Genomic DNA, 72,089 nt, shown 5'->3' with positions numbered 1-72,089 from the left:
TATAATTTGTTTGATGTGTTGCTGGATTCTGTTTGTTAGGATCTTATTGAGTATTTTTGCGTCTATATTCATTAGTGATATTGGTCTATAATTTTCTTTTTTTGTTGGGTCTTTCCCTAGTTTAGGGATCAAGGTGATGTTTGCTTCATAGAATGTGTTGGGTAGTATTCCTTCTTTTTCTATATTTTGGAAGAGGTTTAGTGATATAGGTACTAATTCCTCTTTAAAGGTTTGGTAGAATTCTAACGTAAAGCCATCTGGTCCTGGGTCTTTCTTTTTAGGAAGATTTTGTATAGTTGATGCTGTTTCAGAACTTGATATAGGCCTGTTCAACATTTCCACTTCGTTCTGGCTAAGTCTTGGTAGGTGGTGTAACTTCCAGGTATTGGTTGATTTCTTTCAGATTTTCATATTTCTGACAGTAAAGTTTCTTGTAATATTTGTTAAGGATTTTTTGAATTTCTGAGGGGTCTGTTGTTATTTCATCTTTACCATTTCTGATTGATGAAATTAGAGATTTTACTTTTTTTCCTGGTTAGGCTGGCCAAAAGTTTATCTATTTTATTGATCTTTTCAAAACACCAACTTTTTGATTTGTTGATCTGTTGTATGATTCTTTTGTTTTCAATTTCATTTAATTCTGCTCTAATTTTGGTTATTTCTTTTCTTCTGCTGGGTTTGGGTTTGGAATGTTCTTTCTTCTCCAGTTGCTTGAGATGTCCCATTAAGTTATTAACTTCCTCTCTTTCCATTTTCTTGAGGTTTGCAGTGCTACAAATTTCCCTCTTAGGACTGCCTTTGCAGTATCCCAGAGGTTCTGATAATTCATGTCTTCATTGTCGTTTTGTTCCAAAAATTTGGTGATTTCCTTCTTAATCTTGTTTATAACCCATCTATCCTTCAGCATAAGGTTGTTTAGCTTCCATGTTTTTGTATGGGTATGCAGATTCCTGTTGTTATTGAGTTCAACTTTTATTCCATGATGGTCTGAGAAGATGCAAGGAATAATTTCTGTTTTTTTAAATTTGCTGACATTAGATTTGTGGCCTAGGATGTGATAGATTTTGGAGTATGTTCCATGGGCTGATGAGAAGAATGTGTATTAAGTTTCGTTGGGATGAAATATTCTGTAGATGTCTGTTAAGTCCAGATGTTGAATTGTTTAGTTTAAATCTAAAATTTCTTTGCTTAGCTTCTTTTCGGAGGATCTATCCAGCACTGGTAAAGGGGTGTTAAAATCTCCAACTATTATGGAACTTGAGGAAATCAAGTTGCTCATGTCTGTTAGAGTTTCTCTTATAAATTGAGGTGCATTCTAGTTGGGTGCATAGATATTAATAATTGAAATCTCATTATATTGAGTATTACCTTTAAGAAATATGAAGTGTCCAGCCTTACCCTTCCTTATTTTGGTTGGTTTAAAGCCTATTGTGTCTGCGAATAGGATTGCAATGCCTGCTTTTTTTCTGCTTTCCATTTGCCTGGAGTATAGATGACCATCCCTTCACCTTGGGCGTATATTTGTCTTTTAATGTAAGATGAGATTCTTGTATGCAGCAGATATCTGGCTTGAGTTTTTGTATCCAGTCAGTCAACCTGTGCCTCTTTAGAGGACAATTTAAATCATTCACATTAATTGAGAATATTGATAAGCCTTTTGAGAGTCTAATGGACAATTTTAATCCTTTTGCGACTGTGGAAGTTGGAATTTGATCAAAATTTTCTGGGTGGGTTTACTTTTGTGGTGGAGGATTACGCTGGTCTTTATGGAGGACAGGTCTGAGAATATCCTGGAGAGCTGGTTTAGTTAGGGCAAATTTCTTCAACATGTGAACGTCATTAAAGTATTTAATTTCTCCATCATAAATGAAACTCAGTTTAGCTGGGTACAGGATCCTGGGTTGAAAGTTATTTTGTTTTAGGAGGTTAAAAGTTGATGACCATCCTCTTCTAGCTTGAAAGGTTTCAGCAGAGAGATCTTCAGTTATTCTAATATTCTTCCCCTTGTAGGTAATGTTTTTCTTTCATCTGGCTGCTTTCAGAATTTTCTCCTTCATATTAACTTTAGTGAAATTGATTATGATGTGTCTGGGGGATGTCTTATTCAGGTTGAGTTGTGCTGGAGTTCTGAAACTGTCTGTTATCTGAATTTCAGAATCTCTTGGCATGTCTGTAAAGTTCTCTTTCATAATCTCATGGAGAAGAGACTCTGTGCCTTGTGATGTTCTTTAAGTTTTGACTTCTCTCTTCAACTCACCAGTTAGTGTTTACTTCCCGGTAGGTGTCCTCAAACTACAGCCCCATGGGCCACATGAGGCATTGTGATTGTATTTGTTCCTGTTTTGTTTTTTTACTTCAAAATGAGATATGTGCAGTATGCATAGGAATTTGTTCATAGTTTTTTTTTTTTAAACTATAGTTCGGCCCTCCAACAGTGTGAGAGACCATGATCTGGCCCCCTGTTTAAAAAGTTTGAGGACCTCTGCATCCATTACTCTTTTAATTTAGTCCAGAGTATTACTTCTAATCAGGCATAGATAGGGCTTACCTTACCTTGGGCAGATCCCCAAGGACCTACTTAAAGTATCAGGTTACGTCTGTACCAGTCCATCTCCCCTCCTAAGTCCTCACTATGTTTCTGGCAAGATCAACTAGAGACTGTTTGGCTTTAGGGGATAGAGATTAATCAGATCATGGAGGAGGGCACAGGAGGTCTGTGGAATGAAAAATTGGCAGGAAGAGATTAACTACTCCTATTCTAAGCAGTTCAACCTGGAAATTTGAACTATCCTTGTGGCCCTAGGATTTCCAAAAGGATTAGCGTCTGAATGAAAAATCAGGATACAAAACAGACATTGGCATCAAAAATGCTATTGGTACAACCCTTTTAGATGAACTTTGAGACTGATGAGAAGAAAGGATATTTCAGAAGGGTAGCTCAGGAGAACCTGGGGGTATAAAATGCAATGAAATTCTTTTAAATAAAGGAAGTTCCTTACCTGAAAATTGCCGTAAGGCTGAGTGATCATTTATGAAGGCCCCCAAAGTAAATCCCCTCCCCTCAACCAGCAACACCTTCTTTTAAAGCATGAAATCTAAAACTATGGCTTGATTTTCAGTTCCTTGCTTCAAGGAGGCCATGGCAAAGAGTTGGGTTTCCTTGCAGCCAGTTGCTGACACCATGTCATGGTTGTGGGCATGCCTAGCCTTGGCCTTCTAACACCTACAGTCAAGTACGAGGAGAACTAGGCATTGGGGTGAAAAGGGCTGGGATGTGGTTTTTATTATTCTGGGAGATTTGGGTTAGACCTGGTCCTCTCTTTGCCTAAGCCCTAGCTGTATTGCCTATAAAGTGGGAATAATGACACTTCTACTAAAGGGTTGTAGGAATAAATGAGATAGTGCAGAGAACTGTTCCTCACTCCTGACTGATCTCTCCCTTCAGGCTCCAAATAAGACTTGAATTATAGATTATATTATCTGAAAGAGAAATTTATATCTCCAAATGTTAATTAAACTTTGCTTATAAAATAGGGCATAGTAAATATTCTTAGATAACCCTTATTGAACAGATAAGAATGATTAATAATCAGACCACATTATATTTAATGTATAATTGGATGATTCAAAAATTTTGAAGTTCACTCTCAAAATAGGTTGGCATTCTTTGTCTCCCTTGTATTGTATATGTCATTAGCATAATAATCTTTTTCATAGAAAAATTTGAAATTAATAGGAGTTAATTACATTTACTTTTCCTATTCTAAATACTAGTTTTACTTTGTGTTATTCAGTTTTTAAAGTTAAGTCATGACTTTTATGCCATATACAGAGACTAAAATCATTTTTTACAATTAGCAGGCACTTAATAAATACTTACTAAATTAGTGACCAGTGACACTGTCAGATTTATGACTTCTCCTTAAATTGAATGAAGAAGATCCACTCAACTCAAATATCAACATCAGGAATACTAACACCAAGGGTGACAAAAAGAAGCAACCAAAAAGCACAGGTGAATTAATTTTGCATACCTTTTAAATTTCGGTTACTTGGAAATTTGAAATTTCTGAGTATAATTGTCAATGTGCATCAGGATTTGATCACTCAGATTCCTGACCTGCATTTGTAAGTCTACTGTCTTCTAGCCAAACATCTCAAGACTGGATCCACAGTTAATAAGTATCCAAGAAGTTTAGCATGAAGAGGCTGAATGACCTCTGACCACTATTTATACCTGCTGAGTTTTCTTTCCTTTATGATGTCACCCAGTCAAGAAAGATGATTCTGGACCTTTGTTGAGAGGACAGGAAACATTTGCCAGCAATGAGGCCTGTTATCAGGTAGGCAATATGGGAATTGGAGGAAGAGACAGAGAAGGACGTGAATATTCATTGCAGGCCAGCTCCACACCAGTAGTGTTAGGTACATTATTTCATGTGCTCCTCTCCCTAATAGTTCTGCGAAAGAATAGTTAAGTGATTTCTACTGAGGGCTGACTCTGGGCCCAGACCTTACATCCGTTATCACAGTGAATCATCAAAATAACCTGTGAGGTGCAATTGCACATGTGTACATTACAGATGAGGCTTTTGGGGTTAATATCTTTCCCACAGTCATAGAATTACAGAGGTTAAATCAGAATTTTAAGATACTTAGTTTAACATCAAAATCTGAACCCCAAAGCTTCTTTTTTCTCAAAATACATTTAAAAAATTATATAAATAAGGCATGCTGAAGATGGCAAGAAAATCAATACAAAAACTCTCAAAATAGTGCATTTACATACTTGAAAAAGTGAAAAAAATTAAGGTAACCAGGGTTGTTAATCTACAGTAACTCTTCAAAGAGGGTTTTTTTGTTTTTTTTTTTTACAGTTTTTGGCTGAGGCTGGGTTTGAACCTGCCACTTCTGGCATATGAGGCTGGCACCCTACTCCTTTGAGCCACCCTTTCATAGAGGGTTTTTATGCATGGGTGGATTTCTTTCTTTTTCTCTTTTTACACATTGATGGTAGCATATACACACTATCCTTATCTTTTTTTTTTTAACTTAACTATATCTTAGAAATCTTTGCAATTTAGAGCATGAAGAGTTTTAAACTCTTTGTAATAGCTGTATCATATTTTATTTTATTCATTTCTAAAATAAGATCCACAAGTTCTTGATCAATGGACACTCAAGTTGTTTTCAATTTTTTGCTTTTACAGAAAATGCTGCAATAAACAACCCCTCCCATGTATTGTGTGTCTTTACCTCCAAAGGCTAAGGCATCTGTAATTAGGATATATTGCTGGGTCAAAGAGAAAGCAGTAGACATTATTCTGGTAGATACTGCCCAGTTGATCTATGTGGGGCTGTGTCAATTCATCCTCTCACCAGCAGAGTTTAAGGACAGCTGTTTCCCCATAGCCTTGCTGATAGATTCTACTAAACTTTTGGATTTTTGCCAGTCTGACAGATGAAAATCTGATAAGCCTGGGTATTTGAATTATTTGTTATAATAAATGAGGTCAAACTTATTATATATTTCAGAAACATTTTTATTTCCTCTTTGATATATTATTCACTCTGTCCATTTTTTTTCTGCTGGTGTTCCTTTACATATTAGAGAGTTAGCCATTTGTGATATAAATTGTGAATAGCTTTTCCTGGTTGTCTCCTGTCTCTTGGTATTTTTCTCTGAAGAGAATTTCTATTTTTTTAGAGTCAAATTGCCTGTCTTTTCTTTTATCACTTTTAACTTTGAGTCCTATGATTTTTTTGGAGTCAATCCCACTGTTTAGGTTGAAGCATACATCAAATTTTTCATATGTTAACATACCCCTCCAGTTTTCCCAATACCATTTATTGAATCATTTCATGACTGATTTGAGAACATTTCCTTATTTTATACTGAATTCAAATATCTACATAGGTATGTCTGTATATACGCCTTTTTGGGGGCTTTGCGTTCTATTTTATCAGCCTATATATTCATATGTTAGTACCATGATGTTTTAATAATTGAAGATTTTTAGTATGTTTTAATATCTAATATGACTAATTCCTTGCCCCTCATCATTGTTGTTCCTTTTTAGAGTTTTCCTAGTTATTCAGATTTATGTTTCTATGTGAACTTTAAAATCACATTGTCTAGTTTTTTTGTTTTTTTTTTAATAGCCTTTTGGATCTTTTTGTTTGGATTGCATTAAAATTATAAATTATAGAAATTGACATCTTTGTTGTAGTGTATGCTCATGTTTCCATTTTTAAAAAATCATTTCAGGTTTTTGGGATAATTATAAACATTTTTTCCTTATGGGCTCTACATATTTTTATTAATTTCTGTCTTGGTTGCTATGTTGATGCATTTTTTCTTACATTATGTTATCAATGTGGTTATTGCATATGATACATATGCATATATATGTGAAAGCTATTTTATTATTATTATTATATACCCCTGAGGGAAATATACAAATTCTCTGTTAACTAGGAGTGCTCAGATTTATTACTAAACAGATTAAGCAAATTTCAAAGAGCACAATAGATGTGCCTCAGCTCTGTCTTCAGGTGGCCGGCTTAAACCAGCCCTAACTACTTGAATTGTCCAATTGTACCCTTTATCTAGTTGTAATACTAAAGTCCCTAACAGAGGATAATATTACTAAGATAATGTGGGGTGTATGAATTCACAATTGTACTGTGCATGCTTTATCTGTTTTATATGTGGACATATTATGACACAATGAAAGAAAAGACTCCATTATTTCTCACTTGAAAGGGACTTAAGGCCATTTGGAGAGTGGGCTTTCTGGAGAGATCCTGTGATGCCCGGGATGAGTGCCCTGTGTAAGTAACCTAAACAAACTCACATAACTCACCAAAGTGGTGTCTTGACTTGATCTCAGTTTGAAGGGTGGCTTTTCTACACCATCCTGGGATTTTCCCCAAACAACCCCTAAGGCGTTTCTGAATTTTCTTATTGACTGTGGTAGCTTTAATTAGGTTCTTGTTTTCTGAGTAGATAGCCCTAGTGTCTGCAAATTATGACAATGTTTTCTCCTTCTTTCCAATTTTTAGAATTATGATATCATCTTCTTTTTCAGTTGTGTTGAATATTACTTTAATATACTCTCAAGGTCTATTTCTGATTACAATGGGGACGTTTTAGTACTTCCCAGTAAGCACAATGCTAGCTTGGGGGTTACAATTGAAGTATGTTATCTTGCTATAGACTTTATTTATCTAACATTATTTTATTGCAATTTTTAAAAATTAAGAATGATATTAAATTTTGTCTGGTGGTATCATTTAATACTTTTCCCCCATGCTTATTTAATCTCAAGGCCAGACTTATAAAGATGGTTTTATGTTATGTGCACTTACCTGTCTCTCACATTTCTCACTACACAATACCTTCTGACAGTCTTTCAAATTACCTCATAGCTCTAGCTCATTGTTTTGATGGCTGCATGACAGTCCATGGTTTGGAAACAGCCCATTCGTTCAGCTGTTCCGCTGTGGTAGGCATTCACCTTTTCTTTTCTTCCATCCATTCTAAACAAATCTGCAGTAACCATCCTAGTATGTGTATTTTATGTGATGGCCCCTTCCGTTTCTAAGGGCTACATTCTCAGAGATGGGAGTGCTGACTTGAAGGTTTGTATGTAGCAGTATTTAAATAGCCACTTTGCCATACTTTTCAAGACCTCACAGCTATAGCTGGTACTCAGTGAAGGCTCTCTAACACCAAAGCTCATTAAACCAAGCTGAGGCCCAAATCAGGACCATATACAGAGCCGATCACATAAAGTCACTGTGCTCCCAGCGGGATTCCTGCTATGCTTCATTTAGTCACTAAAAAGAATCTTTACCTCACAAGTATTTGTCTTCATGAGTCTGGGATTAAATGAGGTTGTTTCTACAACCTTGGAAAAGTTGTCTTTCTGTCTACCATTTTCTCATCCGGAATTGGGAATAAAAATAGTACCTACCTTACCCAGTTGTAACATTAGAGCCCATAGTGTCTAAATCCCACAGCAAGGTGTCTGAAGCCAAGTACCTGAAGTTTCTTAACTATGTAAAATAGTAATTTAGTTGAAGTTGCCAGGCCCACGTCAAATTTTTGCTGTATGCAGGCTGACAGGACATGTGGAATAGAAAGTTAGATCTTGGCTAGGCACTTGAACCCTCAAGGCAGGAGGGTTCAAGGGTGAGAATTCACAGGCTACGGGGGACCACACAGCACTCTCCTCAGGGCACCCTCTGCTGGTTTGTGATTCCCAACTGACAGAAAGCCAGAGGGGAGGGCTGAGTGAGCATGGGCAAAGAGAAAGAGGGTGAGAGAGGGGAAGAAAAGAGAGATGTTCTAAAGACACTGCATTAGATTCTTACTGCTGCTGTAATGAATTACCACAATCTTAGTGGTTTATAATAGCACAGATTTATTACAGTACAGTTCTAGATGTCAGAAGTCTCAAGGTAGGTTCACTGGGCTAAAGCAAGGCTTTGGTAGGGCTGGTGCCTTTTGAAGGCTTCAGATGAGAACCTGGATTCTAGCCTTTTCCTGCTTCTAGAAGCTGACTGTATCCTTTGGCTTGTAGCTGCTACTTCCATTTGCACAGTGCTTCCCTCCAGCTCTGCCTCTGTTGTCATACTAAATTTTCCTCCTATGATTCTCCTCCCTCCCTCTTACAAAGACCCTTGTGATGAATAAGAGGGTACAATTTTTAGATTATATTGTTCTCACTTCCAGGGAAAAGTTCCATTTGTAGATGAGCCCCTCACCAGGGGGCATGTTAACCACCTGCTTAAAGTATAAAATCCATAAAACATAATGGCCTAAGAGCTAAAGGATACATAATGAGAGAATGATGAAAGGTCCCAGGATTTCTCCCCTCTTCAGGTAGCTGCATCAGAGGACAGTTGCAGGGAATCAAGACCCTGGGTTCTAGCCTCATGTCTGCCCTAGCAATGTGGAAAAAAAGGAACACCTAAGACTCCCTTTTCAGTTCAACCTGTCTCTCTGTAAAACAGAGACAATCATGCATGCTGACAGTATAAACTAAAATCTGTGGAGGTTCTTAAAATCTGAAGTAAACATGTAACCATGAAATTCTGTTTAAAAGCATGTTATTGATGCCCAGATTTGATCCTGTATTAAGTGATGTCTCAAGGTACGGAGCGCTGAGCACCTTTGTGATTATAACAGAGAAAGCCAAGAAGTCAGCCATTCTCATTAACCCTGAAATCAGAAGTGTCCATATTGAAGTCCTGGGTCATTTTCATTTTCAATTCCCCAAAACAGAATGATTAAGGACCCGGGGAAAAGGGAGTGAGAAATGAAACATAACTTCTGAAATCATAAACGAAAAAGAACTTTAGGTTTGGTGAATGTTTCTAGAAAAATAGAAACAAGGCATAGATTCGTTGATTCTGCCTCAGGTATTTTCTGCAGGGCAATAAAATAATGGAGGTGTGCCTCCCAGATGCAGTTACATGAGCTGGGAAGCTCAGAGGCCAGGAAGGGAGGGCTATGTTCCCGTAGTAATTCTGCTGACTTTCAAAGCTGACAGAGAGCATGCAATCACCCAGAGGCAGGGCCAGAGGCAGAGCTCAGGCCCTCTCCTCCACCTCTGAGAAGGTGGCCTCTCCTCTGTTGCTTTCCATGCTTAGGAACTTGCTTGAGTCATCTGAGATCAGTTGGGACACAGCAAGTGAGATTTGGGCAGAGAAAAGAGTAGAGGGTAAAAGAAGACAAAAAAGGAACACAAGAGAACGATAAATCTCTTCGCCCCAGCCCTCCAGCACATGCTGAAAACCCATTCTAAGCTGATTTTAATTAGAACTCTCTATCTGGAGGAAGAAATTGAATACAATTTCCAAAAACCATAACCTTTTCCAAATGGCATTCTTTTCATGAGCCTTACCCAAACCAGTTTACGTGCATTTACTATGAGACTAAAGACATTTCCTGTTTTCCTCCTTTTCAGTTTAAATTTTGACTTTTTCACATTTTCTTGAGTCTTGTTTCCCATGGCCCTTTACTAGGCAAAAAGGGTGTGTACCTGTGCATATGCCCAAGAAATGAAGGAAAATTAATCAACTAGCAAGAGGATTGGAGGGCAAGTTATGAAAGGAGGGTGAAGAGCTAAATTTATATAACCTAGAAAAAGAGAAGGCTCTGGAGGAACATGATAAAGTTACACTTCACAGAAGCAATATAAATGAAGGGAGGGAATTACTCATAGTCTCAGAAGATGACAGGACAGAGGGGCTGGCCCTGAGCCAAGGCTGGGAAAGGGGATAGTGATAGATGATAAAGGCAGAGACCAAGAGAGCTCCTGGTGTGGGTACCACAGGCCTTCCCTTCCAGTTCATGTCAAAGGGAGATGAGGACTCCAGAATGTCATGGTCAGCTGAGCAGTTCCATGGAGCTTTCCCACCCACAGCTCCCTCCTAGTCTGGCGAAGTCTCCTGTGCTGCTACAGAGTCACAGAATGAGGGATTCCTTTTTTTTTTGACTCCAATATGGAGGAACTTCCCCGAAAGTCGCTTTTTGTTTTAAAATCATGGGTTAATATGAGGGTATATACAAGTAAGTTACATCATTTACATTTGTAAGGTAAAGTCAAAAGTCTGAGATGTAGTTGAGTCCTCCACCCAGAAAGTGTGCCATATGCCCCTATATTATACCAAAGTAAGTTTTTAAAGAACCAAACTTCCCTCCCAAAATCCTTTCGAGCATAACACTCCAGTGACTTGTGTTCATTTTTAAATCCTATCTTGTTTAATTTTTGATCAATTGGAGCTATTTTAATGCATGTGTTTTTTTTTTTTTTTTGTCTAGCTGGAAAAAATGAGGACAATCCCTTTTACTCTGAGCCTGAGAGCACGGATATTTGGTGGCTGATCAAAGAGGCTCCACACCTCCAAAACTTGCAGTTCACTGAGTGATGAAGAGAAGGCGGGAGGTTGAAGTTCTCCTTCTCATCCTGCTGTTGTATTAGTTCTCTATTACTCTTAACAAATTTCCACAAACTTAACAGCTTAAAAAACATACTTTTATTATCTCACAGTTTCTGTGGGCAGAAATCATGGCTTTGCTGGGTCTGCTTCTGAGCTGCTCCTTTGCCAGCTCCGGGCGTCAGCCCAGCATCTCTTAGAAGGCTGCCATGGCAGTGTGGGTGGGCCACAGGCATGCTGAGGTTTGCCTGGGGCAAGATCTGCTCCCAAGCTCACTGAATGGTTGTTGGTAAGATTTAGTTCCCCAGGCTGTTGGACTGAGGACTCGGTTCCTTGGGAGCTGCTGACCAGAGACCTCCCTCAGTTCCTTCTCCATGGGCCTCTCCCACGTGGGAGCTTGGGTTACCAAAATGAGCAGGCCCAGAAGGCAAGAGACTGAATGAGAGAACGCCAGCAAGACAGGTGTCACAGTCCCCTAGACTTCTTGGAAGTGACTTTCCATTATTTTTGCTGTATTTTGTATGTTGGAAGCAAGTCATTAAATCCAAAGCCCGTATAAGGGGCAAGGATTACACAGGGAGTGGATAACAGGAGGCAGGATCCCCGGAAGTCATTTTAGATGGCTGCCTGCCACAGCACTGACCAGATAAGTGCCCTTGGGCCTTAGTGCTTTCCTCTGTTTAATATAAAAATAACAACAACAACAAAACTTATAAGCACATCAGGATGTGCTTCACTGATGACAAATTCACTGTCTGCCAGAGACTGGTAGGCTGCATTCATTTGCAAAATGGATCACACTTGGGACAATAGGTGACAAGGGACACTAAGAAAGGGGCTTCAAGGGGGATGGGAGGAAAACCAGCCTGCCCACCAGGAAGCGTGGAGGGCCCATAAGAATGTGAGTATGAAGTAACCTAGGTAACCAATGACCAACAGAAAGAGACAATCAATGACCAATAGAAAAGGGCAATGCTGCCTGAAGGCCAAGAGAGGCCAAGGAAAGATTTGCGACCAGTTTCTAGTGGAGTATTTATCCCCTGCAGGTATTTGCCTCCAGTCTCAGTTTCTCTCCTTCGTGAGAGGGACCCACTTCTAACTCTTTGGAAGTGCTCTAAACTTTCTCTTTGTTCTTCCTACATAAAATATCTATTACCCTGAAACTTGTGTAGGTTTTACTTTCTATCCTCACTGCCTGTGCCGCTTCCGTTTTATTTTTAGCTTCCACTCACTTTCGCTTTCCATTACCGTCCTGCCTCAGTTGAACTTTCTAGCTCAGTTCAGTAATTGAACCAGGTCTCCTGGACCCCTGATCCCCAACAATAGGCAGCATTATGGGGATTCCACTGATCTCTGCCTGCTCTGCTGGACCTATATTATTTAACGTCAAATCTCTTTAAAAAGACAGGCCCATCTGAAACTCAGTGAGGACTTGACCTGCTGGTCACCAGTCTGCTGCCATTCTGCCTAACACATTGTAGATGGGTGGTACATAGTAGAGTCTCTATATTCTTTTGTTTTCTTCCATTCTCCTACCAGTTGTGTCACCTTCCATCTGGCCAAAGCAAATGGCACAGACTCCTCTGTTCGTCAACGTTCCAAACTCATGTGAGGGATCAAATGATAGTAATGACTTTTAGAGGCATATTTCCTTAGAACACATGCTTGGCTCTTGCTAAAACAAGTGGACACTGCTTACTAGAGGAAGGTCAGCTGGCTACCTGGTTCTCCTGGCCCATACCTACCCCTGCTTACACTCTTGTCAAACTAAACAGAGCAGCATTTGCTAAAAAGGTTATGTTGAGTCAGGCAATACTTTCTGATGATAGAAATCAGGGGTCCTCAAACTTTTTAAACAGGGGGCCAGTTCACTGTCCCTCAGACCTTTGGAGGGCCAGACTATAGTTAAAAAAAAAAACAACTATGAACAAATTCCTATGCATACTGCACATACCTTATTTTGAACTAAAAAAACAAAATGGGAACAAATACAATCACACTGCCTCAGGTGGCCACGGGCCGTAGTTTGAGGACCCCTGATAGAAATGATAGGTACATCATCATTTTTTCAATAAATATTTATTGAGCCCCTGCTGTCCTGGAACCGTCCTTAGATTCTCCTAGTGGACACAGTGCCAATTCACGGTGACAAGTGCCAGGAGATGGGAACAAATGTTCCAAGACAGTGGGGGAGGGGACATCTGGTCCTTTGTGGAGCTAGTGATGGCTTCACAGAGGACACAGTGAGGGGCCTCCTGCTCACAAGGCATGACCCACAACTCTAATTTTTGCTTTTTTTGTTTTTTCTTCCATTTTTGCTTTTGATGTCAAAATGTTTTATAACGGATTATCTCATTCATCCTCCTAACCCTCTGGGATTGTGGAAAGGACACAGGTACTATATTACTCTGTCTAACTGGGAGATAGCTGAGTGGGAAGCCTGCAACATAAAAGCAGAAGTTTCCCTGGAGACCACACCACTGCCTAATAAGATCCCAAGGTAGGGTATAATCCAGTCTCTGGCAGCAGGTGGATTGCTCAGCACTGCTGGGCTTGAGACAAGAGCTGACTGGAAATCACATTATTCATGGCATTTACACATTGCTGCCTCGGGACTGACTATCTACATTATTACCAGTGATGTGGCTAGCAGTAAAAAGTTATAACAACAACAACATTTGTGTAATGTTTTAAAAATTTCTCATATGATAGCAGCATAGAGGTCTGAGGTTAGAAAGGGAAGTTGTCATATTCTTTCACCAATCCTTACATAGACTGAATTCAAAGTTCTAGGGATCACCTAAACATTATTGATGTATGAAGTCCAGGATAAAGATGTTGTATGTATGTGGAATGTATGATTATTTAATATTAGATCTAAGAGATTCACATTTTTTTATGCCAGATTCTCTGGAAAAAATTAAGAAAACTAAGAAAGTAATGTTTGTCATTCTTTATCTTACCCACACTCAGTTGTCCCTAACTCAGTTGTTTATTTGTGAAGCTGCTGCTTTGTCATTAGATATCTGGCTGTTTCCAAAAAGAGCATGTGTATGGCTGAGAATTATGCAGGAAACTCCTTCAGTTCCCCATCTGACTTTGTATCTTTCTGTGAATCCAAAGTGCTGGTTTTCTATGATCAGAGAGAAGGAAAAATTCTGTGTATTTATTCATCTGGGAGCTGTATAATCAGTCACTCTCTCCACCAGCCCTGAAAAGCAGTTCAAACAGCATCTACTTAGATTGAAGACCAATTAAATAATTATCAAAAGCATCAGGGAGACGGCAAGGATGAGACTCAGAGGAGCACATGGAGTCTGGCAGAAAAATAGAGCTGCTGTTTTACATTTTTTCCCTCACTCACCATTTATGATGCTGTGTGCCAGCCTGGACCTTGTGTATCAAACTGGGCCTTGGCTGCTTCTCTTGAATGTATGGGCCTCTCTGCACACAGAGGAGTTCCCTAGTGCTTTGCAGGCTGAGGAGGCAATGAAATCTTTTTCCAGCTAAGATGCTGGGCCCTTTGGGCTTGTAAAAAATGAGCACTTGGTTGAGGACCCAATGAAGCCTGCGTTCTAGCTGCCTGTGCATGGCAGTTTGCTCCTTTGAACCCTGTCCAGCACACCCACTTGGCCAGCCTGACATGGCTATAATCTTCAGAATGCTTGAATAGAATGGTCAATTCAGATCCTTGTTTTGCATGGATAATTTACTCCTTCTCTGACTCCTTTCCGTTCTATTTCTGCCTTGCTCGTAAAAAGCAGACCCAGGAAAGTCTGAACCAGCCTCTTCTGAAAATGACCTGTACCCAGCCCCACCCCACCCCATGCACCTGTCTGGAGGTCTTTCTCAGAGCTACCCTCGAGGGCTGGCCATTAGCTTGCTGGGCCCCCTCTGAGGCAGGTGGGAGTAAGGGGGCAGTGTATAGTCATCCTGCTGCTAACAAGCCCCCCCGCCCCCGCCCAGTCACCCTTGTTAGAGAAACAAATGTCAGCAAATGGCCTATTCAGAGTAGGATTGGAACTCATCATCTGTCTTGGAAATCTGAGAAATCTCTGAGGTGGCCCAACACAAAAGGACGCAAATGACAAAGAGTCAACAGCAGATGCTGAATAATGGGGGGGAACAAATAGCATTCATGGGCTCTGTATTTTCTGTCTCTCTCAAATGGTGCCTCATTCTTCCCACGTTGTTTTCGATTTCAACCATTCCTATTTTTATGCCCAGTAGAGCCAGCCACTTGAGGGACATCTGGATGGATTTCTGCTTGAGGTTTTCTGCCCTGGAAGTGGGCCTTTTCAATGTTTTTGCAGACTGGTGCTGTGTGTCTGCAAAGCTTTGTATCCTGTCCCTTGTCACAGAGACGGCTATGTTTTCATGCTGAGTGTAAGTGACTGCACTGTCGTAAAGTCTGCAGAACAATTTAAAATCTGGAACGAAGAAACTGTAGGCTTGCTGAAGTTGTCACTGACCTCAAAGCTTAGAAAGACAAAGTACTGGATCTTACAATTTTTATTAAAACTACACCATTCACTGATGTCAGAAACCAAGGAGGAAATGTGATTACAAATGCACACCTTCAACTCTTGCCTCTCTACATGGAAGGAGAAAGCAAAGGCTGCCAGTTGGAGGGCTGTAACTGAAGGGTCAGAGGAGTTTTAAATGAAACAGCACATGTAACAACACAGAAGGAGGTTGACCAACCAGCAGAACAGGTGTTCTTCCTTCACGGGGAATGATAATTAAAAAAATAACATTTACTTGATGGAGACTACATGCCAAGAACTATTCAAAGAGCTTTCTCGGTATTATTTGATCTTCCCAAGTATTATGCAGTAGGTGGCCTAATGCTTCTCTTACTCACATGAAGAAATGGAGCAAGCATAGGAGTTTGAATAAATTGTTCAAGGACATGAGATAAGCCCTTCATAGGGGAAGCTGGGAAAGGACTCCAGAAAAACTTGCTCTAAAGCTAGCTGACTGTTGGAGGACTTCAGCAGTTATGATCAGGAAAAGTTGCCTGTTAAAAGAAAACTGAAAATAACCAGAGCCCCTAGACTTAGCCCCTAGGCTAGCTTATAGGCATTTATCTCTCTGGTAACAAAGCCTGGAGGTAGTCAGTGCAGGGTTGGTACAGCAACTCCCCATCCCTGGCAATGAGGTTCCTTCTTCCCTTTCTACGACACTGTTTCTTACTCTCTGCCTGATGTCAAACCTTAAATTCACTTCACAGTACAAAGTACTTTTAGAACCTCAGTCATCATAGACAATTTCAGTAAGTAAAGAGGAGGAAGGAGAGGGTAAAAATGTGTGTGAGCCGCTGTTTTCCCATTGAAGGAGAATTTCCGGAAACCCCACCCAAACACTTCCCGTTCATTGGCTAGAACTTGTTTATATGGTCACATCTACCTCCAAGGGAGAATGGAACAAAGTACATTGTCACTTTGAATAAAATTAACTTTTCATTTTCAAAAAGAATAGATATTGGTAGGTAGCCAGCAGGATATGCCAAAGGTCCCAGTGGGCTTAACATGAGATTTGGGAAGATGCCATTCTTATTATTTTTATTTCACAAGTCACAGCTAAATCATTAAGGTGACTTGAGGATTAAGCATATGAGCAAGCAAGAGCTGGAGGGATGTGCACCTCATAGCTGCAGAGAAGGAAAGCAGCATGGGAGAGATTACAGGGACACAGGACAATATTAAATGATGTAGAATAATCCTGGATACTTTTCCAAGTTCCTGGCAGGGGGTTCTTTTCATGGGGCTGGAAATTCTGTCTGTAGTAGTCTGAGTTTGTAATATTCAGATGTAACCATTAACATTATATTATTTATTCATAAACATATGAGGCCTGGGGACATTTGCGGCTCACACACATTTCTGCTGAGGTCTGTGGTTTGCTCAAACACCAGTTCCTGAGCCTGGCAAAACAGCTCAGGAAAAAGTAACCTCCCCACTTCCCCTCTTCTAAATTCCCCTGCTCAGTTTCATCTAAAAACAAATTTTATGCGGTCCATAGAGGAAAAAATAAAATAGAAAAGGGAAAGAAGAAAAGCAAGAATACAAGAAAGCGATCAGGCCACCTTCATGAATGCGCTGCACCTCTACCTGTGGCTCTTTCTGCTGGGTCTGCCCTTCAACCTCTACTTGAGGCTCCCATCCAGAAGGAGAGTTATAGGACAGAAATTTAGCAAGTAACCTGGCAGATTAGAGCTGTGCCAAGAGAGAAAGTTGAAGAACGCACATCAACCCTGATGAGGCAAGCTGCAACCCCAAGGATACAAACAAAAGGTACAAAATCCATCACCAAGCAGACAAGAGTCCCCTCCCCCATGAGAATGGCTCAGAGTATCCCATAAACACACAAGCAGAGTTCAAAAGTCCTCCCATGGAAGTACTCCATGGGAGAGACCCTCTAAAAACTGGACCTACTTCCCCTACTAGGGTGCTATGGTGCTCTCCTGCTAGGCATAAAACTGTGTAAAACTGTATATATTCTCCACCTGCAATTCTGAGCTCCCGGCACTCCCCTCTACTCTCACTCTGAGGTCTAGAGGCCTGTCCCCCAGGAGTCCCGATTCTTGGGTGTTTTCTCAAGAGGTGTGGACAGGGCCTGGACTGCTGCTGGTCAGTGCTGATTCTGCAGCATGGGAGTGAGGATGGTCGGCTGAGAGGGAACCACACAGGAGAGGAGGTGCCCTGAGGTGCAGAGCAGCAGCCGTTTTTGGCAACAATAGGGCTCACCCCTGGATATTCCAGAGTCACACCGCCTGTCTCTCTAGGCAACCAGAGGAGACCAGGCATTTTCTCAGGTGGCAACCACCAGCGGAACAGATCTGGGATGGAAACACAGGCCCCGTGAGTAAAGGGTTTGCGTGAAGCGGTACCGGCCTGGGTGAATTGCGGGGACTAGAAAATACACACGCAGTGCCGGCTGACTCCCAGGGCGGGGCTGACCCAGAAGACCACTTTAGTGAGCCTAAGACACCCAGCCCTCGAGGGATCATCAGCCTAGACAAAGGAGGGCAGGAGGGTAGAACTGACAGCTAACTGTGCTGCAAATACAAACTACTGGGCAGCAGCAAAGACAGGGCCTAAGGTGCAGGTTCTGTGAACTCAAAACAGCTTCTCTTCTGCAGGAGAATTTAGCTGGGACAGAAACAAATTCTGCAAAGTTGTTCCGTTCTGTCAGCAACATCAATCAGGGGTGGGGCTGTAACTGAGTGAACAGCCCTAGCCTCCCTCAAGTGCCCAAGGTTGTCAGGCCTCACCTCCCCCTGCTGGATAGTGGAAGAGAGCAGCAGCCTGGCTGAGGAGACATAGATCTCCTTGTGATTCAGGGAGGTGCAAACCCCTGGAATATCTGCTCATTGAGACAACTAGGTCACAGCCCTGCAGGGTTATCTGTGACTGGGTGTGACAGAGGTGCAAGGTGGGGAAGGAGGCATCAACCTTCCCAGACTAATCTATTTGCTAGGTAGGTCCTCCTGACCTCACGGAGCACCGAGAAAGTCATATTGAGCTGTCAGCAGACCCCTGCGATCCAGTTGCCAGAGACCTTTTAAACTCTCCCACCTGAGACAGGTGCTGACAGACAATTGATTTGGACCTTTTGAACTGAGCCAATCACCTGAGGATAATCCAAGTGGTGCCCTGGGTGTGTGGTTGTAGGAAGGTTTGATTTTCCTTTTCCAATTGTTGCCTGTGGGGTGCAAGGTGATTTAATTGCTGGTATTTCTCCACAGCTGAGACTTCAAGCCAGAGTAACTGTTTCACTAGGGTCGGACAGAGACCAGCTGAAAATAAGACAGAGCCACTTAGCCTCACCATACCAAGCAGGTCCCCAGTTTCTCAGGATGTGACACTGTATAGGTCCTTGGCAAAGCTCCAGGGGAAAAGGTACAGATACTGGTCCCAGCTTTTGGGCAAAGGGCTGGTTAATCATTACTCCTAGAGCCCCAAACCCAACTTTTCTTTATCCACTCATCTAGTCAAACAGTGTAAAATAATCATGGGGCAGAATCAGCGGAAAAACTCTGGTAACATGAAAAACCAGAGTAGATCAACCCCCCCCCAAGGAAAGATATGGCAGATGTAACTGAAAATCACATTCATAAACAGATGGCCAAGATATCAGAAATTGAATTCAGAATTTGAACTGCAAACAAGATTAATAGAATGGAGGAAAAGTTGGAATTAGAAATTCGAGGATCAATTCAAAAGGTGGAATTAGAAATTCGAGGAGAAATTCAAAAGTTGTCTCAAGAATTCAACTAATTTAAAAAGTTGTCTCAAGAATTCAACTAATTTAAAAAGTTGTCTCAAGAATTCAACTAATTTAAAGACAAAAACACCAAAGATTTTGACACATTGAAGCAAGAATTTGCAGCCCCAAAGATCTGAAAAATACAGTAGAATCCCTCACTAACAGAGTGGAGCAAGCAGAAGAAAGGATTTCTGACATTGAAGACAAAGCTTTTGAACGCTCCCAAACTCTCAAAGAGGAAGAGAAATGGAGAGCAAAAACAGATCATTCTCTCAGAGAGCTCTGGGATAATTTGAAGAAGGCTAATATCCGCCTCATTGGAATCCCTGAAAGCGAGGAAGTGGCTTTGCAAGGCACAGAGGCTCTTCTCCATGAAATTATGAAAGAGAATTTTCCAGACACGCCAAGAGATTTTGAAATTCAGATACCAGATAGTTTCAGAACCCCAGCACGACTCAACCCAAATAAGACATCCCCCAGGCACATCATAATTAACTTCACTAAAGTTAATATGAAGGAGAAAATTCTGAAAGCATCCAGATGTAAGAAAACCATAACCTACAAAAGGATGAATATTAGAATGACTGCAGATCTCTCTGCTGAAACCTTTCAAGCCAGAAGAGGATGGTCATCATCTTTTAATCTCCTAAAACAAAATAGCTTTCAACCCAGGATCCTGTATCCAGCTAAACTGAGTTTCATTTATGATGGAGAAATACTTAAACACTTTAATGACATTCACATGTTAATGAAATTTGCCATAACCAAACCAGCTTTTGAGGATATTCTCAGACCTACCCTCCATAATGACCAGCTCAATCCTCTACCACAAAAGTAAACTCACTCAGAAACTTTTGATCAAACTCCAAATTCCACAGTGGCGAAAGGATTAAAAACATCCATTGGACTTTCAAAAAACTCGATACCCCAAATTTTACCGGACTTATCTATATTCTCCATTAATGTTTAAAGGCTTAAACTGTCCTCTAAAGAGGCACCAGTAGGCTGACTGGATACAAAAACTCAGGCCAGATATTTGCTGCGTACAAGAATCACCTCTTACCTTAAAAGATAAATATAGCCTCAGGGTGAAAGGATGGTCATCCATATTTCAGGCAAATGGTAATCAGAAAAAAGCAGCTATTGCAATTCTATTTGCAGACACAATAGGCTTTAAACCAACAAAAGTAAGGAAGGATAAGAATGGTCACTTCATATTCGTTAAGGGTAATTCTCAAGATGATGAGATTTCAATTATTAATATTTATGCACCCAACCAGAATGCACCTCAATTTATAAGAGAAACTCTAATAGACATGAGCAACTTGATTTCCTCTACCTCCATAACAGTCGGAGATTTTAACACTCCTTTGGCAGTGCTGGATAGATGCTCCAATCATCTAACCCCAGTGAGAATGGCCCACATCACAAAATCTCAAAACTGCAGATGCTGGCGTGGATGTGGAGAGAAGGGAACACTTTTACACTGCTGGTGGGACTGCAAACTAGTACAACCTTTCTGGAAGGAAGTATGGAGAAACCTCAAAGCACTCAAGCTAGACCTCCCATTTGATCCTGCAATCCCATTACTGGGCATCTACCCGGAAGGAAAGAAATCCTTTTATCATAAGGACACTTGTACTAGACTGTTTATTGCACCTCAATTTACAATCGCCAAAATATGGAAACACCCTAATTGCCCACCAACCCAGGAATGGATTAACAAGGTGTGGTATATGTATACCATGGAATACTATTCAGCCATTAAAAAAAATGGAGACTTGGGAGGGGAGACAAGATGGCAGACTGAAGCCAGCTTTCAACAAAGGCTCCCGTCCAGAAGGAGAGTTAAGGGACAGGAATTTAGTAAGTATCCTGGTGGACTTGAGCCTCACCAAGAGAGAAGGCTGAAGAACGCACATCAACACCGCTGAGGCAAGTTGTGATCACAAGGACGCAAACAAAAGGTACAAAATCCACCACCAAGCGGACGGGAGTCCCCCTCCCCCATGAGACCGGCTCTAGAGCCCCAAAATTGAACAAGCGGGCAGAAATTAAAGGCCCTCCCACTACACTCCACGGGAGAGACCTTCTAAAAACTGGACCTACCTCCCCTACTGGGGTGCCGTGGTGTTCTCCTGCCGGACATAGGGCTGAATAAAACTTTGGGAATCCTTTGCCGGCAACCCTGAATCCCCAGCACTCCCCTCCCGCCCACTGAGGTCTGGAGGCCTGTCCCCCAGGACTTCGGATCCTTGGGTGATTTCTCAAGGGGAGTGGACAGTCCCCGAGTTGCGACTGGTCAGCATTGACTCTGAGGCGCGCCGAGTGAGGAGAGGGCACCGGGCTGAGGGGGAGTCACGCCTCGCGGCACTTCCCTGCGGTGCAGTGCAGCAACCCTCCCCGGGCATACGGGGCCCAAGACTGAATCAGACTCTGGCCTCCCCGCTGAGAGCTGAGAACCCCTACTCTCACTCCGGGTCTGAGGGCCTACCCCCCAGGAGTTCGGCTCCTTGGGTGATTTCTCGAGGGGAGTGCACAGTGCCTGAGCTGCGTCAGGTCAGCGCTGACTCTGGGACACGTGAGCGAGGAGAGGGCACTCTGCTGAGGGGAAATCAAGCCTTGGCGGCACTTCGCTGCGGTGCAGTGCAGGAGACCTCCCCGGACCGTAGCATTGCGTGAAACTGAATGAAACTCTAGCTTCCCCCCGCCCCACTCCCAATCGGGGTCTGGGGGCCCATCCTCCAAGAGTTCTGATTCTTGGGGGATCTCTTAAGGGGTGTGGACCCAGCACAAACTGCGGCCGCTCAGTGCTGACTCTGGGGCGCGGGACAGAGGAGAAAAGGGTCGCCTGAGTGCCCACACCAGAGCAGCAGTTCCCTGGAGGTAGATCAACAGCCGTTTTTTCTTTAAGGGCAGAACGCTCACTTCTGGATATTCTGAGGCCACACCCCATGTCTCCCTGGGCAACCAGAGGAGGCCACCGGTGACACGGCTCACAAACCCGGAAGCCTCCAGGGCGGGGCCGACCTAGAGAGGTGTTCAGACGCAATTCTCCAGCAGCAAAGACGTTTGAACTCAAAACAGCCCGTTTCCTGTAGGCGACGACAGGAACAGAGACAGAACCTCACAAAGTTGTCTGTTCTGTTCTGTTCTGTTAGCAGCATGCATCAGGGACGGGGCTAAGCCTGAGTGAACACCTCCTTCCCATCACCTGCATCAAACACTCAAAGATGTCAGGCCCCATCTCCTCCTGCTAGATAGCGGCAGTCTGCGGGGGCCTGGCAGACTTCCTTGCGATTCAGGCAGGTACAAACCCCTGGAGTGTCTGTTCACTGCAGGCAACTGGGTTAGCCATCTGCAGAGATACCAGTGACTGGGTCCGACGGAGGGGCAAAGTGGGGAAGGAGACGTCAACCTTCCCAGACTGCTCTGTTTGCTGGGTGGCTCCTCCTGACTCCACGCTGCACTGGGGTGAGCTGTGTCAGAGGAGTCACCAGGCCCCTGTGATCCAGTTCCCAGAGACCTCTTGAACCCTTCCACCTGAGACAAGTGCCGATTGAGACAGTTGATTCGGACCTTTTGAACTGGGCTAATAGACTGAGGACTCTTCAGGCGGTGCCCTGGGTGTGCGATTGTAGGAAGGTTTGATTCTCCTTTTCCAACTGGGGCCAGAGGTGGGCAGGCGGGGTGACTTAATTGCTGATTTTTCCACACAGCTGAGACTTCAAGCCAGAGTAGAAGTTGCAATAGGATCAAACAGAAACCAGCTGAAAACAAGACAGAACCACTTTGCTCCACCACACCAGACAGGGCCCCAGTTTCTCAGGCCACAACACTGTACGGGCCCTCGATAAAACCCCAGGGGAAAAACCAAAGGGAGTAAACCATGGGGCGGAATCAGCGGAAAAACTCTGGTAACATGAATAACCAGAATAGATCAACCCCCCCAAGAAAAGATATGGCAGATGTGATTGAAGATCCCATTCATAAACAACTGGCTGAGATGTCAGAAGTCGAATTCAGAATTTGGTTTGCAGACAAGATTAATAAAATGGAATTAGGAATTCGAGGAGAAATTCAAAAATTGTCTCAAGAATTTAACGAATTTAAAGACAAAACCACCAAAGACTTAGACACACTGAAACAAGAACTTACAGCCCTCAAAGATATGAAAAATACAGTAGAATCCCTCAGTAACAGAATGGAGCAAGCAGAAGAAAGGATTTCTGACATTGAAGATAAAGTCTTCGAACGCTCCCAATCTCTCAAAGAGGAAGAGAAATGGAGAGCAAAAACGGATCACTCACTCAGAGAGCTCTCAGATAATTCGAAAAAAAAAAAACAACATAAGGGTTATAGGAATTTCGGAGAATGATGAAGTGGCTGCCAAGGACACAGAGGCCCTTCTACATGAAATTATGAAAGAAAATTTTCCAGACATGCCTAGAGAATCTGAAATTCAGATAGCAGACAGCTTCAGAACCCCAGCACGATTCAACCCCAATAAGCCATCTCCCAGACATATCATAATTAGCTTCACTAAAGTTAACATGAAAGAGAAGATTCTCAAAGCAGCCCGGCAAAAGAAAACTATAACGTACAAAGGTAAGAATATTAGAATAATTGCAGATCTCTCTGCTGAAACTTTTCAAGCCAGAAGAGGCTGGTCATCAACTTTTAATCTCCTAAAGCAAAAAAACTTTCAACCCAGGATCTTGTATCCAGCTAAACTGAGTTTCATCTATGATGGAGAAATTAAATACTTCAATGACATTCATATCTTGAAAAAATTTGCCATAAGTAAACCAGCTCTTCAGGATGTTCTCAGACCTATCCTCCACAATGACCAACCCAATCCTATACCACAAAAGTAAACTCACTCAGAAACTTCGGATCCAACTCCAACTTCCACACTGGCAAAAGGATTAAAAATGTCCACTGGACCTTTGAAAAACTCGATACCCAAAATTCCACCAGACTTATCAATACTCTCCATCAATGTGAATGGCTTAAACTGTCCCCTAAAGAGGCATAGGTTAGCTGACTGGATACAAAAACTCAAGCCAGATATTTGTTGCATACAAGAGTCACATCTCAACTTAAAAGACAAATACAGACTCAGGGTGAAAGGATGGTCATCCATATTTCAGGCAAATGGTAATCAGAAAAAAGCAGGTGTTGCAATTTTATTTGCAGATACAGTAGGCTTTAAACCATCAAAAGTAAGGAAGGACAAGAATGGTCACTTCATATTTGTTAAGGGTAATACTCAATATGACGAGATCTCAATTATTAATATCTATGCACCCAACCAGAATGCACCTCAATTTATAAGAGAAACTCTAACAGACATGAGTAACTTGATTTCCTCCAGCTCCATAATCGTCGGAGATTTCAACACTCCCTTGGCAGTGTTGGATCGATCCTCCAGAAAGAAGCTGAGCAAAGAAATCTTAGATTTAAACCTAACCATCCAATATTTAGATTTAGCAGACATCTACAGAACATTTCATCCCAACAAAACTGAATACACATACTTCTCATCAGCCCATGGAACTTACTCCAAAATTGATCACATTTTAGGTCACAAGTCTAACCTCAGTAAATTTAAAGGAATAGAAATTATTCCATGCATCTTCTCGGACCATCATGGAATAAAACTTGAATTGAGTAACAACAGGAATCTACATACCCATACAAAAACATGGAAGTTAAATAACCTTATGCTGAATGATAGCTGGGTCAGAGATGAGATTAAGAAAGAAATCACCAATTTTTTGGAACAAAATGACAATGAAGACACAAGCTATCAGAACCTCTGGGACACTGCAAAGGCAGTTCTAAGAGGGAAATTTATAGCACTGCAAGCCTTCCTCAAGAGAACGGAAAGAGAGGAAGTTAACAACTTAATGGGACATCTCACGCAACTGGAAAAGGAAGAACATTCCAACCCCAAACCCAGTAGAAGAAAAGAAATAACCAAAATTAGAGCAGAATTAAATGAAATTGAAAACAAAAGAATAATACAACAGATCAATAAATCAAAAAGCTGGTTTTTTGAAAAGGTCAATGAAATAGATAAACCTCTGGCCAACCTAATCAGGAAAAAAAGAGTAAAATCTCTAATATCATCAATCAGAAACAACAAAGACAAAATAACCACAGACTCATCAGAAATCCAAAAAATCCTTAATGAATATTACAAGAAACTTTATTCTCAGAAATATGAAAATCTGAAGGAAATAGACCGATACTTGGAAGCACGCCACCTTCCAAGACTTAACCAGAATCAAGTGGAAATGTTGAACAGACCCATATCAAGTTCAGAAATAGCATCAACTATACAAAACCTCCCTAAAAAGAAAAGCCCGGGACCAGATGGTTTCACGTCAGAATTCTACCAAACCTTTAAAGAGGAATTAGTACCTATATTACTCAACCTGTTCCAAAATGTAGAAAAAGAAGGAAAACTACCCAACACGTTCTATGAAGCAAATATCACCCTGATCCCCAAACCAGGAAAAGACCCAACAAGAAAAGAAAATTATAGACCAATATCACTAATGAATATAGATGCAAAAATATTCAACAAGATCCTAACAAACAGAATCCAACAACACATCAAACAAATTATACATCATGACCAAGTTGGTTTTATCCCAGGGTCTCAAGGCTGGTTCAATATACGTAAATCTATAAATGTAATTCAGCACATAAACAAATTAAAAAACAAAGACCATATGATTCTCTCAATTGATGCAGAAAAAGCTTTTGATAATATCCAGCATCCCTTCATGATCAGAACACTCAAGAAAATTGGTCTAGAAGGGACTTTTCTTAAACTGATAGAGGCTATCTACAGCAAACCCACAGCCAATATCATATTGAATGGAGTTAAATTGGAATCATTTCCACTCAGATCAGGAACCAGACAAGGCTGCCCATTGTCTCCATTGCTTTTCAACATTACAATGTTACAAAGCAACATTGTAATGTTGAAAAGCCACTGCAATTAGGGAAGAAAAGGCGATCAAGGGTATCCATATAGGGTCAGAAGAAATCAAACTCTCGCTCTTCGCAGATGATATGATTGTGTATCTGGAAAACACTAGGGACTCTACTACAAAACTCCTAGAAGTGATCAAGGAATACAGCAGCGTCTCAGGTTACAAAATCAACATTCATAAATCGGTAGCCTTTATATACACCAACAACAGTCAAATTGAAAAAGCAGTTAAGGACTCTATCCCATTCACAGTAGTGCCAAAGAAGATGAAATATTTGGGAATTTACCTAACAAAAGACGTGAAAGATCTCTATAAAGAGAATTATGAAACTCTAAGAAAAGAAATAGCTGAAAATGTTAACAAATGGAAAAAAATACCATGCTCATGGCTAGGAAGAATCAACATTATTAAAATGTCCATACTACCCAAAGCAATATATAATTTCAACGCACTCCCTATTAAAGCTCCACTGTCATATTTTAAAGATCTTGAAAAAACATTACTTCGTTTTATATGGAATCAGAAAAAACCTCGAATAGCCAAGACATTACTCAGAAATAAAAACAAAACAGGAGGAATCACACTACCAGACCTCAGACTTTACTACAAATCGATAGTGATCAAAACAGCATGGTATTGGCACAAAAACAGAGAAGTAGATATCTGGAATAGAATAGAGAACCAAGAGATGAATCCAGCTACTTACCGCTATTTGATTTTTGACAAGCCAATTAAAAACATTCAGTGGGGAAAAGATTCCCTATTTAACAAATGGTGCTGGGTGAACTGGCTGGCAACCTGCAGAAGACTGAAATTGGACCCACACCTTTCACCATTAACTAAGATAGACTCTCATTGGATTAAAGATTTAAACTTAAGACATGAAACTATAAAAATACTAGAGGAGAATGCAGGGAAAACCCTTGAAGAAATTGGTCTGGGTGAGTATTTCATGAGGAGAACCCCCCGGGCAATTGAAGCAGCTTCAAAAATACACTACTGGGACTTGATCAAACTAAAAAGCTTCTGCACAGCTAAGAACACAGTAAGCAGAGCAAGCAGACAGCCCTCAGAATGGGAGAAGATATTTGCAGGGTATAACTCTGACAAAGGTTTAATAACCAGAATCCACAGAGAACTCAAACGCATCAGCAAGAAAAAAACAAGGGATCCCATCGCAGGCTGGGCAAGGGATTTGAAGAGAAACTTCTCTGAAGAAGACAGGCGCACGGCCTTCAGACATATGAAAAAATGCTCATCATCTTTAATCATCAGAGAAATGCAAATCAAAACTACTTTGAGATATCATCTAACTCCAATGAGACTAGCCTATATCACAAAATCTCAAGACCAGAGATGTTGGCGTGGATGCGGAGAAAAGGGAACACTTCTGCACTGCTGGTGGGAGTGCAAATTAATACATTCCTTTTGGAAAGATATATGGAGAACACTCAGAGATCTAAAAATAGATCTGCCATTCAATCCTGTAATTCCTCTGCTGGGCATATACCCAGAAGACCAAAAATCACAACATAACAAAGATATTTGTACCAGAATGTTTATTGCAGCCCAATTCATAATAGCTAAGTCATGGAAAAAGCCCAAGTGCCCATTGATCCACGAATGGATTAATAAATTGTGGTATATGTATACCATGGAATACTATGCAGCCTTAAAGAAAGATGGAGACTTTACCTCTTTCATGTTTACATGGATGGAGCTGGAACATATTCTTCTTAGTAAAGTATCCCAAGAATGGAAGAAAAAATACCCAATGTACACAGCCCTACTATGAAACTAATTTGGGACTCTCACATGAAAGCTATAACCCAGCTACAACTTAACAATAGGGAGAAGTGGGAAAGGGGGGGGTGGGTAGAGGGAGGGGAATCGGTGGGATCACACCTGTAGTGCATATTACAGGGGTATTTGCGAAACTTGGTAAATGTAGAATGTAAATGTTTTGGCACAGTAACTGAGATAACGCCGGAAAGGCTATGTTAACCACTGTGATAAAAATGTGTCAAATGGTTTATGAAGTGAGTGTATGATGCCCCATAATCATATCATTGTATACAGTTATGATTTAATAAAAAAATTAAAAAAAAAATGGAGACTTTATATCCTTCATATTAACCTGGATGGACCTGGAAGACATTATTCTTAGTAAAGCATCACAAGAATGGAGAAGCATGAATCCTATGTACTCAATTTTGATATGAGGACAATTAATGACAATTATGGTTATGGGGGGGAAGCAGAAAGAGGGACAGAGGGAGGGGGGTGGGGCCTCAGTGTGTGTCACATTTTATGGGGGCAAGACATGATTGCAAGAGGGACTTTACCTAACAATTGCAATCAGTGTAACCTGGCTTATTGTACCCTCAATGAATCCCCAGCAATAAAAAAAAAAAAAAAAAAAAAAAAAAAACAGAAGCTGAGCAAAGAAATTTTAGATTTAAACCTAACCATCCAACATTTGAATTTAGCAGACATCTACAGAACATTTCATCCCAACAAAACTGAATACACATACTTCTCATCAGCCCACGGAACATACTCCAAAATCGATCACATCTTAGGTCACAAGTTTAACCTCAGTAAATTTAAAGAAATAGAAATTACTCCTTGCATCTTCTCAGACCACCATAGAATAAAAGTTGAACCCAGTAACAACAGGAATCTGCATACTCACATAAACATGGAAGTTAAATAATCTTATGCTGAATGATAGCGGGGTCAGAGATGAGATGAAGAAGGAAATTGCCAAATTTGGGAACAAAATGACAACGAAGACACAAATTATCAGAACCTGTGGGATGCCGCAAAGGCAGTCCTAAGAGGGAAATTTATAGCACTGCAAGCCTTCCTCAAGAGAACAGAAAGAGAGGAAGTTAACAACTTAATGGGACATCTCACGCAACTGGAAAAGGAAGAACATTCCAACCCCAAACCCAGTAGAAGAAAAGAAATAACCAAAATTAGAGCAGAATTAAATGAAATTGAAAACAAAATAATTATACAACAGATCAATAAATCAAAAAGTTGGTTTTTTGAAAAGGTCAATAAAATAGATAAACCTTTGGCTAACCTAACCAGGAAAAAAAGAGTAAAATCTCTAATCTCATCAATCAGAAATGACAAAGACAAAATAACAACAGACTCCTCAGAAATTCAAAAAATCCTTAATGAATGTTAAAAGAAACTTTATTCTCAGAAATATGAAAATCTAAAGGAAATAGACCAATACTTGGAAGCACGTCACCTTCCAAGACTTAGCCAGAATCAAGTGGAAATGTTGAACAGGCCTACATCTAGTTCTGAAATAGCATCAACCATACAAAATCTCCCTAAAAAGAAAAGTCCAGGACTAGATGGCCTCATGTCAAAATTCTACCAAACCTTTAAAGAGGAACTACTACCTATGTTACTCAATCTGTTCCAAAACAAAGAAAAAGAAGGAAAACCACCCAACACGTTCTATGAAGCAATCATCACCCTGATCCCCAAACCAGAAAAACACCCAACAAGAAAATTATAGATCAATATCACTAATGAATATAGATGCAAATATATTCAACAAGATCCTAACAAACAGAATCCAGCAACACATGAAACAAATTATACATCATGACGAAGTTGGTTTATCCCAGGGTCTAAAGCCTGGTTCAATATATGTTAATCTATAAATATAATTCAGCACATAAACAAATTTAAAAAACAAAGACCATATGATTCTCTCAATTGATGCAGAAAAAGCTTTTGATAATATCCAGCATCCCTTCATGATCAGAACACTTAAGAAAATTGGTATAGAAGGGACATTTCTTAAATTAATAGAGGCCATCTACAGCAAACCCACAGCCAATATCATATTGAGTGGAGTTAAATTGAAATCATTTCCCCTCAGATTAGGATCCAGGCAAGGTTGCCCATTGTCTCCACTGCTCTTTAACATTGTAATGGAAGTTTTAGCCATTGCAATTAGGGAAGAAAAGGTGATCAAGGGTATCCATATCCACATAGGGTCAGAAGAGATCAAACTTTCGCTCTTCGCAGATGATATGATTGTATATCTGGAAAACACCAGGGATTCTACTGCAAAACTCTTAGAAGTGATCAAGGAATACAGCAGTGTCTCAGGTTGCAAAATCAACACTCATAAATTGGTAGCCTTTATATATACCAAAAATAGTCAAGCTGAAAAAACAGTCAAGGACTCTATTATGTTCATAGTAATGCCAAAGAAAATAAAATATTTAGGAGTTTATCTACCAAAGGACGTGAAAGAGCTCTATAAAGAGACCTACGAAACTAAGAAAAGAAATAGCTGAAGATGTTAACAAATGGAAAAACATACCATTCTCACGTCTGGGAAGAATCAACATTGTTAAAATGTACATACTACCCAAAGCAATATACAATTTTAATGCAATCCCTATTAAAGCTCCACTTTCATACTTTAAAGATCTTGAAAAAATAATACTTCGTTTTATATGGAATCAGAAAAAACCTTGAACAGCCAAGACATTACTCAGAAATAAAAACAGAGCAGGAGGAATCATGCTACCAGACCTCAGACTATACTATAAATTGATAGTGATCAAACAGCATGGTACTGGCACAAAAACAGAGAGGTAGATCTATGAGGAGGACCCCCAGGGCAATTGAAGCAGCTTCAAAAATACACTACTGGGACCTGATCAAACTAAAAAGCTTCTGCACAGTCAAGAACACAGTAAGTAAAGCAAGCAAACAGCCCTCAGAATGGGAGAAGATATTTGCAGGTTATGTCTCCAACAAAGGTTTAATAAACAGAATCCACAGAGAACTCAATGTATAAGCAAGAAAAGAACAAGTGATCCCATCTCAGGCTGGGCAAGGAACTTGAAGAGAAACTTCTCTGAAGAAGACAGGCGCACGGCCTACAAACATATGAAAAAATGCTCATCATCTTTAATCATCAGAGAAATGCAAATCAAAACTACTTTGAGATATCATCTAAATCCAGTAAGATTAGCCCATATCACAAAATCCCAAGACCAGAGTTGCTGGCATGGATGTGGAGAAAAGGGAACACTTCTACACTGCTGGTGGGAATGAAAATTAATACATTCCTTTCAGAAAGATATTTGAAGAACACTTAGAGATCTAAAAATAGACCTGCCATTCGATCCTACAATTCCTCTACTAAGTATATACCCAGAAGACTGAAAATCACAGGATGGGCAGAGGGAGGGTGATCGGTGGGATTACACCTATTGTGCATCTTACAAGGGTATATGTGAAACTTAGTAAATGTAGAATATAAATGTCTTAGCACAATAACTAAGAAAATGCCAGGAAGGCAATGTTAACCAGTGTGATGAAAATATGTCAAATGGTATATAAAACCAGTGTACGGTGTCCTTTGATCTCATTAATGTACACAGATATGATTTAATAAAAAAAAGAAAATCAAAAAAGAAAATAATATTGCATATTATAAAAAAGAAGAAAGCAAGAAAGAATGAAAGTTTAGAGGGAGAAACAGATGAAGAAAGGTAGGGAAGAAGAAAGAAAAAGTACAAGGAGGAGGAAAAGAATCCCAGGTTCTTCTAATCACCATCAGTAGAACTAGTGGTGGTGGTAACAGTAATACAGCTAATGACCTTCATTTTTATTTTCAGGATGGGCAATTTACATAACTGGTGAAAAAATGGGCTGTAATAATTGCTGGAAAGCATACTCTCATTCCCACAGCTTAGTAAAGCACATACTGGAATATCTATTAAGCAATGCAGCTTTCAAATTGTTTTATTTTGAGAGTATGCTTGGAGTTATGATGATACTGAGCTCTGTAGCTGAAGAGCACGAGATAAGGAGAACAGTCCTGGCTCTTAGGTCTCAATTCCCTCTGGGGTAGAGCACTAACTACCCTTGCCTTGCTAAAGTGATGAAGGTGATGTGAAGGCCAGATTAGAAGATAATGGTTAAAATGCTTTGTGAATTCAAAAGTTTCATAAAGATGTACATTACACTGGACAGAGATTTTAAATCCCACTGCAATCAAGCCAGACTCCTTAGAGTGAGCTAGAACTTACCTGATTGTCAATTTCACTTAAGGATCCTACCCATATAGTTGAGCTCTGCCAAAATAAATGGGCAACGTATAATTCCTAACAGTGCCACCTTCTGAGAGAAGTGCAGGTATGGGGAGGCAGAGGTGGCCCTCTGGATTTCAAGTGTGGCAAGTGAGTCTGGAAATAATGTACTGTGGCCATTTAAGATGTATTATTCTAAAGACTCAACCATCTTGTAGGGGACTCTCTTAAAACATGTATACACACAGAGACTTTATTCTAACAGCAGAAAATTAAGTTATTTGGACCAAAAATTTACATAAAAACAATCTAGCACTTTAAAAAATGTTAAAATATCAAATAACTTGTGATAAAAGGGAATTATAGTTTACGTAAAAATAAGAAAATTAAGAAAAACCTGAACAAAGCCAACGTTATACTCCATATTCTTTGACACATTACAATTAATCTAGGAATCAATAGCAAAAACAATTAGAAAATTTACATTAATTTAGAAATTAGGAAATCTACTTTGAAATAATTTATAGGCCAGCAAACAAATTATTCGAAGACATTTTTAACTGAATACTGAAAATGATTTTATTCCTATCTGTAAGGGTATAGACATAGCAGTATTTGGAAATTTATAACTGTAAATGCTTGTATTAAAAAAATTAATGGGTTAAGGATTTATCCAAGGAAATCAGGATAAAAGCCAAATAAACTCAAAGAAAGGAAAGGTAAAGAAAGATAAGATCAAAAACGCCTTAACAGAAGACACACACAAAATAAAGAGAATCCACAAAGTCAAAAATGGTTCTCTTTGAAAAGATCAATAGTATTAAGGAATTTCAGGCAAGATGGATCAAAAATGAAAGAAGGTTGGAAATAATCACTATCAGATATGAAAAGATGAATATTCTAAAGGTGTTACAAACACTTAAAAATGGAGAATGTGAATAAATTTGAAACATGCGATAGAACGATTAAATTATGTAAAAGCATCGTTTATGACAACTGACAGAAGGAGAAATAGAAATCTGAACAGTCTTACAAACATTAATGAAATGATGTCAGAAGTCATATTTACTTTCAAAGAAAACCATTGGTGAGTTCGACCACAAATCTAAGAAAAATTTATTTTAATTTTTTACAAGTTTTTCTTTTCTTTTTTCACACGAGAACAGGGAATGAAGGAACATACTCCATATTCACAGAGGTAATTTATGCTATGCCTGGCTCTTTCCATCTTGTAATTATATCATCTGGAAGATGAGTGACCCACAAGAGAGAATATGGTGAGGCACCACCACTCTTAACTGACTTAGGTTATAGGTGCATGTCCTTTGCACTCATATTCTTAATAGCTGACATACTGTTGAGGAAAGCTGGGATGTGCTATAAACATGTCTTTGCCACATGCTACTTTATATTTTATGCACTAACATAACCCTCTTACTAAAACTTTACAAGGATAGTTAGTGAAAAGAAAACTATAGACCAATCTCCCTCATTAATGTAATTGCAAAAATCCTAAACAAATATTGTTTAACTGAATCTAGTAATATATAAAAAAGATAATACATTAGGACCAACTTGGGTTTATTCTAGAAAAGCAAGGTTAGTTTAAAAGTTGGTTGAGAAATACCAATTCATATAATTAACCATATTAAAATGTGAACAAAAAGATCAAATAATCATACAGTAAAGAAAAGTTTATGATAGCATGTACTATCATTTATGATTTTTAAAAATTCTCTTAGCAAAGTAGTAGTAAAAAGGGAACTACCTGATTCAGATAGAATATATAAGAACACCAGCCAGCAGATACATGCTTATGTATAAAATGCTGGATATTTTCCTTTTGAAATCAGAAGAAAGTAACTTATTACTATTTCTGTTATTTATTGTACTGGATGTCCTAATCGATACAATGAGTGAGAAAAAGAAATAAATGTTAACAGTTGAAAACAAAACTGTCATCATTAATGGATGATATTTATGTTTGAAATTAAAAGATATACAGAAAATTTTAGAATTAATATGAGCATCTGGTAAATTTAGTACGAAATCAACTTTAGTTCTGAAAACTCAGCAATCGCATGGACATTTTTAAAAATATACCTCTTAGGGGTGGCGCCTGTGGCTCAAGGAGTAGGGCACCGGTCCCATTTGCCGGAGGTGGCAGGTTCAAACCCAGCCCCGGCCAAAAACCACAAAAAAAAAAAAAAAAAAAAAAAAAAATATATATATATATATATATATATATATACACACCTCTTAGGATTAAATCTAACAAAATACATGTAAGAACTACAGTGAGAAAGGGATTAAACTTTATTGAAAATTTTTAAAGAAGACTTAATAAATGTAGAGATTTGATTTATTAATTCAAAAGAACTTGTGGAACTGGATAAGTTAATTCTACAAGGTATATGCAAGTAAAAATGGCCAAATATACTCTTGAAGAAGAAGGTAGAAGTAATTGTTCTACTAGTTTTCACAATTTATTTTTTAATAATTAGAACAGTAAAATATTGGGTGAAGATCTATAAAAATGCCAGTGAGATCAAATAGATAACCTAGAAAAAAGATCTTTATGTACATGGCCCCTATGTAGGTGAAAGAGGGGCCTTAAGAAAATGCAGGAAGGAAAGTATCCTTGATAAATGCTGTTGAAACAAATGGGTGGAAATATGAAGAAAAAAAAAAATCATTGTATCTCTATCTCCCACCATACCCAAAATGAATTTTAGTTTAATTAAAGACTTAGTGTGAAAGTCAAAACTGTAAGGAAAGCTTTAAGTAGCTAATACAGGAGAGTACCTTCAGAGCTGAGAAGAATTTAAGACACAAAAAAACACTAATCATGAAAGTAAAGACTGGTGACTTGGACTATATTAAATATCAAGAATTTCTTTTCATCAGAAGATAATACAGAAAGAGTGAAAAGGAATGCCATAGAGTAGAAGAAGCTGTTTGCATCACATATAACATAGAAGAAAATTATATCCAGAATATGTAAAAAACAAGAGATCAACAAGAAAACACAAAGAATCTGATAGGAAAAAGAGCTGAAAACTTGCACAGAAATTTAAGTAGGCAATAAATATAGAAAAGTCCTCAATGTGTGCAGTTATCATGAAAATGCAACTTAAACCACGATGAGATAAGTTTATCTCCATATATCCTTTATAAACCGGCAAATAAAATCCCAAATATTTGATAGCATCAATGTTAGTGAGAACATGGACCAATTGATTGGAGCATAAGTCTGAAAAAACCCTTTGGACACCAATCTGGAATGATCTATTAAAGTCAATGATAACACATGTCCTACATCTCCCAGCAAATCTAGTCCTACATATATACTGAACAGAAACTCACGTACATGTGCACTAGGATCAATGGAAGAGTCATCAGGTATAAAAGAAAGAAAAGAAAAGAAAAGAAAGAAAAGAAAAGAAAAGATTATGATCACAAAAGACAGGACAGTAGTTACTGATGGAGAAGAGAGATGAGGTTATCAGCTCAGAAGACACTTAGGAGACTTCCAGGGGGTTGTCAATGCTCTTTTCCTTGGTCTCGGTTGGAGTCAGTGCACCAGTCAGGGTTCTTCAGTGAAACAGAACCAATAGAAGTTATAGAGATATAGATATATGGAGAGAGAGAGAAAGATTATGAGGAATGGTTCAGGCAATTATGGAGGCTGAGAGTCCTACAATATGCCATCTACAAGCTGGAGACCCAAGAAAGCCAGGGGTGTAATTCCAGTTCTAGTCAGAAAGCCTGAGACCCAGGGGGATATGGGTCTAAATGTCAGTCATGATATTTATGCTCAGGCCAATCCCATCTGAAGCATGCCGGCAGGAAGCAAAAGGAGTAAATTCCTCTTTCCTCTGCTTTTACTGTTTTACTCAAGCCCTCAACAGATTGGATGATGCTCACTCATGTTGGGGAGGATGATCTATTTCCTTGAGTTGCAGATACAAATGGTAATCTCATCTGGAAACACCCTCACAGATACACCCAGAAATAATATTTAATCTGGGCACCTTGTGGCACAGCCAAGTTGCCACATAAAATTTACCATCACAGTCAGCAATTTTTATAGTAACTTCAAGCTTTATAGGCCATATGGTTTCTGTCACAACTATTAACTCTTCCAATATGACCTGAAAGTAGACACAGACAATATGTGAAGAAATTGGCATGGTTGTGTTCCAATAACATTTTATTTACAAAAAATTATGGCAGGCTCCTTTAGGCCATGGGTCATATTTGGTGACCTCTGTTCTAGGTGATGATCACATGGGTGTTTGCCATATGGTTATCTTTTAATGCAATTTTCTTGTATGTATGTCACCTTTCACAAAAAGAAAAGGAGGACTTAGAGCTAAGAAAAAACTTTAGCTCAGTGCTAAGATTTAGGGTTGTAGAGTTAGAAAGCCAGGTAAGATTTGTGCCTTATATACTCACAAGGTATTGGGTCTTGAGCAATATAAATAATGTACAGCTGGAAGACAAGATCATACTAGAACCCACCTAAAATGCTTGCTTTGATAATTAACTTGTATGGACAAGTTAGGGGTTTAGAAGAGCTGTGACTATATATTAGCTAAAAAAAATTTTTTCTCCTTTCAGATAAGAGAATCATTAAGGCATGTTCAATCACTCTTAGCAAGATGTTAAAAGAAGCTCTTTTGGTGTTGGCAAAAATTCTCTCTTAGGGAAGGAATTCATGGAAGATAAGAAATATGCATAATCTCTTCTATACATAATGTAGAAAAATCACAAGTAAACATGGTATGCTGCCTACTATTTCTTGGAAAGCACTTTTTTTCTTAGCATACTTTGGGTGCTAAACAGAGGACTTGTGAAAAATATTTTAAAATGTATTCCAAATGCAAATTATAAAAGGAAAAGTAGTGTGAAGAAAAAAGTTCATTTCTGATTCCTAAACCAGAAGGAGTAGCTTATACTTCAGGGAAGCTTTTTTTTTTTTAAATTTTTAAATTTTATATCTTTTTTATTGTTTGGGGTTCATTGAGGGCACAAAGAATTAAAATTGCTACACTTACTGAATTTGTTAGATTAAGTCCCTCTTATAATTGTGTCCTGCCCCAAAGAGGTGTGCATACACCGTGTCCACCATCTCCTTCCTTCCTCCCCTCTCCTTGCTCCGTCATTTTCCTACCTCTCCCTTATATTAGTTCATCTTCTGCCTTCATATTAGAATTGAGTACATTGGATTCTAGCTTCTCCATTCTTGTGATACTCTACTAAAAAGAATGTGTTCCACCTCCTCCATTAATACAAAAGATGTAAAATCTCCATCTTTATTGGTGGCTGAATAGTATTTCATAGTATACATATACCACAGCTTGTTAATCCATTCCTGAGTTGGTGGGCACTTAGGCTGTTTCCACATTTTGGCAATTATAAATTGAGCTGTGATAAACAGTCTAGTACAAATGTCCTTATGATAAAAGGATTTTTTTTTTCTTCTGGGTAGATGCCTAGTAATGGGATTGCAGGATCAAATGAGAGGTCTAATTTGAGTTCTTTGAGAATTCTTCATACTTTTTTTCAAAAAGGTTGTATTAGTTTGCAGTCCCACCACTAGTGCAAAAATGTTCCCTTCTCTACACATCCACACCAGCGTCTGCACCTTTGGGACTTTGAGTTTTCTATCGATCCTAGTTATCAAGCTTTTGTCAAATTCATAATATGCAAATATCTTTTCCCATTCTGAAGGTTATCTGTTTGCTTTGGTTGTTGTTTCCTTAGCTGTGCAGAAGCTTTTCAGTTTAATTAAGTCCCGCTTGTTTGTTTTTGTTGTTGCAATTGCCATGAAAGCCTTCTTTATAAAATCTTTCCCCAGGCCGGTATCTTCAAGTGTTTTCCCCACACTTTCTTTGGGGATTTTTATTGTTTCACGCCTAAGGTTTAAATCTTTTATCCATCTTGAATCAATTTTTGTAAGTGGTGAGAGAAGCAGGTCCAGTTTCAGTCTTTTATATGTGATTATCCAGTTCTCCCAGCATCATTTATTGAATAGATTCTTTTCCCCAGTGTATGCTCTTGTTCGGTTTATCAAAGATCATGTGGCTGTAAGATGTTAGTTTCATTTCATGATTTTCTATTTGGTTTCAAATGTCAATGTCTCTATTTTTGTGCCAGTGCCATGCTGTTTTGATCACTATGACATTGTTAGAATAGCTGAAAGATTTGTATACGGTGATACTCCCGACTTTATTTTTATTACTAAGAATTGCCTTGTCTATTCGGGGTTACTTCTGCTTCCATATAAAATGAAAAATTATTTTTTCCAAATCTTGAAAGTATGAAGATGGTATTTTAATAGGGATTGCATTGAATCTATAGATTGCTTTAGGTAGTATAGGCATTTTGACAATGTTGATTCTTCCCAGCCCTGAGCATGGCATGTTCTTCCATTTGTTAATATCTTCTGCTACTTCTTTTCTTAGGGTTTCATACTTTTCTTTGTAGAGGTCCTTCACCTCTTTTGTTATGCATATTCCTAGGTATTTTACTTTTATAAAGCTACTGTGAAGGGTATTGTGCCCTTGATTAGCTTTTCATCTTGGCTGTTATTGGCATATACAAAGGCTACTAATTTGTGGATATTGATTTTATATCCTGAGATGTTGCTGTATTTTTTGAACACTTCCAGGAGTCTTGTGGTTGAGTGTTTGGGGGTAATCTAAGATCATAACGTCAGCAAAGAGCAAGAATTTGATCTCCTCTGCCCCCATTTGGATGCCCTTTATTTCCTTCCCTTGCCTGATTATATTGGCTAGAACTTCCAGCATTATGTTGAATAGTAGTGGCAATAGAGGACAACTTTGTTTGGTTCCAGTTCTAAGTGAAAAATCTTTGAGTTTCACTCCATTCAGTATAATATTAGCTGTGGGTTTCTTGTAGATGGCTTCAATCAGATTGAGAAATGTGCCACCTATGCCTATATTCTTAAGTGTTCTAATTGAGTTTGTTGATGCATTCTCTTTCTGTTTTTTAAATGTAGGCATTTAATGCAATAAATTTCCCTCATAAGACTGCTTTTGCTAAACAGAAACAGAAAAGTAAAATCCCTAATATCATCAGTCAGAAATGATGAAGGAGAAATAACAACAGACACCTCAGAAATTCAAAAAGTCTTTGATGACTACTACAAACCCCCCTCTATTCTCAGAAATATAAAAATCTGGAGGAAATAGACCAATATCTGGAAGCATGCCACCTTCCTAGACTTAGCCAGAAAGAATTGGAAATGTTGAATAGACCTATATCAACCACTGAAATAGCATCAAGTATATGAAATCTCCCAAAAAAGAAAAGTCTGGGACCAGATGGCTTCACATCAGAATTCTACCAAACCTTTAAAGAGGAACTAGCATCTACATTACATAACCTTTTCCAAAACATAGAAGAAGGAGTACTTCCCAGCACATTCTACAAAGCAAATATCACCCTGATCCCCAAACCAGGAAAAGACCCAACAAAGAGAAAATTATAGACCAATATCATTAGTGAATATTGATGCAAAATTTTTCAATAAGATCCTAACAAACAGAATTCAACAGCACATCAAAAGAATTGTACACCATGACCTAGTTGATTTTATCCCAGGGCTATAAGGTTGGTTCAACATACATAAATCTATAAATATAATACATCACATAAACAAAAAACAAAAACCATATGATTCTCTCAATTGATGCAGAAAAAGCTTTTGATAATATCCAACATCCTTTCATGATCAGAACACTTATGAAAATTGGCTTGGAGAGGTCATTTCTTAAATTGATAGAGGCTATCTACAGCAAACCCACAGCCAATATCATAATGAATGGAATAAAATTGAAAACATTTCCATTCAGATCTGGAACTAGACAAGGATGCCCATAGTCTCCACTGCTATTCAACATACTATTGGAAGTCTTAGTCCTAATAATCAGACAAGAGAAGGCAATCAAGGGTATTCAAATGGAGTCAGAGGAGATCAAACTCTCACTCTTTGCAGATGATATGATCCTATACCTGGAAAACCCCAAGGACTCAACCACAAAACTCTTAGAAGTGATCAACGAATACAGTAGCATCTTAGGATACAACATCAATACTCACAAATCAGTCACTTTTATATATACCAATAATAGTCAAGCCAAAAAAACAGTCAAGGACTCTATTTCCTTTATGGTTGTGCCAAAGAAAATGAAATATCTCAGAGTGTACCTAACAAAGGATGTGAAAGATCTCTATAAAGAGAATTATGAAACTCTGAGAAAAGAAATAGCTGAAGATGTTAACAAATGGAAAAACATACCATGCTCATGGCTAGGAAGAATCAACATTGCTAAAATGTCCATATTACCCAAAGCAATCTACAGATTTAATGCAATCCCTATCAAAGCACCACTGTCATACTTTAAAGATCTGGAAAAAACAGTACTTTGTTTTATATGGAACCAGAAAAATCCTCAAATAGCCAAGACATTACTCAGAAATAAAAACAAATCTATAGTGATCAAGACAGAATGGTATTGGCACAAAAATAGAGAGATAGATGTATGGAACATAGAGAGCCAAGAGATGAACAGTCACTTATCATCATTTGATCTTTAATAAGCCTATCAAAAACATAAATTGGGGGGAAAATTCCCTATTTAACAAATGGTGCTGGGTGAATTAGCTGGTGACTTATAGAAGGCTGAAACTGGACCCTCACCTTTCACCATTAACAAAAATTGATTCTCACTGGATAAAAAATTTAAACTTAAGACATGAAACTATAAAGACACTTGGAGAGAATGCAGGGAAAACACTCAAAGAAATTGGCCTGGGAGAATATTTTAGTAGGAGGATCCCCCATGGCAATTGAAGCCACACCAAAAATACTTTACTGGGATCTGATCAAACTAAAAAGCTTCTGTACAGCCAAAAACAGAGTAAGTAAAGTATGCAGACAGTTCTCAGAATGAGAGAAGATATTTGCAGGTTATGTTTCTGACAAAGGTTTGATAACTAGAATTCACAGAGAACTCAAACTAATTAATAGGAAAAGAACAAGTGATTCCATTTCATTGTGGGCAAGAGACTTAAACAGAAGCTTCTCTAAAGAAGCTTGGTGCATGGCCTACAAATATATGAAAAAAAATGCTCATCATCTTTAATCATCAGAGAAATACAAATCAAAAACACTTTGAGGTATCATCTAACTCCAATAAGACTAGCCCACATAACAAAATCCCAAAACTACAGGTGTTGGCATGGATGTGGAAAAAGGAGAACACTTCAGCACTGCTGGTAGGAATGCAAGCTAATATGTTGCTTTTGGAAAGAAGTTTGGAGAATACTTACGTAATTAAAAGACCTGCCATTCGATCCTGCAATTCCTCTACTAGGTATATATCCAAAGGACCAAAAATCATTTTACAACAAAGATATTTATACCAAAATGTTTATTGCAGTCCACATAATTGCTGAGTCATAGAAGAAGCCCAAGTGTCCATTGACTGATGAATGGATTAACAACTTGTGGTATATGTATACTATGGAATATTATGCAGCCATAAAAATATGGAGACTTTACCTCTTTTATGTTTACATGGATGGAGCTAGAACATATCCTTATAGTAAAATATCTCAAGAGTGGAAGAAAAAGTATCCAATGTACTCAGTACTATTATGAAACCAATATATAATCACCCACACTTTTATACAAATGATAAAACACAACTATAGCCCAGAATGAAGGCGGGAAAATGAGGAAAGAGGAAGGTGAGGGGAGGGGGTACATTGGTTGGAAGGAGGGTAATTGGTGGGACCTCACCTATGGTGCATATTGCAAGTGTACATGTCAAATCTATTAAGAGTAGAGTATAAATGTCTTAACACAACAATTAAGCAAGTGAGGTGAAGGCTATATTAACCAGTTTGATGTAAGCACTCTAAATTGTATATAAAATCAGCACATTGTACCCCATAAATGCATTAATGTACACAGTTATGATTTAATAAAAGAAAAAAAACTGCTTTTGCTGTATCTCACAGGTTTTTGTAACTTGTGTCTTCCTTGTTATGTTTGAGAAATTTAATGACTTCTTTTATCTCTTTCTGAAGCCAACTATCATACAGCATAAGGTTGTTTAAATTTCCAAGTCTTATTGTGGGTATGAACGTTTTTGTTGGAGTTGATTTCTACCTTTATTGCCTTGTAGCAATAAATTGCAAGGTACAATTTCTATCCCTTTAATTGTGCTGAAGTTTGATTTGTATCCTAGGATATGGTTGATTTTGGAGTATGTACCATGGGCTCATGAGAGAAATGTATATTCCTTCCTTAGCTTTGGGATGGTGTGTTCTGTATATGTCTGTTAATCCCATTTGTTCTAGGGTCACATTTAAATCCTTTGTATCTTTGTTTAGTTTCTGTTTAGAGAATCTGTCCAGTTCTGTCAGAGGGGTGTTAAAGTCCCCAGCTATCATGATGTTATAGGATATCATGTTGCTCAGACCCATCAAGGTCTGTTTCACAAATCTGGGAACATTAAAGTCGGGTGCATAAATATTTTTTATTCATTTATTTATTTTTATTAAACCATAGCTGTGTACATTAGTATGATCGTGGGGCACCATACACTTGGTTCATAGATCGTTTGACACATTTTCATCACATTAGTTAACATAGCTTTTGTAGCATTTTCTTAGTTATTTTGCTAAGACCTTTACATTCCACATTTACTAGGATTCACATATACCCTTGTGAGATGCACTGCAGGTGTAATCCCATTAATCCCCCTCCCTCCTCTTCCTTTCCCCTTTCTCCCTATTCTTAGGTTGTAACTGGGTTATAGCTTTCATGTGAAGGTCCTACATTAGTTTCATAATAAGGGTGAGTACATTGGGTACTTTTTCTTCCATTCTTGAGACACTTTACTAAGAAGAATATGTTCCAGCTCCATCCATGTAAACATGAAAGAGGTAAAGTCTCCATCTTTCTTTAAGGCTGCATAATATTCCATATACTGTGGTGTACATATACCACAATTTATTAATCCATTCATGGATTGATGGGCAATATTTAAAATTGAAATATCATCTTGTTACTGGTCTATTCCTTTGACCAGTATAAAGTGTCCATTTTTGTCTTTCTTAAATTTTGTTGCTTTAAATCTGCTTGCATCTGAAAATAAGATTGCAATCCCTAGGCTTTCTTCTGATTTGTTTGCTTGAAATACTGTTTCCATGCCCTACCCCTGAGTCTTGATTAGTCCTTCCAGGCTAGGCATGTCTCCTAGAGACATCATATGGATGGCTTGTGCTTTTTTATCCAGAAGAGGCCAGCCTGTGCCTCTTCAGTGGTGAATTCAGTTCATTGACATTTATTGAGAAAATTGATAAGTGTTATGGAGTTGGATTCATGTTATGTTGTAAAAGTCTGTTGTGTAGTCTTATCCTTTGCACCATTGTGGAAGCTATGTTTTGACCTTTAGTTTCTGGGAGTTTACTTTGCTTGTGGTCCATTGTGATGGTCAGTATTGAGAATAGGTCCAAGTGTTTACTGTAGAGCTGGTCTTGTTGTGATGAATTTCTTCAGTGTTTTTATATCTGCAAAAGATTTGTTTTCTCGGTCAATTTTGCAGCTTAGTTTAGCAGGATGCAGAATTCTGGACTGAAAATTGTTTTAAGAATGTTGAAGGTAGATGACCATGCTCTTCTAGCTTGGAAGGTTTCAGTTGAAAAGTCTGCTATCATCCTAATGGTTCTGGCTCTATACATCAGTTGGCACTTACTCCTGGCTGCTTGCAAAATTTTTCCTTCCTTCTTGACTTTGGACAGGTTCATTACAATGTGTCTTGGAGAAGCTCTGTTTGAGTTGAGATGACTCAGGTTTTGATAGCTATCTGAAAGGAGTGTGTCAGGGTCTTTAATAAAACTTGGGAAGTTTTCATTTATGATAGTCTCCAGTAGGGCTTCCATTCCTTTGGGACAATCTTCTTCCCCTTCAGGAATCCCTATTATTCATAGGGATTCAACAATTCATAGTCTTGTAGTTCTGCTTTCTCTCTTTTCTTTAACTACCTCTGTTAACTCAAAAACTTTATCCTCTAGCTCTGAGGTTCTTTTTTCTCCATGGTCTAACATATTTTTGATACTTTCTACTGCATCTTTACATTCCCTGATTATCTCCTTCATTTCCTTAAGCTCTGCCATGTCCTTTCTCTATTCCACATATCTGTCATCCAACTTTTGGTTCTATCTTTCCATTTTCTTGTCCATTCCTTTTTTTATCTTTATCATTCATATTTTAAATTTCCTTTCTGTCAAATCCTTTAATTCTTTATAGGTGGAGTCTTCTGTAGTAGCTGTCTTATGGTCCCTTGAGGGAGTTGCTGTGTTTTGGTTTTTCATGTTGCCTGAATTTTTCTGTTGGTTCCTCCTTATGTGTTCTTTCTTCTTGTTTACTTCCTTGTCTTCACTTTGTTCACTTATCACTTCCTTGTCCTCACCTTGTTCATGTCTCACTGCTTCCTTTGTTACAAACCGAAGTCCTCGCTCTAGATGACAATACATTGCAATATATCACTGGGACACCAGGGGGCGCCATGTTATTTTTAGGAGACAGCACAGCCAGCAACCTCTATGGTCCTTACTCCAAACTTAGTTGACTTCAGTGATCTCCTGATTGTTTCTTGGCATTCAGACACTGCTGGGTGGAATCTTAAAGCTCACAAGAATCCTTCACGGGTAGGTCTCACAGTGCTCCTGACTCCAGTTCCCATGGGGTGTGGGAATCCCTCAGCCTGTCCCAAGAGTAGAGTTCTGATTCTGATTCTGATCCTAGCAGGCAAAATTAAGACATCTGGGCTTTAGGCCCCTGCTCAGCCCTTCTCACAACCTTCCCACAATGGCAGCCCCCTGGCTGCAGAGACCTTCTCAGTATGGTTGGCTCACAAGCCACCAAATCTATGGCAAATCCATTCCAACCAGCATTCAAATCTGGTTGCTGTATAGTGTTCAAGTCTGCCCTCTCTTTCAAGCTTTCTGCTCAACAGGCAGCTTTCCCCAACAACTGAAAAGTCCAGAAAGACTTCCTTTTGTCCTGGACCTCCATAAGGGGCCAGCCAAATCCAGTAGATTGCAATCATAATGAATTGCCTAATCAGATTTCCACCACTCTGGATCATACCTTGTACCCAGCTCACCACCTCCTGGCTGTGCTCCCTGAGCTATGACTCTGGGTCAGGTTCCTGGGTTCTTTCTTTTCCCCAGCCATTCTAGGAGAGCTCAGCTGAATGATCCTTCTGGTCCACCATCTTGTTCCTCCCCTCCTTTTTTGAGACTGAGTCTCACTCTGTAATCCTGGGTAGAGTGCTATGGCATCATAGCTCACAGCAACCTCAAACTCCAGGGTTCAAGCAATCCTCTTACTTCAGCCTTTTGAGTAGCTGGGACTATGGGCATGTACCACAAGGTCTAGCTATTTTTAATAGAGACAGGGTCTCACTCTTGCTTAGGCTTGTCTCGAACTCCTGAGCTCAAGCAATCCACCTGCTTTGGCCTATTGAAGGGATAAAACCTGAATGTCTACAAATGAATAGACTGTTGTAGTAGTCAGAATAATGGTCTGCATGAGAGTTTTACATCCTAATTCCCCTAAACTATGAATATATTACCTTACATGGGAAAAGAGACTTTGCAGATATAATTAAGCTAAGGATCTTGAAATTAGGAGAATATCGTGGATTATCCAAGTATTCTCAATAGAATCATAAGGATCCTTATAACTGAAAGAGGGAAGTAGAAAGGTCAAAGTCAGAGAAACATTTAAAGATGCTGTGCTGCTTACTTTAGAGATAGAGAGGGGCCCTAAACCAAAAACGTAAGGCCTCTAGAAGATGGAAGGGCAGGAAGTGAATTTTCCTGTACAGCCTACAAAAGAAATGTGGTACTACACTCACCTTAATTTTAGCCCAGTAAGACCTCAAAAATATAAAATGAATTTGTGTTGTTTTGAACCACTAAATTTGTGGTAAGTTGTTGTAGAAGCAGTGAGAAACTAATAGAACTGTCTAATGGATACTGAGTCCAACTGGCTAAACATAATTCCTTAAACTTCCCCCACACACCTTGTTATGCATTTTTATAAATTATCCAAAAAGTGCTAATTAATGACTTTTCAAGCAACGAGGCAGTACTAGGGTTACAAAGATGAGTAAACATAGTCTCAGGCCCCAAGGAACCTACAGTATAATAGTGTTGGGAAACTGTCCCATGTTTCTGCACATCTTATGAGCAAAGACACTGATTGTCTTTGTTCAAGACTATCTTTTCAAGGATGTCTGCCACTATAAGAACAGTATTGAATGGTAAAGATAGTGTCTCCTTTCAGAGCAAAGGACAGGCATGTTTTCAGTTCAGTAGAAAGGAGTTAGGTTCGCTAAGCTCAAGATTCCTTTCTTGTTAGTCTACCATGTGTGAATGTATCATGTTGCCCTCTTTTTGTTATCCTGCTTAAATTGAGTTAGTAAATCATCTGAGGAAAATACTAATATTATTGCTGTGAGTAATAAATAATCTGTTGTCTCTGAACCAAGTGTTTTGTGTCTTCTGTTAGTATCTGTGAAGCTGTGTGTTGTAGGTTAACTTGTTAGCTAGCAAGTAAAATCTCAAATTCTTCACAGTTCTTGATAAAAGCAAACAAAATAGTGCACACATATTTAGGAACATCATGAGTTGGGGTTTACCAAAAATATTTATAATAGAAATAGAAGAGAAACAGATACCTCATGTATTAGGTACTTCACAAATGTTCTCATTAACAGGGCTGTTACCTGTCATTTTAATGGCCATCCAGATTTCAAGCAAGATAACAGGGTCACTTATGCTTCAGGTAACAATGGATCACCACATTCCAATTACCTTTCCATTGTTGAATACCCCAAATTGATTTATCAATTCAATTGAATTTGTGGAACTTGATAGGTTAGATCTAAAATTTATGTGCAAATATAAATGGCCAAAAATAGCTACATATACTCTTAAAGAACAAGGATTGTTCTACTAGTTTTCATAATTTATTCTTTAATAATTAAGATAGTAAAATATTAGGGTAGGGATATATACTAATGGCAATGGGACCAAATACATAACCTAGAAAACAGATTCATACATACATGGGCCCTGTGTATGTGAAAGAGAAGCACTGAGGAAAGGTATCCTTGATAAATTCTGTTGAAAAGAAAATAGGTGGACATGTTGAAAAAAAAATTAGACCTCTGTATCATACCATATATAAAAATGAATGCTAGTTGAATTAAAGACCTAGTGTAAAAGTCACAGATAAGAAAATCCTGTGCACCCAGAATATTCCAGAGCAGTAATTGGTAATTTTCTCCCCATATGGCAATGGCTGAGGACTCTTTTTTTTTTTGAGACAGAGTCTCACTATGTTGCCCTTGGTAGAGTGTCATGGCATCATAGCTCACAGCAACCTCAAATTCTTGGGCTTAAGTTATTTTCTTGCTCCGACTGCCAAGTACATGGGACTATAGGCACCCACCACAACACCCGGCTATTTTGTTGTTGTTGTTGTCATTGCTGGTTAGTAGTTCCAGGCCAGATTCAAACCCACCAGCCCTGGTGCATGTAAGCTATGAGTGCTGAGCCAGCTGAGGACATTTTTGATGGTCACAACTTGGGATGGAGCAATGCCAATGTCTACTGGCTAAAGACTGGGAATATTGCTAAATATTTCTCAAGAAATTGAGAAACTCTACCCTAGAGTATAATTATCTCTGGATCTGTTTTTTTTTTTTTTTTTCTACATTGATATTTGTTGCTCTGTTATTTACCCATTGATTTATGTCACTTTGGTATATAGTCAAACTCCCATTTCTCCTTCCTTAAAATAAGTTACCATCAATGCAAGCCTACTGCATGTAGGAGAGATTTTACAAAAGACTTTTAAGTATCAAGTAGAAGACTTCAAAATCTTATTGCATAGCAAATAAATTGAAGAACATATTAGGTAGCCTTGTTCTTAACATTCTGTTAACCATGGTATCACTGTGGTTGAGCTTTCTCCCTTTCCGTGACAACTCATGCAATACTTGGCCTTTCCCAACCTTGCTAGCTCCAGGATTTATATATCCCCTTCCTAGACTGTGCCTAAGAATGCCAGGTCTCACTCTATTATCTAGAGCAGGCGTCCTCAAACTTTTTACACAGGGGGCCAAGTCACTGACCCTCAGACCGCTGGAGGGCCAGACTATAGTTTAAAAAAAAAAAGAAAAAACTATGAACAAATTCCTATGCACACTGCACATATCTTATTTTGAAGTAAAAAACAAAACGGAGACAAATACAATTCACACCGCTTCATGTGGCCCGTGGGCCGCAGTTTGAGGACGCCTTATCTAGAGCATCCATTCAATTGTCTTTAAAGTGTACATGCTTCAGTTACTTGTGGGCCTTGTTATGATACAGCTTGCTGGGTTTTTCTTCTCTAGGGGTGGTTGAGAATTTGCATTTCTTACAAATTCCCAGGTGATGTTGATGCCACCAGTCTGAGGTAACACTTTTAGAGCCCCTAAAACACACACACACACACACACACACACACACACACACACACTCCTACCCAAACAAAAGGGCCATTATTTCTATAGCAGGACAAAGAGACTACAAAGGCCCTGGGATGAAGATTTTTCTCTTAACTTCATCTGCTCACTTCAGAAGGCAGTGGCCATTTCAATTGGCATTCATCAGTGTCTTCATTACACCCAGAAGGGGACTGAGGGTTCAGAGAGGTTAAATAACAAGGAGACTAAAACTAGAGCCCAGATCTATTGGATTCTGAAGCCTCTGGCTATGTATTTAACTGATAAATAGCAAAATCCCACTCCCACCCTCATTGATGATCATGAACAATTCGTTCAACTATGTAAGGTAGCCTTAGTGGCATTCACAAATGTAGCTCAGAAGTGCTTTTAAAAATAGTTTTTCAACTGCAATATAGATATGAACCTTCACTGCAATGTTTCATTATGAATAATTCCCTAGGAAAATCTGAGAACAATGCCATCAGTTAGCTCTGAGGGAGCCTTCAGTGACAGCTACTAGATCTATATATGCTATTGTTGGCCTGTAAAAGAAGCCTGGTCTGAAATGGGTGACACCTCTATAAACTTCTAGGAATTGAAGCGTAAATGACCTTTATAATGAAGATTGAAAAAGTTACAAGATGTCAGGACACTACGTGATTTTCAGAGAAGATAGTCCACTGATGTCTCTTCCTCTTGTCCTCAAAGAAAAAAGGTTAAATTACTGGTTACTACTAAAGTTTATATTTACCACTGAGGATTTAAGTTTCCCACTTGAATAGTGCAATCTAATTCTGGCTGGGAATTCTGCTTATGAGATTGAATATTGATAAATCAGGACCTAGTACATCTTGGAAAGTTCCAGTTTCTGAACAGAATGATATGTTGCTTTGGATTTGTTTCATCTATACGCTTGACAGATTGCCATATCAAATAAATCTTATAAACAATTATGACTGCTAAGATAAAAATTCTCATGATCACAAAAAAGTCCATTTGTTAGAAAGAAAGTAAAACAAACTACAAAGACGTTTGATTATCACAGAGAATGGCCAATAAGGGATAATATGTATAGAGAACAGAATTTAGTTCTATTTGATAAAAACATCTTGCATGCACCATTCCTTACCAGATATGGTTTTGGTTGTGCACTAAATAAGACATGGAATCAAAATTTTAGAAATAGAGAAATATGCTGGCTTTGGTAATGCCTGGGGTGTAGGTTATATAAAAATGCAATGACTGGCCAGGTGCGGTGGCCCATACCTGTAAGGTTAGCACTCTGGGAAGGCAAAGCAAATGGATTGCTTGAGCTCAGGAGTTAGAGACCAGCCTGAGCAAGAGCAAAACCCCGTCTCCAAAAAAATAGCTGTGTATGATGGTGGGTGCCTGTAGTCTCAGTTACACAGGAGGCTGAGGCAAGAGGATTGCTTGAGTCCAAGTATTTGAGGTTGCTGTGAGCTATGATGCTGCAGCACTCTACCCAGAGTGACAAAGTGAGACTGTCTCAAAAAAATATAAAATAATAAAAAATGCAATGACTAATACTACAATTCTCCCAATAGGCTTGCTGTTTCTTTGGAGATTGCCTGGGTCTAGCTTATTTCAGTGACCCCACTGACCACGTTTGACCAGCCAATAAACCCCAGAGCAGAGGAGTGACGTAATGATGAGTTTCCAAGGACAAGAAAGGTCAGAGAAAGGAAATAGGAAAAAAAGAGATGAAAAGAGAAAATTTGAGAAAAGGGTTGGGGTAGTGGTGTATTAAATTTTGGGGCTTGCTGTAACAAAATACCACAAACTGTGTGACTCGAGCAATAGCCACTCACTCTGTTAGTCTGGGGGAATCTGAGATCAGGGTGTCAGCAGGGCAGGCTCCTTCTGAGGGAGGTGGGGCAGCATCTGTTCCATGCTTCCCTTCTGGCTTCTGGTGGACTCAGGCATCCCTTGGCCCAGAGACTGTGTTCTCCCTGCATCCTGGCACTGTGTTCCCTGTGCATATCCCTCTGTCCAAATTTCTCCCTTTCTCCTAAAGGGCACTAGTCACATTAGATTAGAGCCCACCCTAAATACTTCGTTTTATTTGTTTAACAGGCCCAGGCTGGGTTCAAACCTTCCAGCCCCAGAGCATGTAGCCAGCACCCTAACCGCTGATCTATGGGTACCCAGCCTTAAATACTTCATTTTAATCTGATTAGTTCTGTAAAGACCCCATCTCCAAATAAGGTCACATTCTAGGGCACTGGGGGTAAGATTGCAATGTATCTGTTTTAGGGGGGCTGGGAATAGAATTCAATCCAAAACAAAAAGAGAGAACTATAATAGAAGAGAGGAAACAGGGAATAAATGGAGAAATAGACTTAACAAATGAGTAGAATAAATGGGTAAAATAATGAAGAAGACAGAGTGAGAAGAGTGATTTCCTTAGCAGTTATAAGAATCCAGGTGTTTTTCAGGCCCTGGCCAGCTGCTGACACTCACTGCTGCTGTCCAGCCATTGTGAGAATTAGAGGCTGGTATCCACTCAGGGTAGATAAAACACCACAGGCATACTGTGCTTTTGTGCAGTACACAATCCTCACAACTGAATACTATAGCCCTACCAAAACAGTTCTGTGATCTCTGCCCTACCAAAATAGTTCTGTGAGCTCTGCCTTCACGGTTTCTTAAAGGATAGAGTCCCCCCTTTTAAAAGCCAGTAAAATGATTGGAAATGCAATACAAATTTTGCTAGGGTTTGGATCATTAAAATTACTGACCTCTGTAGATTTTGATTCAGCTCTTCATATAGGCACAAGGAGATACAACTAAATGAGATGAACAGCACTATTCACCCATCAGTCTAGCTTTCTAAGGCAAACTAATAAGGCAAATGGATGGATTTTTAATACTAATAATTTCTGTTACCTCCTGTATGATAGACATGTAAAGCAAAAAGAAATTTGGAACTCCATATTAAGTCATCCTGGCTTTTTGCTTTTCAACTACCACTGCAAAAATGGGGTGAATTCTATAGAAAAAAAAAAACTATTGTAAAAATGTATTTGAAATAATTTACAAGGCTCAGAACCTGGGAGCCCAAGCTGAAACAGAGGAGCTACACAACTGGGAAAACTTCCCCTTTAGGTCCAAAGCAAACACAAGTGAAAGTGCAAAGAAGCCACTGAGACTGCCCTTCACTCGTCAAGCTTTTCTTGTGTCTTTTTTATTTTTCCATTTCTTTTTATTTTTGAATTACTAAAGTAATACATGTTTGTTGCAAAAATATCAAACAGAACATTGACATCAATAAAACACAACCTTCCCTTTCTCTCTATTCCTGTTTATTCCTAATCCATCTTCCCAGGGGAAAAAAAAAAAATCACTGTTCCAGGTTAGTATGTATTCATCTAAACATTTTCCTGCAAAAACTGTATGTTACATAGGTGTGAAATTTCATTATTTACAAAGTGCAATTGCATTGCATATATTGTTTTCTCGTGTCCATTTTAGAAAGTTTGAATAATACCCAGGGTAGACAATAAGAGTAGAAATCTGTGTAGACACCCAGTGCCCTAAAGGCAACCATTAGGAGTGCAATTATATTTTCTTGTAGTCTCTTTTTTGTTCATGTATATTTGCTTTCATGTATATTTGCTTTGTTTCACTTAATTTTGATTCTACCAAGTGCCATCCTTTTTTTGTTGTTGTTTCATTATGAATAGTATATATTTATGGCAAAAATAAAATTTAAAAAATGAGCAAAAGTAGAAAATAAAAATCAACTACAAATCTACCTTTCCTAAAGCTATTAGTCATTGTTTACATTTTACCACCAAGAGACTTTGATAGATTTGTTAAAAGCTCAATCCAGTTTGGGTATCTTACAGAAGGCCTCTACATGGGGCTTTTAATTTTGTCTTGACTCAAGGGGGAAAACAGAATAGTTTCAAAACCTAATTATTACCATGGAATCAGACTTTTGGGAAAGTTTTTCCTTTCAGACAATGTGCCATTTGCTTCCCTTTTAATCTAGTTGTCATTTAGGCATTTTTTTATTTGTTGTTTTTTTAATCAAATCAGAGCAAAACCTATCTAATCACACTTCCAAGTCAGATGTGCAATCACTGGTGTGTAAGAGGCAGGTCCCTGTTGAGCTTCTCTTATCCAGAATTATAATTTTGAATTTTCATACATTTCCCAGACATACACACCTCACACACTGTTACTAAAATGTTTTAGCTGCATTAAGTGATTGCCACTTCTTTAAAACATTTTTCTGGCTATAAACATTTGTTATTTAAACAGTTTTGGCAAATAAAAGTACAGGAAAGAAAATAAAAACCATCCATAAATTCACCTCCCAGCGATAATCATTGCTAGTTGAAATTTTAGTATATTTTCTTCCAAATATGTTTTTAAGCTTAGATATATACCTTTTAATCACAATCAAGAGGTATTTTCATAGGTTTTTAGTTTATGGTAACTACTACTGTAAATGCTATTATTTCAACAGAAATTTAAAACTCAGATATATTTTTAAAAATCTCTCGCCAAACATTAATATTTCTTTTACCAGCTATTCTTATCCTGATGACCTTGATTTGATTGTTCTTATGCTACTCATCTTGGCTTACAGCCCAAATCCTCTAGCAGGGGTCCTCAAACTACGGCCCGCGGGCCACATGCGGCCGTGTGATTGTGTTTGTTCCCGTTTTGTTTTTTTACTGCAAAATAAGATATGTGCAGTGTGCATAGGAATTTGTTCATAGTTTTTTTTTTTAAACTATAGTCCGGCCGTCCAATGGTCTGAGGGACAGTGAAGTGGCCCCCTGTTTAAAAAGTTTGAGGACCCCTGGTAGAGCTTCTAAGTAGGGTTCAAAGACTCTCCTTGCCACCTCTCAGATGCAGGCTTTCATTTTGTTTTTGTCTTACTCATGGTTTGGGGGAGTTTTTGTTTTGATTTTCTTCTGCTTTTTATCAGCACCAACTAATCAAAAGTGTGTTTGCCTCTAGTGAGGGTCCACTAAACTTAATTCCAGAATGGATTCTCCCCCCCACCGAAGCCCCACAAGGTTGTAGAATACGTAAGAAGCCTAACTTGTCTCTGGTCTCTTCACTTCTAAACTACCTATTTAATCCCAGAACAAATTCTACGATGCATCTGTGAGGTGCGGGCTTTCTCTAGGTGCTGAGTTACAGCGGTCAATAAGACCCTTGTTAGCCTGGAGCCGCCAGTAGCAACAGTTGTGCTGCTTAGTCAGCTTTAAGCTGCTTAAAAGCAAAATCTATGTCTGTCACATCTGGGTATCTATCAGCTCCCAGCAAAGGGCCTCAATCCCAGAAGTAACTCAGTATAGTAGCTACTGGCCAAAAGAAGGAATGAAGAGAAAATCACTTCAGAAAATAAATCAGTTTTGCCATAATATTTATAGATTTATTTCTTTGAATGAAGGCAAGTTAGTAAAAATGCAAATATCTCTAGAAGAGATAATATATGAAACACCTCTCAGCCTCTAATAGGTTAGTGGAAATAAATTTTCCAACTGACTTCCAAATTTGAACTAGGAAAGGAAAAAAAAAAAAGAGAGAGAGAGAAGGCATGCTTATGTTTTGAATCACAAAGAGCTCTTTGGGTGGAGCCTATGGGGGTCAATGTGAAGGCCAGAAAAACCTTGAGTGTAAACTTTGCTGATTTCCCAATTGGATTTTATTCAAAATTCTTACACAGAGAAAGGGACTGGAACCAGAAAATATCATGTATGTTTGCAAAGAGCCTCCAGCAGTAACTAGAGAAGTGACAAATTGTATCCCTGGAGCCATTTAGGAGCTGGGAGACAAAAGACAAAATGAAGTTTCCTCCCCTCATATCCCCCTGCAGAGAAAGATCCTGTCCTGCAAACACACCTACTCATACTGTGATTTATTTTCAGATTTACAGAAAGTAAATCTGAAAATAAATCAGATTTACTGGCACATTCTCTTTTAAGCAATATTTAACTGCTTGAAGTCTTGATTCTGTGAAAATCGGAATGTTAGCACACTTTGAAATATGAACAATGCAAGAAGCAGCCACAAACTGGAGGTAAGCTAAAATGTAACAACCTTGTGAATAAGCCCTGTAAGGACCCCTCCACTGGGATCCTTTTTGTTAATCGTTCATGTAAACCTTAATGGGAAACAGATGCCGAATCAATTTGCAAGTACTGGTACATATTCATTTAAAAATCTATAACAGTATTTTTACTATAGCAACAAAACACACAATTTACCATTACAGGCCCTAAATCTTTATTTTTTAAAGTTTGGAGCCGAATTGGCATGAGAACTAAGAATATAAAAAGAAGTAGGAGGAGCAAATTTCAGACAGCATCTGGCAAATTTCCAGAGGATTTATTGACTTGCCAACTTAAAACTGGGGTGCCTTGGGTTTTATGTTCCTTTTGGAAGCTTTTGACTGTGTTTGGCTGGTATGTAGGCTTCTCATTCCAAGTGGCCTTATCTCAATGTCTGAAGCAAAGAAGCAAATAAAATGAAAGAAAATGAATATCCAGAATTTTCTAGAAGGTGCAGACATGTACATTTGCTCTCATAAGTATGACAGACAAGCACCTGCAAATACTTTCACCTTGCATTTATTAAAATACCTTAGTGCAGTTTAAGTAGGATATCTATCTAAAATTCAAATTTAATTACTTCATTTCCCTGCTTAAGTCTTCTAGGGATCCCCACTGAATTTGGATTAAAGTTTAAATTCTTGGCATGCTTTATTCTTTGTAATGTATTCTGTTGCCTTATCTCCTAGGCAACCACCACTCTCCTCATAGGCATTGTCTTTCTTCCCCTGGCACACAGGATATCTCCCCCAGAAAGTCTACTCTGAATCTCCATCCTGGCCCTACTGTCTCTCCACCCCAAACCACCCTCCTCGTACCTCTGTCTTACCATCGACAGTGATCTGTGTCCATGGCAATCTTCATCACTAAACTGTGTGCTCCCCAAATGTATGGACCCTGTCTACATCTTCTCTGTAGTTCTACGGAATAGCCCAACATAGCATAAGTTCAGAATAATTACTTGTTAAGCTGAACAGAATTGCATTTATTAAAAATTTATTGTATATAGGTGGCCTAAAAACCACCCAAGTGGAGAGGAAGCTGTGATGACTCTGGGCAAATTCCCATTTGGACAGGCTACATGTCAACATGATGCTCACCTGAGCTAGGTGACCTAGAACTGACAGGTGCCATTCTTTTTCTGTTTCTTCCCTTGTGTCTTTCACTTTTACCTCTCCCTCTCCTCTCAGCACCATTTTACATCTCTACACACATGCACTCTTGGACACCCACAATAGTAAAATGGTCAGCCACTCACCAGACCTCCTTTTGGTTGAGTGTGGAATTGGCTGACTGGCTCACATGGAAAGCAGACCTAATGTTAGGGACACAGATTTACATACCCTCAAGAGCCAAGTAGTAGAGGTAACTATGTGAAGAGCACTGAAACTTTGATATTTATAAGAATAGGTTGCTGACCAAGCCAAATAGGGCTGACTTCCATACTTCACTGGTTGGCAGCTAATTTGGGACTGTTGGCTTAAACACTTCTTGAAGCCTCCAATGGTGAGCCCAGGAACCAATGGCTGAGAATTCCCATCACAAAAGCCAAATATTTTAAGGAAGAATGTGCTGAAGAAAACAAACTAGAGCCCTGGTATAGATACGGCTGAAAGATTATGCCTGTTATGTCAAATGACCCCAGATTGATGCTCATGATGAAATATGCACACAGATGCACACCACCCCAGTGGTCAAGGCTCCCAGGCCTAGGTGTCATTTCTGTTTATTCTTGGTTCATTATTTGCGTTTATCTGTGGGACACTATTTATTAGCCAGAATGGGCTAGATATTGGGATGGAGAAATGATAGACATCACTGCTATTCTCAGGACTTGATGGAATGGTAAAGGAAGACAGATATCTACATTAAAAATGTACTGACATGTTATAGGGAGTAGTGAGGTCTACAGAAGATAGTGGTCATCTCAACCTTGGGAAGCCTCCCTGAAGGGAATAACCCATGAGCTGAGTCTTTAAAAATGAATGAATAAGAATTTTTTAAGAGATATTGGGGGTAGGAGGATACACAGAGAACCTTGAAACCAATCGCTTTAGCATTAAAGTGCTTTATACGAAGATAGGGGGATGTAATTCTTCAGAGCAATAAAGATAAAAAGATAAAAACTAGAAAAGCAGACCAAGTCCAGATCATGAAGGCCACAGAGGGTAGGCTAAGCATTTTGAAGTCTGTTGAAAAAAAGTATTTAAAGGTATGGGAGGATCATTTATTGTGATTACTAATTTGCATTTTTCACATATATCTACTCACCCACCCCATTCTCCTTTCAAGAAGACAGCCTGAACTTTCCTCTTTCTTTCCTGCCCTGGAGCTTTGGCAGGGCCAAAGGGGAAGCTGTTGAAACAACATTCTCTTGTGTGCCTTCAAAGGCTGTTTCTGGTTAGGGAGAGGCTGTGCTCAATATCCTGGTTTGGAGAGCACAGAAGAGAGTGCTGGGGAGCAAGAGATGGGAGAGTAGGAGAGGAAGAGAGAGTCCTTCAGGTGGGGAAGGGAATAGAGGTTGTCAGTTCACAAGAGTCAGGGATCCAAGCCTGGTGACCTGGACAGGGAGAGCTCAGAGAGTGATTCAGAGGTCATCCCAGGCACTGCTGCCCCTTCTACCCTGTTTCCCCGGAAATAAGACAGTGTCTTATTTTTTTTTTTTTGACAGTGTCTTATTTTAAGGTGTGCTCCCAAAGACGTGCTAGGTCTTATTTTCAGGGGACATCTTATCTTTCCTGTAAGTAGGTCTTATTTTCAGAGGATGTCTTATTTTCGGGGAAACAGGGTATGTGGAGACCTCAGGGTACTGTGATTAAATTTCCTGCCAGCTAGGAAAGCAGTGCCTTAGAATTAGATTTAATTGCATTTTTGAAAATGTGATATTTCTCAAATACCCAAGGTTATGGAATAAAATTCACGTATTCATCACAAAGTATTTTGTAAAGGAAAATAACATGATCAAACTTGCGGTACGAAAGGATAACATTTGAGAAACTTCACTATGAACTTTATTGCAATTGGGGAATCAGATCTTTCCAGAAACTGATCAAGGGGGACAAAGGAACAAAGAGAAGGCCTGCAAAGGAAACAGAATGTTAGTCTTTAAGAAAGTTCATTGCTTTCCAGATAGAAGGAGTATATCCTAAAATCTGTGTCCAGGGAATGGGAAATCAGAAATAGAGCCAGCACCGGGTATACTCTCAACAGCTCAAGAGATGATAACACCAATGCCCACTGCAGATCAATGTTGCCTATATCTGTGTTCAATAAAATATGTTTTTTAAATACTCACATGTTATCATGGATCTAAAAAAAAAAAAAAAAGAACTTTAGTATCCTAATTTATTTTCTGTTGCTATTGCAGAATACTATAGACTGGGTAATTTATAAAGAAAAGAAGTTTATTTAGTACACATCTGAAGGCTGGGACGTGTAAGACCATGGCGTCCACATCTGGTGAGGGCCTTCCTGCTGCCCCATAATGTGGCAGGGAGCACAGCATAGTGAGAGGGAAAGAGCGAAAGGGCCAGAGAGAGCTCACTTTTATAACAGAGCTGCTCCCCACCCTCATAGCAACATGATCACTTGATGAGGGCAGAGCCCTCATTCATCCATTAATACATTTATAAGGGCAAAGATATTAAGTTTCCAACATCTGACCTTTTGGGGGACACATTCAAATCACATACTCAGTGTTATTTGATCCTAGTCTGTGTCTGCAGAATGAAGTATTTTTGCACCTATGTTAGAGTTTAAAATATGAAATCTGAAAGAGACTAAATTTGTTCATTAAATCATTTATTTAGTTAACATGGACTGAGCTACATCCTATTCCAGACACTACTAAGGACAGCCTTGGAGTACTCCAATGATAGGAAATAAATACATACAGAAAAATGTGTAATACATATATTGGTAAGTGCTGTAGTAGTTTGTGTACATTTCCTTTGGAATGACCCCACTTCTCTTTGCTCTACCTTCCCATTCCTGACCTCTGGCAGATATGGTTTTGCAATTTAATGCAACATTCAAGTTTTAATTGATTGTATGTGGTGTGTCCACTGAACTGAAGAGTGGTCAATTAATTTTTCTCTTCAGGGAATTTAGAATTGAGCCTGAGAAGCAGTCAGTGTCTCAGGTCAAAGACAGTTTTAGTAAACTATATGTTTCTATGGATTTTATCAAAACTTTAAAGGTTGGGCAGCGCCTACGGCTCAAAGGAGTAGGGTGCTGGCCCCATATACCAGAGGTGGTGGGTTCAAACCCAGCCCTGGCCAAAAAAAAAAAAAACAACTTTTAAGGTTATTCATATAAACTTGTTCAGAATAACTTACCTTTTTTTTTTTTTTTTTTTTGGTAGTTTTTGACCCACTCCTTGAGCCACAGGCACCACCCTGAATAACTTACCTTTTTAGTATCTGTAGCATCTGTAGTGGTCACTCTTTTTCGTTCCTCATATTTGTGCCTCATCTCTTTTTTCCTAAATTTATCTTGTAGATACTTGTCTATTATATTAGCTTTTCAATAAATCAACAATTGGTTTTGTTAATCCTCTTTATTTTATGTTTGTTTACATTTTATTAAATTCTGCTCTTTATTATTTCCTTTATCCCATTTCTTTGGGTTTATTTTACAGTTCTTCTTTCTAAAGTTTTGAGATGGATGCTTTGCTCATTAATTTTTAACCTATCTTCTTCAATACAAGCATTCAAAGTTAAATTTCTAAGTACTGTTGAATTTGCATCCTATTAATAAATGGTTTGAAACAATTTTGTTATAGTTGAGCCAAAATGTTTAAAATTTCCTTTATGATTTTTACTTTGACATTTGGGCTACTGAGAAGGATATTTCTTAATTTATAAATACATAGAAAATTTTCCAGGAATCTTCTTGTTACTGATTTCTAACTTTATTGTACTGTGATCAGAGAACACAGTTTTACTCCTTTGAAATTTATAAAAACTTTCTCAGAATATGGTCAATTTTTTTTTTTTTTTTTGAGACAGAATCTCACTATATCACCCTTAGTAGAGTGCTGCGACATCACAGCTCATAGCAACCTCAAACTCTTGGGCTTAAGCAATTCTCTTGCTTCAGTCTCCCAAGTAGCTGGGACTACAGGCACCTGCCACAATGCCCGGCTATTTTTGTTCTTGTTGTTGCAGTTATCCTTGTTGTTTAGCAGGCCCGGGCCGGCTGGGCTCGAACCCACTAGCCCCAGTGTATGTGGCCAGTGCCTTAACCACTGAGCTATAGGCACTGAGCCAATATGGTCAATTTTTGTGAATGTTCTACTTTTGCTTATAAAAATATATTTTGCAATTGAGTACAATTTTTATAAATATATCCATTAAGTTAAATTTGGTTTAATTATTTCAGATTAAGATTAGAATACACACAATTAAGTTTCATTGTTTGCATTTATTAGGTAAAGTCCAGTTACAGTTGAGTCCTTCCGTATACCCTTACACTGTACTCATTAGGTGGGAAGTTACCTATTCCCCACCCTTCTCCCTTTCTTTCCCTACCTCCTCCCTCCTTCCTTTACCCCTTTACCTCGTCCCCTCTCCCTTCACCCCCTACTCGAATTTAATTGTGTTTTTCACTCAAGGGGGCATGTAGTTTTTCATCTACTGGTTTCATGTTAGTATTGAGTACATTGGATACTTGCTTTTCCATTCTTGTGATGCTTTAATAAGGAGAACGTTCTTCAACTCCATCTATGTTAATACAAAAGATGTATTGCTGAATAATATTCCATGGTACACATATACAATAGTTTATGAATCCAGTCATGACTTGATGGGCACTCAGATTGATTCTACATCTTGGTGATTGTGAATTGACCAGCAATAAACATTCTAGTGCAAATGTCCTTACGGTAAAATTTGTTTTGTTTTTCTGGGTAGATAACTAATGATAGGATTGTAGGATCAAATGTAAGGCTTACTTTTAGGTCTTTAAGTCTTCTCCATACTTCTTTCCATACAGGTCGTATTAGTTGGCAATCCCATTAGCAGTGTAAAAGTGTTCTCTTCTCTCCACATCTAAGTCAGCATCTGTACCTTTGGGACTTTGGGACATGGGCTATTCTCACTGGGGTTAGATGATATCTCAAGGTGGTTTTGACTTGCATTTCTCTGATGATTAAGGATGATGAGCAATTTTTCATGTGTTGGTTGGCCATTCGTCTGGCATCATTAGAGAAGTTTCTACTCAAGTGTCTTGCCCACTGATAAATGGGATTGTTTGTTCTTTTCTTGTTGATCAGTTTGAGTTCTCTGTAGATTGTAGTTATTAGTTCTTTGTCAGATTTGTAGCATGCAAGTATCTTTTCCAATTCTTTTTTTTTTTTTTTTTTTAATTTGGCCGGGGCTGGGTTTGAACCCGCCACCTCCGGCATATGGGACCGGCGCCCTACCCGCTGAGCCACAGGCGCCGCCCTCTTTTCCAATTCTTAAAGCTGTCTGTTTGCTTTAGTTTTTGTGCCCTTAGCAGAAGCTTTTTAGCTTAATCACGTCCCATTCATTTATATTTGGTGTTACTGCCATTTGCAATGAGATGTTCTTCCTAAAATCTTAAATTTAAATCTTTTATCTAATGTAAGTCTATTTTTGTAAATAGTGACAGGTGCAGGTTCAGTTACTGTCTTCTGCATGTGGCTAACCAGTTCTCCCAGCATCATTTATTAAATAGGCATTCTTTCCCCAGTGTTATGTTTTTGTTGATTTATTGAAGATCAGAAAGTGATATATAGCTTCATCTCAATATGTGACTAATTACATTCATTGTATATTAAACAAGTAATCTACTTAAAAGTTTCATTTCTAGGTTCTTTATTCTCTACTATAGACCTATGTCTGTATTTTTGTACCAGTACCATGATGTTTTGATCTCTGTAGACCAATCTGTTTATCACGCTATTCAAATTTTCTATATCTTTCCTCTAAGGGTAATTATTATTATTATTATTATTATTATTATTATTTTAATTCGCTATTCTGTAAATTCCTGATGGAGCTCATGATGTTAAAAATCTCTCAGTAAGGAGGCGGAGCAAGATGGCAGCCGAGTAACAGCTTCCTTGCATCTGGGCACCGTGAGTCTGGGGAGATAGGACTCCAGGCATCTCTGGTGGGTACTGCCTATCATCACTCCTATGAAGATACAGGGAGTCAGCGAGAGACTTCTGGACCCCAAGAGGTGGACTAAAACAGTGGAAAACCGGCAAGTGGTCGCGTGTGTTCAATCCGTCTAAACCCGCCCACAACTGTAAGTTCAGTAGCAGCGAGACTGCAAACCAGAAAGGCCTTACCTGTGAACTGTTTTGATATCCTTGGACTTGGCACTGAGTTGAACTGCCTTGGGGAAGGCCTGAGCGGGAGTACGGAGAACTTTGGCCTTTGTCTAGGGCCCCAGTCTGAGCCGCTGAGCCAGACGGAGCTAACAGTGTTTGGCGGTGGGTCACATGGATCCATTGTCAGTGATCTGCCCCGGCAAGCTCCGCCCTCAGGGTCGCAGAGCTAGAAACGGGTGGGAGCTGGTAACCCAGCAACCAAGTAGCCTAAGGGTGGGGTTTGAGCCGCCTTGCAGCCCTAACCCTCAGGGGCAGAGTGAGACCGGTTTTGGCACACTGGGTAAGTGGATAGCCACCTCAGCAGCGATTCCAGCGAGAAAGCTGGGAAAGCTTCTGCTCAGCAAGTTTACAAGTTCAAAGTGCCTTTTAAGTAGGCTGAAGAGAGATTTAGGGTGTCTACCTGCTGGGGTTTGAGAAATCAGCAGCCTCCAGTCGTATCAGAACTGTGACTAACATCTCATACCCCAGAAGACCACGTGTTGCCCAGACAATATTCAATAACATATACAAACTGCTTTGTTTTTGGTTGTGTATTTTTTTCTTTTTCTTTTTTTTTCCTTTGGTTGTTTTTTTTGTTTGTTTATTTTGACATTGCTGATGTTCTTTTGTTTTTTTAATTTCAATCGTTTCCACAGAGATCCCTTTTTCTTTCTCAGTTTTCCTAGTTTAATTATAATTTCCCATTGCTGCCTTTTTTAATAACTTCAACTTCATTTTTGCTAGTGTTTCTACCGATATAATTTGGTTTTTCACCCAATTTTATCCCCGTAAAGTTTTCTGTTTGCTTCTTTTGGTTTGATTGATAGCATTTTTGTCTTTCCTCTCTACTTGGTGGAGGTGGGGTACTGTGTCTGATCAGGTTAGCAAAGAGCTGCTGACCTCAAGGGAACCACGCAACTGGGCACCCCCAGAAGGTGGGGTTTTTTAAGGTTGTGTCAAAGTACCCTACTGTACACCTATATTGCCCTGTCTCCCTCTTTCTGTGCCTCTCTGATTTTCGTCAATATTCCTTATACCCACCCCCTCTCCTTTCTCTATCTTTCTTTTTTTCTTATCACTCGGTCCTCCTTTCTTTCATCCCATTTTTTTGCTCTTCAACCTTCTCACCCTTCTGGTCCTGTAACCCTTAGTCCACAGGCACAAGAACTTAAAGAGCAAGAGGAAGTGAAAGGAAAATTAGGGCAAGGAAACAGATAAAAGAAATCACTCATGAGGAAGAATCAGCAGAAAACTCCAGGTAACATGAAGAACCAGTCTAGAACAACCCCACCAAGGGACCATGAGGTAGCTACTGCAGAGGATTCCACCTATACAGAAATGTTAGGAATGACAGAAAGGGAATTTAGAATACACATATTGAAAACAATGAAAGAAATGATGGAAACAATGAAGGAAATTGCTAATAAAGTGGAAAATAACCAAAAGGAAATCCAAAAACAGAATCAAATAAGAGATGAACAATATGAAGAATATAAAAAGGATATAGCAGACCTGAAGGAACTGAAACAGTCAATTAGGGAATTTAAAGATGCAATGGAAAGTATCAGCAACAGGTTAGACCATGCAGAAGAAAGAATTTCAGAGGTAGAAGACAAAGTTCTTGAGATCACTCAGACAGTAAAAGAGGCAGAAAAGAAGAGAGAGAAAGCAGAACGTTCACTGTCAGAATTATGGGACTTTATGAAGCGTTCCAACATACGAGTTATAGGAATTCCAGAAGGGGAAGAAGAATGCCCCAGAGGAATGGAACCCATACTAGAGAATATTATAAAAGAAAATTTCCCAAACATCACCAAAGATTCTGACACACTGCTTTCAGAGGGATATCGGACCCCGGGTCGCCTCAACTCTAACCGAGCTTCTCCAAGACACATTGTGATGAACCTGTCCAAAGTCAAGACAAAAGAAAAGATTCTGCAAGCTGCCAGGAGTAAGCGCCAGTTGACCTACAGGGGCAAATCCATCAGAGTGACCGCAGACTTCTCTAATGAAACTTTCCAAGCAAGAAGACAATGGTCATCTACCTTTAATCTACTTAAACAGAACAATTTCCAGCCCAGAATTCTGTACCCTGCTAAGCTAAGCTTCAAAATTGACGGAGAAATCAAATCATTTATGGATATACAAACATTGAGGAAATTCGCCACAACAAGACCAGCTCTACAGGAAATACTTCAACCTGTTCTGCACACTGACCACCACAATGGATCAGCAGCAAAGTAAGAACTCAGAAATCAAAGGACAGAACCTAACCTCCACACTGATGCAAAAGATAAAACTAAGCAATGGACTCTCACCAAATAAGACAAATAGAATACTACCACACTTATCAATTACCTAAATAAATGTTAATGGCTTGAATTCCCCACTGAAGAGACATAGATTGGCTGACTGGATTAAAAAACACAAGCCATCCATTTGCTGTCTGCAAGAAACACACCTGGCTTCAAAAGACAAATTCAAGCTCCGAGTCAAGGGTTGGAAGACAATTTTTCAGGCAAATGGAATTCAGAAGAAAAGAGGAGTTGCAATCTTATTTTCAGATACATGTGGATTTAAAGCAACTAAAGTCAAAAAAGACAAAGATGGTCACTTTATATTGGTCAAGGGAAAACTACAACAAGAAAACATTTCAATTCTAAATATTTATGCACCCAATTTAAATGCTCCCAGATTCTTGAAGCAGACCTTACTCAGTCTGAGCAATATGATATCTGATAATACCATCATAACAGGGGACTTTAACACACCTCTTACAGAGCTGGACAGATCCTCTAAACAGAAATTAAACAAAGATGTAAGAGATTTAAATGAGACCCTAGAACAACTATGCTTGATAGACGCATATAGAACACTCCACCCCAAAGATAAAGAATATACATTCTTCTCATTACCCCATGGAACATTCTCCAAAATTGATCATATCCTGGGACACGAAACAAATACCAACAGAATCAAAAGAATTGAAATTTTACCTTGTATCTTTTCAGACCATAAGGCACTAAAGGTGGAACTCAACTCTAACAAAAATGCTCGACCCCACCCAAAGGCATGGAAATTAAACAATCTTCTGTTGAATAACAGATGGGTGAAGGAAGAAATAAAACAATAAATCATTAACTTCCTTGAGCATAACAACAATGAAGACACAAGCTACCAAAACCTGTGGGATACTGCAAAAGCAGTTTTGAGAGGAAAATTCATCGCTTTAGATGCCTACATTCGAAAAACAGAAAGAGAGCACATCAACAATCTCACAAGAGATCTTATGGAATTGGAAAAAGAAGAACAATCTCAGCCTAAACTCAGTAGAAGAAAAGAAATATCCAAAATCAAATCAGAGATCAATGAAATTAAAAACAAAAGAATCATTCAGAAAATTAATGAAACAAGGAGGTGGTATTTTGAAAAAATAAATAAAATAGATAAACCATTGGCCAGACTAACTAGAAATAGAAAAGTAAAATCTCTAATAACCTCAATCAGAAACGATAAAGGGGAAATAACAACTGATCCCACAGAGATACAAGAGATCATCTCTGAATACTACCAGAAACTCTATGCCCAGAAATTTGACAATGTGAAGGAAATGGATCAATATTTGGAATCACACCCTCTCCCTAGACTTAGCCAGGAAGAAATAGACCTCCTGAACAGACCAATTTCAAGCACTGAGATCAAAGAAACAATAAAAAAGCTTCCACCTAGAAAATGCCCTGGTCCAGATGGCTTCACTCCAGAATTCTATCAAACCTTCAAGGAAGAGCTTATTCCTGTACTGCAGAAATTATTCCAAAAAACTGAGGAAGAAGGAATCTTCCCCAACACATTCTATGAAGCAAACATCACCCTGATACCAAAACCAGGAAAAGACACAAACAAAAAGGAGAATTTCAGACCAATCTCACTCATGAACATAGACGCAAAAATTCTCAACAAAATCCTAGCCAATCGATTACAGCTTATCATCAAAAAAGTCATTCATCATGATCAAGTAGGCTTCATCCCAGGGATGCAAGGCTGGTTTAACATACGCAAGTCCATAAACGTTATCCACCATATTAACAGAGGCAAAAATAAAGATCTTATGATCCTCTCAATAGATGCAGAAAAAGCATTTGATAAAATCCAGCATCCTTTTCTAATTAGAACACTGAAGAGTATAGGCATAGGTGGCACATTTCTAAAACTGATTGAAGCTATCTATGACAAACCCACAGCCAATATTTTACTGAATAGAGTAAAACTGAAAGTTTTTCCTCTTAGAACTGGAACCAGACAAGGTTGTCCTCTGTCACCTTTACTATTCAACATAGTGTTGGAAGTTCTAGCCAATACAATTAGGCAAGACAAGGAAATAAAGGGAATCCAAATGGGAGCAGAGGAGGTCAGACTCTCCCTCTTTGCTGACGACATGATCTTATACTTAGAGAACCCCAAAGACTCAACCACAAGACTTCTAGAAGTCATCAAAAAATACAGTAATGTTTCAGGATATAAAATCAATGTCCACAAGTCAGTAGCCTTTGTATACACCAATAACAGTCAAGATGAGAAACTAATTAAGGACACAACTCCTTTCACCATAGTCTCAAAGAAAATGAAATACCTAGGAATATACCTAACGAAGGAGGTGAAGGACCTCTATAAAGATAACTATGAACTCCTCAGAAAGGAAATAGCAGAGGATATTAACAAATGGAAGAACATACCATGCTCATGGATGGGAAGAATCAACATTGTTAAAATGTCTATACTTCCCAAAGCTATCTACCTATTCAATGCCATTCCTATCAAAGTACCTACATCGCACTTTCAAGATTTGGAAAAAATGATTCTGCGTTTTGTATGGAACCGGAAAAAACCTCGTATAGCTAAGGCAGTTCTTAGTAACAAAAATAAAGCTGGGGGCATCAGCATACCAGGTTTAGTCTGTACTACAAAGCCATAGTGGTCAAGACAGCATGGTACTGGCACAAAAACAGAGACATAGACACTTGGAATCGAATTGAACACCAAGAAATGAAACTAACATCTTACAACCACCTAATCTTCGATAAACCAAACAAGAACTTACCTTGGGGGAAAGACTCCCTATTCAATAAATGGTGTTGGGAGAATTGGATGTCTGCGTGTAAAAGACTGAAACTGGACCCACACCTTTCCCCACTCACAAAAATTGATTCAAGATGGATAAAGGACTTAAATTTAAGGCATGAAACAATAAAAATCCTCAAAGAAAGCATAGGAAAAACACTGGAAGATATTGGCCTGGGGGAAGACTTCATGAAGAAGACTGCCATGGCAATTGCAACAACAACAAAAATAAACAAATGGGACTTCATTAAACTGAAAAGCTTCTGTACAGCTAAGGACACAATAACCAAAGCAAAGAGACAACCTACACAATGGGAAAGGATATTTGCATATTTTCAATCAGACAAAAGCTTGATAACCAGGATCTATAGAGAACTCAAATTAATCCACATGAAAAAAGCCAACAATCCCATCTATCAATGGGCAAGAGACATGAATAGAACTTTCTCTAAAGACGACAGACGAATGGCTAACAAACTCATGAAAAAATGTTCATCATCTCTATATATTAGAGAAATGCAAATCAAAACAACCCTGAGATATCATCTAACCCCAGTGAGAATGGCCCACATCACAAAATCTCAAAACTGCAGATGCTGGCGTGGATGTGGAGAGAAGGGAACACTTTTGCACTGCTGGTGGGACTGCAAACTAGTACAACCTTTCTGGAAGGAAGCATGGAGAAACCTCAAAGCACTCAACCTAGACCTCCCATTCGATCCTGCAATCCCATTACTGGGCATCTACCCGGAAGGAAAAAAATCCTTTTATCATAAGGACACTTGTACTAGACTGTTTATTGCAGCTCAATTTACCATTGCCAAAATGTGGAAACAGCCTAAATGCCCACCAACCCAGGAATGGATTAACAAGCTGTGGTATATGTATACCATGGAATACTATTCAGCCATTAAAAAAAATGGAGACTTTACATCCTTCGTATTAACCTGGATGGAAGTGGAAGACATTATTCTTAGTAAAGCATCACAAAAATGGAGAAGCATGAATCCTATGTACTCAATCTTGATATGAGGACAATTAATGACAATTAAGGTTATGGGGGGGGGCCTTAGTGTGTGTCACACTTTATGGGGGCAAGACATGATTGCAAGAGGGACTTTACCTAACAATTGCAATCAGTGTAACTGGCTTATTGTACCCTCAATGAATCCCCAACAATAAAAAAAAAAAAAAATCTCTCAATAAGATTGTGGATTTGCTCATGTTTCCTTGGAATTCTTCTGCTTTTTACTTTGCTTTGAGGCTATATTATCACATATACACAAATTTTATAATGTCGTATATTTTTCTGATAAATTAAACCTTTATTATAAAGTAATTTTTAATTAAAGTAATTAATTAAATTATTAATGCTTTTGCCTTAAAGATAATTTTATATCATATCAATCTACTTACACATGGGTTTTTCTGATTGCCGTTAACATATCTTTGTTCTTTTCTTTTACTTTTTAAACTTTCAATATCCTTATATTTTAGATGTATCTCAAATAATAATAGGTTGGATTATTTTTAGCCATCCAGTGTGATAAACTCTGTCTTTTAACTAGATTATTTGTTTCCTTTACAGTGAATGCAATTAGTCACATATTTAGATTTATCTACCATTCTATTTTGTGTTATATGTCTCACCTATTTTACTTCTTTTAGTCTTTATTCCTAACTTTTTTTGCATCATATAAGCATTTTTTATTATTACCTTTTATTCCTGTACTTGTTTAAAAGTTGTATATTCTATTTCTATTCATTTAGTGGATATCCTATAATTTACAAGACATATATTTAATTTACCAAATTTAAGCAATACCTTTATCATCGTTCTTACAGGATCTTAGACCTTAATAAATTTACTACCACATCTCCCAACTGAAATGTTATTTTATACAGTCAATATTTATTTAGACTTCCCACATACCATTAACACTTTCTTTTCTCTTCCTCCCTCCTTACATCTCAGGCTTTCCATTTTAGATCACTTTTTTTCCAACCTAATGAACATCCTTTAAAATGTCCATTAGCACATATCTGCTAGTGACAGACTTTCTAGCTTTTTGTTCCCTAAAGCTATTATATTTTACCCTACTGAAAAATATTTTCAGCTGGTATAGAATTTCATATTGGACAGTATTATTTCCAGCACCTTAAATATATTATTCCAATGTATTCTAGCTTTCATTTTTATTGTGGAAAAATAAGTTGCCAATCTGTTACCCATAAAGGGTAATATACAATTTTTCTCTGGCCGCTTTCAGATTCTATCTTTGTCTTTAGTTGTTATAGTTTTTCCATGCTATATCTTACTGTGTATTTCTTTTTATATATCCTGTTTGTTATTCACTGGGCTTCTTAACAAAATAAAATGTAGAAGACTCAAACTGGAACCTCACCTTTCGCCATTAACAAAAATTGATTCTCACTGGATAAAAGATTTAAACTTAAGACACGAAACTATAAAGACACTTGGAGAGAATGCAGTGAAAACACTCAAAGAAATCGGCCTGGAAGGATATTTTGTGAGGCGATCCCCCTCTCCCTCAACCCAGTAACTGAAGCAACACCAAAAATATATAACTTGGATCTGATCAAACTAAAAGCTTCTGCACAGCCAAAAACACAGTAAGTAAAGCAAGCGACAGCCCTCAGAATGGGAGAAGATATTTGCAGGTTATGTTTCTGACAAAGGTTTGATGACTAGAATCCATTAATTTTCTTATAATTAATAAGAAAAGAACAAGTGATACCATTTCATTGTGGGCAAGAGACTTAAACAGAAGCTTCTCTGAAGAAGGCAGGCACATGGCCTACAGACATATGAGAAAATGCTCATCATCTTTAATCATCAGAGAAATGCAAATCAAAACCACTTTGAGGTATCATCTAACTCTAATAAGACTAGCCCAGATAGCAAAATCCCAAAACTACAGATGTTGGTGTGGATGTGGAGAAAAGGGAACACTTCTGCACTGCTGGTAGGAATGCAACTAATGTGTTATTTTTGGAAAGAAGTTTAGAGAACACTTTGGGAACTAAAAGTAGACCTACTGCTTGATTCTGCAATTCCTCTGTAGGTATATACCCAGAAGACCAAAAATCACATTATAACAAAGATATCTGCACCAGAATGTTTATTGCAGCGCAATTCATAATTGCCAGGTCATGGAAGAAGCTCAAGTGCCCATTGACCAATGAATGGATTAACAAATTGTGGTATACGTATACTATGGAATATTATGCAGCCATAAAAAAGATGGAGACTTTACCTCTTTTATGTTAATATGGATGGAACTAGAACATATTCTTCTTAGTAAAATATCTCAAGAATGGAAGAAAAAGTATCCAATGTATTCAGTACTATTATGAAACCAGTATATAATCACCCACACTTTTATACGAATGATAAAACACAACTATAGCCCAGAATGAAAGAGGGAAGAGGAGGGTGAGAGGAGGAGGCAGGGTAGAGGGAGGGTAATCGGTGGTATCTCACCTATGGTACATATTGCAAGGGTACATGTCAAATCTATTAAGAGTAGAGTATAAATGTCTTAATACAACAATTAAGTGAGGTGAAGGCTATGTTAACCAGTTTGATGTAAACATTACAAAGTATATATAAAATCAACAAATTGTACCCCATAAATGCATTAATGTACAGTTATTATTTAATAAAAAAATGTTAAGAAAACAATCCCCCCCAAAATGCAAAAAATATTAATATGGAAAGTATTCCAGTAGTATACCTTTTAATGTTGCCACTACCAAACTCTCTTTTTCCTTCTTATGTAAAATCCAATTAGAAATATATATAAATATATATTTTAAAACTTTAAATATATAAAATATATTTAAAAATATATATATTCTTATTTTTTCTTCAATTTTATTTTTCTGTTTTATAATGCTTCATTGTAGATATAGCTTTTTGAGACTTATCTTCCAGTTTATTAGCTTTCTCTTCAACATAACAACTTACTGCCTAATCCTACTGGCTGAGTTTTTAAATTTCAAGTATTTTGTTTTTCATTTTTAGAATCTTTTTGGTTCTTTTGAATATCTTCTTGGTTATTCTTTCTAGGTTCTTGTTCCTGATGATGTTTTTAATTTTATCTTTTATAATTTAAATAGAGTAGGTATAGTTATCTATATTCTGTGTCTGGTAATGCTTATTCCTGAAATATTCTGAGAGTCTCTTGCTGTACATCTATTCTTGCTCATGAAGCATATTTCCTACGTACTTTAATTTTTTGAGCTTATTATATATTTTTCTTGGAAAAACTATTTCCTGGAATTCTTTGAAGATTTTGATAAAGGTACATTCCTCTGCACAGAATTTGCTTTTCCTCTGCCATGAACCCATGGTTTGCATTCTTTTTTTAAAAAACGAAGGGGATGGTACCTGTGGCTCAAGGAGTAGGGCACCAGCTCCATATACTGGAGGTGGCAGGTTCAAACCTGGCCCCGGCCAAAAACTGCAAAAAGAAAAAAATAAAAGAAAGTGGAGATTAAAAAAAAGAGGGAATTAATGGTTTGTGATCACTTTGGACTACCTGGATGGTGTGATTTGGGGTTGAAATCTATATGAGGAAGTTTACTTC

The sequence above is a fragment of the Nycticebus coucang genome, chromosome 2 (assembly GCF_027406575.1).
Source record: "Nycticebus coucang isolate mNycCou1 chromosome 2, mNycCou1.pri, whole genome shotgun sequence".
Lineage (NCBI taxonomy): Eukaryota > Metazoa > Chordata > Mammalia > Primates > Lorisidae > Nycticebus > Nycticebus coucang.
This window is presented reverse-complemented; position numbering follows the sequence as displayed.